This window comes from Triturus cristatus, chromosome 4_1 (genome assembly GCF_964204655.1).
Source record: "Triturus cristatus chromosome 4_1, aTriCri1.1, whole genome shotgun sequence".
NCBI classification, from domain to species: domain Eukaryota; kingdom Metazoa; phylum Chordata; class Amphibia; order Caudata; family Salamandridae; genus Triturus; species Triturus cristatus.
In genome coordinates this window covers 833,020,900-833,092,988 of record NC_140585.1, presented here as the reverse complement: position 1 = coordinate 833,092,988, position 72,089 = coordinate 833,020,900, and positions in this window count along the sequence as shown.

The window sequence follows — 72,089 nt, the reverse complement described above, 5'->3', positions numbered from 1 at the left end:
GGAGCCAACACTGGGTGGATGACAACTTTGGGATATTGATCAAGCCCTGATGAAGTCCCACTGGGACGAAATGCTTTGCTCGGCCAAATGAATTGCTTCTGTCAAACTGGCATTTTTTAAATAATATTGGATTCAAAGCAACTCACAAGACTCCTGAATAACTTTTATTTGTCACATCATGACTACTTGATCTATTGCTGGAGAACGTTTAACAATCTGTTGATTTTGGAACAGATAATCCTGTATAGAATTGAACACTCCTGTTAATTTGTTATTTCTTGAGGATTGCTTTTGTGCAGGAAGGGGTACTTTCTTTCACACAAACAATCCAACAAGGTGTTTTCCTCTTTCTGTGAGTGTTGCAGAATGTAGCAGGCATGGAAAGAGTCAAAAACAAGTAGAAATATTTCTCCTCGTTATGCCTCAGCTTGGAAGGTGTATGGATTTGGCGCTTCCTCATGTTTACATGTGAATATTAATGTTAGTGGGATTTATAAAGCGCATGAATACCCACGGTGTCTCGGCGATGAGGACACAGTAATCCCAACCAGGCATCTGATTCTGGAACAGCCAGGTTTTAAGCCCTTTCCTGAAGATGGTGAGGGAGCCAGCACTTCTGTGTTCACTCTGGAGCATATTCCAGAGTTTAGCGGTGCCGTACAGAAAACTAGGGCCACCCCAGTGAGAAGATCGAATTCTAGCTACTGTCAGGAGTCTGGCTCCTGTAGAGCGAAGTTATCTGGCTGGTTCATACTAGACAAAGAGATTTTGGATAAAGGAAGGTCCTGTGTGGCTCAGTGTCTTGTATGCCAGACAATGGGCCTTAAATTTGATACGTTGTGTTACTGGGAGCCAGTGCAGGCCACAAATCTCTTTGGAAACAGATTTGTGCCTGGGAGTGTTAACCAACAGCCGAGCTGCTGTGTTTTGAACAGTCTGAAGCTTTTTTAGATATTGCTTCTGTATGTTCAAATAGAGCCCATTGCAATAGTCCTATGTTGACTGAATTAGCGATGTTACCACTGTCTTCCAAGTGTCTGCGGGGATGTAAGGAAAGATCTTCCTTATTTTCTTAATGAGAAAATGGGAGGCAGAGACAATGGCAATTGTCTGATGTGAGAGTGCTAGTTTGTTGTGGAACCATACTCCCAGATTTTTAGCCTTGTGCGCTGGTTTTGGTGGTTCACCCATCTCTGCCGGCCACCACAGGTTGTCCCAACTGGGTTGCATGTTGCCAAAAATTAGGACCTCGTTTTTTTCAGAATTGAGTTCGAGACAATGTGTACCCATCCATCTATTTATTGCACTCATGCAGTTCTGAAATTGTAGAGCAGGAGAGGCCTGATTTCTATAGGCAGCCACCACTATCTGGGTATCGTCGGCGTAGGACATCAGGCTAAACCAAAAATCCTGGATCAGTGGAGCAAGTTCCGAAACATAGACATTAAAAAGAGATGGGCTTAAGGAAGAGCACTGTGGAACTCCGCATGGGAGGGTGTACGGCACTGAGTGATACCCATCTACCGCTACTGATTGTCTCCTGTTTTTGAGAAAGGAGGACAGCGGGGCTATTGCCACACCCCTGACCCCAGGCTCTCCAGCCGCTGCTGCAAGAGAGAGTGATTCACCGTATTGAAAGCGGCTGACAAATCAAGGAGTACAAGGACGGCTGTACCTCCTCTATCCATCACCGCTCTGATCTCCTCATTGGCTTTGATGAGTACCGTTTCCATACTATTCTCGTGACAGAAGCCAAACTGGGAGTGATCAAGCAGATTGTTTTCATGAATAAATTGGGATAGTTGAGTGTTCATAATTTTTTGGACTATTTTGGCTGGCAATGGCAGCTGGGCTATAGGACGATAGTTGTTCGGGTCGGACCCCTCCAGATTGTTTTTTTTTAGCAATGGGAGGATGGAGGAGTCTTTCCATCAAGATGGAAAATTTCCAGAGTTAAGCATAGAGTTGAAAATTTCTGTGAGTCCAGGGCTTACCACTGCCGCTATCTCTTTAAAAAAGGCTGGGGGGTATGGGTCAGAAGGAGACCCCGACTTTGCTTCTCTTATGTATTTTTCCACTGCCTCCGATCATGTAGGGGAGAAACAGAGGAGGGTCTTATTTTTGGACTCAGGGCTTATTGGCCGAGTGGTGGGAAGGTGGGTTGACATATCCTCAAAACCTTATAAATGTCCAGGACTTTGACTTTAAAGGCTGCTGCGATATCGTCACAAAACTTTTGATCGCCCTTAATCCCTGTGTTCTTGGGTGTGGCCAGCTTATTTACTACCCCAAATAACACTTTGGTGGAGTTTTTTGCTTACTCGATCTTTTTAGCGAAAAAGTCCTTTTTCTCTGATATCAGTACATTTTTATATTGTGTTAGGGCAGTTCTGTACGTCTCTTTATCGGCTGTGTGATAGTTCGCTCTCCAACGCCTTTCCAATCGACGGCACTTTTGATTTTCCTTCCAAAGTGCGTCAGAAAACCATGGGGCAAAAGGGATGCTCCTATTCCCTGAGGCTTTTTTTGTAGGCACCAAGGCCTTAACAGCGTCGTTAGGCCCGTCGGTGTATTTAGTGACAGCTAAATCTGGGTGAACATTTAGTAGTGGTCGTGAATCCTCCAAGCGTTTATGGAGGGTAATTTTATCTACTTTATTCCACTGTAGGTAGAGGGAGGGGGCTTTGTAGTCCTCTCGTGCCCGATGATGGGGACTGAGAGGTTGAACTTAATTAACAAATGATCTGTCCAAGTCAATGGGAGGGTTTCTTTTAGTGTAAGTCCCTGCGCCGAAGTAAAGATGCCATCTAATGTGTGCCCAGACGCATGCGTGGGAGTTTGTACTTTCTGAACTAGGCCTACGGCCCCCAGTGTGTCTATAAAAGCACCCATCTCCCTATCCTCCTTATCTTCAAGATAAAAGTTGAAGTCTCCAAGGATAGTGAACTCATTATTTAGGAGAGTTGGTTCAAGAAGACTGTCAAGATTCAGAGTAAATGTGCTTCTAGCACCAGGCAGACGGTTAAGTAAAATGCCTCTGAAGGTCGATTTAGGGCTAAGTTTGAGGGCAAAGAGAAGAGCCTCAAAACAGGGTGTGGAAGTTGGATGGAAAGTCGCTGTGAACTGCTCCCTAAAAATGATTGCTACTCCACCCACTCATTTGATTGACCTGTCGACCCTGAAAGATCAAAATACAGTAGGGGGTTGCAGTGACGAAGTCCGGGTCAGAGGCAGTATCTGCCCAGGTTTCTGTAATAAAAAGTATGACTAAATTAAGATTGGAGATCATGTGTGCAATCTCGTACTTATGCTTTGCAAGGGACCTGACATTTGAGAGGCCACAGTGAATGTCTAAAATCGCTGAGTGTTTATATAGGTGGTAGCTCAGGGGGAGTGGGAGGGAGTGGAACGCTATAATCGTCCATGGTTGTGGGAGTGAAAAACCACAAGGACTGTCTGCCTTCTGTCCACAAGGGGTCAAAATATAACAGCTTTCCTTGGTCTTATTGAAGAGTAGCAGCTCCCTGGTAGTGTACCTGAAACTCTGGGAGTTCAAAGGACCAGGGGTTATGGCACTGCCCCGGTCCAGGCACGGACGGGTGCAGACGGGCTTGCCTTAGGCATGCCTTCGATGTGCCAGCGGCGCGCCCGCAATATCTGGGCCCTAAATGCAGTTGCGCTGGTGGAAGACTGGAACGCGACCAGCCGGCAATGCCTGATGGGCGGAAGTGAGGGAAAGTGGGAGAGGTGGCTCCGCCCTCCGCGCAATCGGCATGACAGCCGTGGCGGAACGGGGTCGGCGCCAACTCAACCCGAGAGGTGCAGCGACATGCGGTAAATTAAATCAGGTGAGCAGAGAGTTAGAGGGAGTTTACAGAATAAAAAACAGTTTTTAATGCAAGTAAAAAATGTGGTAAAGCAGCAATTTTAAAAACAGCTAAAAGTGCTCAGACTAAAAGCCAAGTTAAAAGCACAGCAAGTTAAGGAGGAAGCTAAAAAGAACTCGGGCGAGGCGCGAGCAGGGCTAACTTGAGACCCTTTGTAAATATGGAGCAGCGTCAAATTCCATGGGTGTTGTATTGGAAATCCCAACACAATTCCCATGGAATGCCTCCTGGGCTCAGAGTAAGATGACGCCGCGATTTATGCTTTGTCGCCTTACTCATGATTTATGAAGCCACTCAAAGTCACGCAGGGTAGGTTTGTGTGGCTTCACGAATATTAATGAGAGCCCTGCATCATGGAAGTACAACTTTACGTGGTGCAAAAGAGACAGAGGCTCTCATAATTAAGCCTATGAGTTTTTGTTGCTCCTGTGAAATAAGTGCTACTTTGTGTATGAATTAGCTGTGGGGCGTTGTCTTTCATTCCAAAAAGCAGACCAGGAAGTGAGCACAACATGTATTAAAACCCCATTCGACACAACAGTTATACAGGGTGTTTCCTTTACAGAAAATGCATGATTTAAAACGAATGTGTGGCTGAACTTCAAGAGACGTTGTCACTCCATTTTTCCTAGGAGTGAATTTCATGAATACAGTAAGGAAAATTAAAAAAAACCTGAATTCTAATTTTCCCTGTAGATCATAATTATGTCTGTGTAATGGCTTATAATGAAGTCCATGCAATTCTTCAGAATTATTTTCGCAAGCAGAGGAATGTCTCGAATGAATTTAATTTATGCATATTTAATTTTAAAATTAGAATTACTTCGGGGATTTAATGAGGGCCTCATATCTAACTTGAAAGAGCGTGTTTATTTAAATATCTAACATACGTGTGTAGTATATTAGAGATTTAGGCGGATCTTTGGAAATTAATTTCTGCAATGATGATTTGACAATCCCGGAGCATAAATGTAAACCTATCTGCACATAAATACATATACATAAATAGTGTGATAGAAACAGAAACATATGTATTTATTGTATAATAGGAAACATATTATATAGTAATGTTTAATAGTTTATATCGCTAATGCAATATATTAAACACACACATATAAATGGCAGATTGTTGCCTGTTCACGTGCTAATTAACAGTCAGACTATGAGTGCAGATTCAGCAAAAGTGATATAGTTATGGTTAAGTTTCACTTGCCATTGGGAAGTTGTAGTTGTTTTAATAACGTTCATAAAAAAAATAAGTGCAAAATATGACACGCAATTAAAGCATGTAGGTAAGTAATTTTATCTCTTGTATCATGCAACCTTGGAAGATTTTAGAAACGTCTCGGGATATTTACTTAACCAGAAACATAATGAAATTATGGAGTGAAATACCCATTGCTTCAGTCCACTAGTAAAACAAGAAATTAGATATTTAGGAATCCAGGTGGTCCAATCCCTAGACAAATTTTCCCAGATACATTTGGACAAAGCAATGATCAGATGCAGCTGGCACAGGTAAGAGTGGTGGGGCGGTGGTGCAGGCGGGGGGAAGTCAACAGACAACAGGATAGGTAAAATTAAATTAAAAAAAAATAAAACCAATTACCTTGCGTCGAGTCTGCGATGCAGCGAGCACAAGGTCAGTGGTTTAATTTTTTTTAATTCAATTTTACCTATCCTGTCATCTGCGACTTCCCCCCAGCCTCACCTCACCGCTCTAACCTGCGCTAGCCACGCCTGGCAGTGATAGAAACCAAAAGGTTATTTCAGGCTTGCAGTGACCTCTTGCTTTCTGTATTATGAAGATCTAACCTACTAAAAATATCTATAATGCTGAAATTTACATTTATATTTAATATAATACCACTAGAATTTAAGCCAGAGCGCTTTAAGAAGCTACAGGGGCAATTTAGCAGTTTTACGTGGTTTGCTATAGGGGTGAGGATAGCATGGAGGAAGCTATGTAAAAAGAAAGAACACAGAGGCATTGCAAGGCCAGATTTCAATCAATCAATCAATCATGGAATTTATATCACGCACTACTCACCCGGAAGGGTCTCAAGGCGCTTGGGGGAGGGGGTCTGCTACTGCTCGAACAGCCAGGTCTTAAGCTGTTTCCTGAAGGCGAGGTGGTCCTGGGTCAGCCGCAGGTGGACGGGCAGGGAGTTCCATGTCTTGGCCGCCAGGTAGGAGAAGGATCTTCCTCCGGCGGTGGCTCTCTGGACGCGAGGGACGATGGCGAGGGCGAGATTCGCGGATCGTAGCTGGCGGGTGGGCGTGTAGAAGGTCAGGCGGTCGTTGAGGTACCTTGGGCCCAGGTCGTGGAGGGATTTGTGTGCGTGGGTGAGGAGTCTGAACGTGATCCTCTTGTTGACCGGGAGCCAGTGCAGGCCTCTCAGGTGGCTCGAGATGTGGCTGCGTCGTGGGACGTCCAGGATGAGTCGGGCGGAGGCGTTCTGGATACGCTGAAGTCTCTTCTGAAGCTTGGCTGTTGTACCGGCGTAGAGGGTGTTTCCGTAGTCTAGTCTGCTGGTGACGAGGGCCTGGGTGACCGTCTTCCTGGTCTCGGTCGGGATCCATCGGAAGATCTTCCGGAGCATTCGGAGGGTGTGGAAGCAAGATGAGGAGACGGCGTTGACTTGTCTGGTCATCGATAGCGAGGAGTCCAGGATGACGCCCAAGTTGCGTGCGTGGTCCGTTGGCTTGGGTGCGGTGCCTAGGGCCGGGGTCCACCAGGAGTCGTCCCATGCGGAGGGCGACGGTTCCAGGATGAGGACTTCCGTCTTGTCCGTGTTCAATTTCAGGCGGCTGATGTTCATCCATTCGGCGAAGTCTCACATCCCTCCGTGTAGGCTGGCTTTGGCGGTGTTGGGGTCTTTGGTGAGTGAGAGAATCAGCTGGGTGTCATCGGCGTAGGAAATGATGTTGAGGTTGTGTTGGCGTGCGATGGCAGCGAGGGGTTTCATGTAGATGTTGAAGAGAGTGGGGCTGAGCGACGATCCTTGCGGGACTCCGCAGATGACTTTGGTTGCCTCAGAGCGGAAAGGAAGGAGGCGTACTCTCTGAGTTCTGCCGGAGAGGTATGAGATGATCCAGTCCAGAGCCTTCCCTTGGAGGCCGGTGTCGTTGAGGCGTTGGACTAGGGTGCGGTGGCAGACAGTGTCAAATGCTGCGGAGAGGTCTAGGAGGATGAGTGCCGCTGTTTCACCGTTGTCGAGCAGGGCTCGGATGTCGTCGGTGGCTGCGATGAGGGCGGTCTCGGTGCTGTGGTTGGCTCTGAATCCGGACTGCGATGGGTCGAGGGATCCGTTCGTCTCGAGGAAGGCGGCCAGTTGCTTGTTGACGACCTTCTCGATGACTTTGGCGGAGTAAGGCAGGAGCGAGATGGGGCGGAAGTTCTTGAGGTTGGTCAGGTCCGCTGTTGGTTTCTTCAGCAGGGCGCTGAGCTCGGCATGCTTCCAGCTCTCCGGGAAGGTTGCTGTGTCGAAGGAGGTGTTGATGATGTCTCGGAGGTGGGGTGCGATGGTAGAGGCGGCCTTGTTGAAGACATGGTGGGGGCACGGGTCGGTCGGGGATCCGGAGTGGATGGTGTTCATCATGCGTGTCGTTTCTTCAGGGGTCACCTCGGTCCATGTTTGGAGGATGGCGGCGGGGTGCGTAGGTTCGACCGATGGGTGCGGGGGTGGAGCGCCGAAACTGTTGTGGATGTCGGCGATCTTGCGGTGGAAGTACGAGGCGAGGGAGTCGCAGAGGTCCTGCGAGGGAGTGATGTCGTTGTTGCCGGTGCTGGGGTTGGAGAACTCCTTGACGATGTTGAAGAGCTCCTTGCTGTCATGGGCGTTCTTGTCCAGTCGTTCCTTCAGAGATTTCTTCTTAGTGGTGCGGATGAGTTACTCTTTTACTGTCGGGCATTTCAACTGAAGACTATCAAATCTTTCCTTTTGAATAGCTCTGTTTTTATGCCGCATATTAAGGCTATAACGAATGATTTGCCTGGGAAGGGGGACTTTTTCCTTTTTTAGTTTGGCCACCCTAAGTATTTCAAAAAGGGTAGGTTAAAGACATTGGATGCTGCCTGTAAAATATGATATCAGGCCAAATAGTCTCTTGGGATACCCTATTACAGCAGCTCTGCCCCAACATGGAACTCTCTGGGGACCTTAATATGCCATTTAGACATGCTGCCAACACCTCTACTTGAAGCAGGAGTATACAAATGGGGACACACTTTGGAGGATAATTTAGTGATCTCCTAGGAGGCTTTATCAGTCATCACAGAGCCTAACCTCTCTAAATGTAAGTATTATCAACATGGCAAGCTGGGCAAGGGGACTAGGAAAAGACGTAGAAGGTAATCTGGATGTGAAGTGGTATTGGATGTTTGTGGATGCAGGGGGAGAAACCTTCAACTTGCTGGCAGAGATCTGGAAGAGGCACCTGCAGACTCTGGATGTGGAAAACCTATGGCAAGTATCCATGTCTTCTCTTTAGTCGACTAAAAAATCATTTGTTTATGGTGCATAGGGCTTACTGGATGCTGAAGAGGTTGTCAAAGCTGGAAGGTTAGTAGGTGAAGAAGTGCCCTAAGTGCGGCGAGGAAAAGGCAAATTACATCCACATGTTTTGGCGGTGCCTCCTGATCGATATCTTCTGGCAAGAAGTGGGTAAGGTGATCACAGAAGTAGCAGGCCAAGAAGTTAAGGTAAGCCTGCACTGGCGATTTGGGGGGGGTTACCAGTGATAGCCAACCTTTGAAGTTACTGAAAAAGTAAACGTTCCTACTTGTTTTCTGATATCGTTGTCATAAAGAGAGATTTCCTTCAAGTGGGGGCTCCCTACTCCTCTAGCAGTGTGGGAATGGTTATTGTGAGTCCAGAGGGTGAATATCCTTGATTGTAGTAGTCCTCCAAGCAGGAAAACTAACTTTTAGGATATGTGGGAAATTTGGCAAAACTCTTGCCAAAATACAGTTAAGTAAACGCTTGGGAAAGAAAGGAAGTGGTCAAATAGTTAACAACATGACACACAAAATTTCGAGCGAGTTTGCTGATAAGGTGCATGAGAACGTCTGAGGAGAGAAACATTGCTGAGGTTCCCTTTCTCCTTGTGACAAATGGTTTTTACTGCCTCCTTATACCAAGTTTGTTCCTTCGTGATGAAAAACGAGGACAATAATACCAAAAAATAATAAGTAATGCATCATGCAGATATGTGGGGTAAAAATTCAAGTTCAAAGAAGTATCATTTTACATTTCAGTTCCATAGGAATTTTTACCTGTAATATAGGAAACAACTGCTGAATGGAATTGCTCCAAACCAGACCGGGAAGTGAAGATGAATTGAACCTTCTTGTGGTTTGGTAGAGATCTGTTCAATAGTTTTTAATTGTGTTATAAAAATGTGTCAGGCACAGTTCAATAGCTGCCACAGCACTTTTAAATATAACAGCAGCTGAAATGTGCTTTTTAGATTTAATTATGACTTTTACACAGTTTGACAAATCTGCATGAAAAGTGCACACCTTTAACATACTCATTCTATGCCAAGTATTATGCAGGTCTTTCAGCGGGTGGGATCGAAAGTAAAAGGCGAGGGTCCTAATGCTAATCTGCTGATGCCATTTGGTTCAATGCGATTAATATGCATCACATTTGGAAGACCTTTACCATGTTAAGGTCAGTGGTGCTACCACAAGGGGCGTAAGGTTTCAAAAGGGGGAGTCAAAGATCTTTGGCTTGCTACTTCACTTGGCACTATTTGATAGGTCTAAAGAGACCTTAAGATAGCTGAACTCAGTTTAACATTGCAACTGTCGAAAGCATGTTATGCAGATTTATTAAATATTTGTAAAATTAAAATATGTACCAGAGTCCAAAGGTTTCCTTTTGAGCCCAACTTTGGGACTGTGCAATTGCAGGTTTAATGACTATCTTTGCTGGGCTGCCTCGATTCAACCTAATAGCTTTTTCTGCACCACCCTTTACTACCTGTCTTTCTGTCTCATTTTGCTTGTTCTTTTTCATGCTTCTGTTTGTCACTATTTTCCTATCTTTGTCTTTTACCCATTTCTGCCTGTCTCTCTTGCTTTAGGTTAATCCCTGATTCAGAAAAATAAGTATTAGTCCCTGCAAATTGGTGTTAGACCCCACTATATGGGACACCATGCACTATTTAAGGACTAGCCACAGTTGTTTCTTACCGTGTACCTCTTAAAGATTTGGCCAAGCACCTTGTCCCCATCCAACACAGCTGTGCGTGGTTATTGACTGCCCAGTGGACTCCCCACCCTGCTCAAACCCACTGCTCACATTTTTAAGCTGTGTTCAGTGGCCCTTCCGCACAGTGCCTGGCACGTGAGTAGGGCCTGTGCCCCAGCCTAAGTCCACCAACTGTACATGGCCTATAGTCGGACAATTCATCCTAACCTTTGTGCCATCCAAGTCATCCGGGCTTGACTTTCTGGACACAGGGCCTTGACTATGGTAAGGCGAGGGAGGTTGTGAAAATGAAGTTGTATTTTGCTAAAATCTTTGACACCACTTAATGCATGAATTAGGGCAGACATTTACAACATTAAGCCCAGTTCTTTCACCTTTAGTTTAATGCAGCTTCTTCAAGAGGCGCGGCCAAGCTAAAGGGAACCAACATTGATATAATTTTTAAATTATTTTGTGACCAAAAGTAAAACTTAAGATACCAGAACTGGATGTCCTCTGCTATCTTTAAATGTTTACACCACCAAGACAATGGTTCAAACATTATTTGCAAATAAGTGCCGTTTTTTTTTTAACCCTATGCACCTTAACTATCAGCCAGACTCTCAGCTAGATTTCCAGTGGATGTGACAGAAAACTTGGGCAGGACAGGATTCATGCCCATAGACTAATCTACAGTGTCAACGGTCGCAAAAAACATCGCCACAGATAACACCGGCAACTAACGCTAATGACATGCAGAGTAGGTGTTCCCGTGCAAACAACACTTCACAACATTCTCAAGGACCAGCCAGATCGACGATAAAACATGCGATAAGGTGTGTTATCAGCAGGGATTTAACACCTGCTCTGACCTGGTGTTAAATCGGAAGACCCCCTGCACCATGAAGGAGCCCAGCCAGAGCCACACCTGAAGAACAACAGATGCCATAGAGCTACTCATAATGCAGCTCGGAGCCCCAAGAGGGCCACAACACCCACCGCCACCACCCCCAGGCCTGCCCCCCCCAGACCACCACAGAGGCAGCGCAGACAAAGACAGCGGACCTGCAACAGCCTCACAGACTTAACACCAGAGGATGTCATTGCCCACTACAGGCTCAAAAGGACAACAATCCTATGCATCCTGACCATCATTGCTCACAGGCTGATGGTACCAACAGAGCAGACAACCAACATCCCTCTGCAGACAAAGCTGCTGGCTGTGCTGCACATGTTGGCCTCTGGGACCTTCCAACCAACAACTGCCAGAGTCGGAGGAGTATCACAGCCAGCCCTATCCAAGTTCCTCACACCTGTCTTAAATGCCATCATCAGCTTGGTAGCCCAGTACCTTCACTTCCCACACACTGCGCAGGAACAGCTGGAAACCAAGCAAGGCTTCTACGCCATAGATGCCTTCCCTCACGTGTTGAGGCAATCGACAGCACACATGTACTCCTCATGCCCCCTGCCACCACTTCATTCCATCAATGTGCAGGCAATAGTGGACCACCGTGGACTCTTCACCAATGTCGTTGCCAACTACCCAGACAGTGTGCATGATTCCTTCATCTTCCGACAATCCATCATTAACCACCGCTTTGAGGCTGGCACCTATGGGAATGCAGTGCTCGTTGGTAAGTACCAAATGAACACACCATTCACCTCAACTCCACAATCATGCAACACACAACCCTGGGAATGCACACGTTTCAAACTCACACACAACATGCCAAGCAACATGCCCACCTACCATACACGACAGCACAACTTACTGCGGTGACCTGGGCAAGCCATGTACAAGAGCCATCAATGGCATGGCACCTCAGCCATACAATAGCAGAATGTGGGGAGAGGTAGGAAGCATGCATGTGCGAAGGAGGCAAGTGACCCATGAATGAGAATGTACACAATGTCAAGTGTGGTGTAGATGTCTGGCCAGACTGCAGTATGCAGGCCACAGACATGCCCATGTCGACATATACTGCTGGTGTTTGGATTGTAGTGAACAGTGGACGCAACCATGTTACCCCAGGCAGTGTGGAAGAGCATGGAAAGTAACTCATTACGTCCCCCCGTAAGCATGAGCGTAGTGGGCTGGCCGGGCGCATGCCAGGCCAGTGTAGGGGTGTGAATAAAAAGCCTGTAGCTCTGGGCGTGGTTCTCTTCTGGAATGGCCAATGTGTCTGCCAGGGCAGCGCCTCCCAGCATGTCACGAGGCTGGCGCCGTGAGCAGCGGTGCCTGTGACCATGTGCACCTGCTGCACCCCAGGCTGTATGTCCCCAGACCCGCCTAGGCCGCCTCTGCGCAACCATGCCACACCACTCACCTTCCGACACCGGCGTGTGTTAAAGATGGCCCACCACGTGCCTGTGCAAGCTCCAAGCCTGAGGCCCGCGATCTTGGCAGCCTCCTCAGACCATCACTGTCTTCCCCGAGACAGGTCCGCAGCACTCCTTTCTCGTTGACGTACTCGACCGGCCTACACTGCGGTCAAGTAGGTCACACATTTGAAACTGAGTCTTGATTATACAATGGCCGAGTACACACTTTATGGTTCAGTTTATATCACTATACTCCCTTCGATGTGGTGCCACCAACTCTGTGCCTAGCATCCGAACGACACCTGTCTGTTGTCCCTTGCTGACTACTGCTTTCGGCCTACACTGCAGTCAAGTAGGTCACACATTTGGAACTGAGTCTTGATTTCTGTATGGCAGAGTTCATATCATTGTACGCAAGGAGAGGAGTAAGAGGAAGACGTGGTTCAGTCTGGAGGAAAAAAGGATCCTCATTATGGAGGTGATGGAACACTACCAACAACTGCTCTGGTGCCATTCACTGTGTATCGCAAGCCAACGACAAGTGGCTGTGGGCCAATGCTGACCGCTGCCTCCGGCCTACACTGCGGTCCTGTAGGTCACACATTTGGAACGGAGTCTTGATTTGTCCATTGCAGAGTTTACATCATTGTATAGGCATCATACCAGACTGCATCCCCTTCCAGCTCTGGTGGCACTGACTCTGTGCCCCAAAAGTCATGGACACTTTCTGGTTGGCATCTGAGTATATGGCCTGAGGGTTGTCTTTATCATCATGTAGCTGATACTGACTTGGCGTTGAGAATGAATCTGTAGTACTCATCTCCGCCATATTGCCTGTTTCTGCTTGGTACTGCCCTCTACACCATGCCCTGGAAGAACAGCTTCCACTGTCCCCCAAAACACTCCGCAACATTCACCTTGGACATCGACGAGGACCCGCTCAGCTCTCATGGCCCTACCTCAGTGCACCCCAAGTCACCGTCCCTTGTGGGTGTGCCTGTGCCGGCCGCACTGCTTCTGGGTCCACTAACTCTGTGCAGCTCAAATCATGGACCCTGTCTGATTGAATATTGGATGGCCTCTGGGTCGATGGCCTGGGGGTCCTCAACGCCATGTGTCTGTGGCCCTGCAGTGACAGCTGCCACCGGCCTCAATTGCAGTCCACCAGGTTTCACACATCAAATCGAGACCTGACCTGCCCGGATGATGCATCACCGCAGGAGGCACACACCACCACCGCCAGGGCCATCTCCAACCAACTACTGCCAGAGTCAAAAGAGTCCGACAGCCAGACTACTAGAGTTGCTCAGACCTGTTGTGGATGCCATCATCAGCTTGATACCCTGCTTAGCTCTTCATGCACCACAACTCATGGGCCCTTTCTGATTGAGTTTTGTGCTGTGGACAGCTCACGCAGCAATGTCACCTCAGGCAGTGGGGAAGACCTTGGACGAGGATGGTGAAGATGAGGCAGGTGTAACACACCCCACTGCATCTGCAGCAGGAATATCTTGAAGGTACACAACCCTAGACAATCACATAACATGAGCACGCTTGGCTCTGGTGCCCCAACATTAATGCACTTCGACTCATGGACCCTTCTGATTGCATATTGGATGACCTCCGTACTTGCTCCGGCTACCACCATGATGCTTCGCAGTTGTTTGTGTTATGTTTGTATTTTCTGTTTCTGATTAAATAGTGATCACTGTCCAAGTTGTTCCCAGCAGCAACCACTCCATGAGGGCTGACTTACACTCACCCCACACCCATCCAGCACAGGCATCACTGTACATGTGACCCTGGCAAAAAAAGGGGCCGGGCGCACGTGCCCGTATCTAGTTCCGCAAACTATCTAACTGTGTCTTGTGGTCATTATGTATGTATGAGGGACACCGGGGCTCTGGGCATGGTTAAGTTATGACGGCGATGGAGGACATGGTTCTGAACAGAGGTTTGGGTTTTGTGCCGACCAGTTCAGGAGATCCTTTCACTTTACATTCTGAGTTGGCAATTTTTTTCCGAAAAATTAGGCTACATTTCTATTTCAAAGAAAAAGTTGATGTCACCACAGATGCAGCACAGGGTGAGAGTGATAGTGGTTTGAAGATAAAATCAACCTTCAAATCCACCGACACATCTGGTACCTGCGCACGTCTTGGCATTTGAGGCAGCGGTGAATAAAGATACCACAGCCCTCTTGAGTGAACCCAGCAGACATTTTGTTAACTTACCCAACCTTGAAAAACGGGCTCTCACTTCCTTGGCTACCAATCCTCAGATCATCATTAAGGCCGCGGATAAGGGCGGAGCTACGGTGATTTTGGACATTCAGGACTATAGAACAGAATGCTTGAGACAACTCAGCAATGAGAGATTTTATGAGCGCCTGGATATTGATCCAACACCACGTATCAAAAAAGAAATCCTCGAGCTAGTCACTGAAGCAAAGGCAGAGGGTTGGATTTCTGTTCGTGAAGCAGAGTACTTGGTGACCGAACATCCTATCACCCCTTACTTTTACGTTCTTCCCAAGATCCACAAGGAACAGCGTCCCCCGCCGGGTCGACCCATTATTTCGGGTTTGGGATCACTCCTCGAACCCTTGTCTACCTTTGTCGACATTTTTCTTAGGCCTTTGGTAAGAACCATGCCCACTTATTTGCAAGACACCAAAAGTGTTTTGCAGCTTCTTCCAGAATTGGATTTCAACACTGACACTGATTTTCTGGTCAGTTTTGACGTTGAATCTTTATACACCTGCATTCCTCAGCTTGAGACCCTGGAAGCCATCAGAGGGCTCCTCGAAGTTAACACCACCGATTTGAGCTCGCCAGTAGCCTTCATCATGAATTGTGCCAGGCTGGCTATGACTGAAAACTTTTTCAAGTTTGAGAATCAGTTTTACCTTCAAACATCTGGTACTTCTATGGGCAGTGTTTTCGCCCCCAGCCTGGCCAATCTCTACGTTCACTTGTTTGAACAAGGTTCTGTCCTTAATGCCACCAATCCCTTTCACGACAGAATAGTCGTATGGAAGCGCTACATCGACAACATTTTTGTCATTTGGCGAGGAGATCTAGCCACCCTGAACACCTTTCATTCGTGGCTCAATGATCAAAACATGTTTTTGAATTTCACTATGGAAGCCAGCAAATCCAGCTTGCCTTTCTTAGACCTGCGGGTTTTTTCTTCGGACAATGGCCTGGCTAGTGAGTTATACACCAAGCCGATGGCGAGGAATTCTCTGTTGTCCTTTGACAGCTTTCATCCGAAATCTCTCCGTGCAGGTCTACCGTTTGGGCAATTCCTGAGACTGCGGCGTAACTGTTCTACTACTGCTAGTTACAAACAACATGCTGCTGTCCTGTCTCGGAACTTGAAGGCCCGCCAGTATCCTTCTAGTCTGGTCCGACGAGCATCAAAACGGGCATTGAATAACAACCGAGAGGCCTTACTTGAACCATCTACACCTAAGCCCCCATTGGAAAGACTTACTTGTGTACAAACATTTAGCACACGGTCGAACCATATTCAGAAGATCATACGGAAGCATTGGCGCATTCTGAATGCAGGGCATTTACATCTAGCTCCTCCACTGTTTTCGTTCAAGAGAAGCGCTAATTTGCGCGACACCCTGGTTCACACACGTCCGAGAGATATGCCGGTTGCCACAGCTAACACACTCTGGAATTTGCCACCAGTTCAGGGGCATTATGCCTGTGGTAACTGTGGTGTATGTGCCTACACACAACATACCACTGAGATCGACATCGGCAGTAACAAACCCTGGAAACAACTGAAACATACCAATTGTAACAGCGAGAGAGTGATCTATATGATTACCTGTCCCTGTCATAAGAAGTATGTGGGGATGACCATCAGAAAGGTCAAAATACGGATCATGGAGCATAGAAGCACCATAAGATGCCATAGACAGGCGACACGACTAACTAAACATTTTCTGGATCTGAAACACAGTTCTGACGACATCAGGTGGACGGTTTTGGAACAACCCTCGATCCCCTCCCATGTCTCAGATGTTTCTAAATTTCTGTTCAGAATAGAACAGCGCTGGGTCTTTAAATTGAAGAGTGATCAATCAGGGCTCAACGAGGCAATCCCATGGTCCTCACTGTGACGATAATGAGGGGGCTCTTGTCCTATGCATGAATCTTCTTGTCATCATGATAGACCCTGATGCCTTCGTTTTGCATGTCCACCCATATATACATTGTTGCCAGGTCCGCCGGGTTCCTATTGTCTGTTTTCATCATCATAACAATCGTCATGGCGACATTAACCTACTCTTAGGACTTAATTATTATGGTCCTATTTGATGTGCGGCTTGGTTATATACTATATTGGGTTGCTGGTGCCTTTGTCACGCAGGAGTAAGTTCAACATCTTGACAGAATGTACTGTCTTATCTTGGCATGCCCACCCTTGTGTATACTGTTGCCACGCTGGATGAGTGATTACTAGTTATGGACAGGATGAGCACAAGTGTTGTGGCGACAACAACCCTCCTACATGAATCAGACACATTGTTTTGGTTATTGCGCAGACGAGTCAGATTCCATTTGCTATATAACAAAAAAACTTTTTGTGGGCACTTAGTGTCCGTAATTATTTTTATCATATGGTGCGGTTTGGTGGCAGATGGAACGTCTTTGCCGGACCATCTTGGTGCTTACGTGTGGCTTGACATTGTGCGTGTGTTCGGCAGTTTAAACGATTCACTCGAAGCGTATGTCCGACTACATTACCCAACATGCTCCGATATTTGCCAATAGGCCCCCCCCCCCACACGGGTCAACCCTCATCACATGGGTTGGTGGCCGGGCATGTGATTGGTTCATGTACCGATATCCGCCTATATGCCCCTCCTAATATGTTAACTCTCAGATCACGTGTTGGGGGCCGGGTTGTGATTGGTGCATGCGCGTCTGCGAGGCCTCAAGGGCGGCATCCACACAGTTCCGGCTCCCACTCGGCACATCCAGGAAGGAGGCCCGGGGTAGCGACGGATAGGTAGGCGAAGCTCTTTGTACTTTGCACCAGCGTAGCCTTTTTACTGCATGGGCTGTATGTTTAAAGTTATCCTTTGCGATGTCTTAGGGAATGCGTAGCCTGGAGCCGTAGACTGTACTAGCTCAGCCCGATATTGCCAGTGGTTCTGCTTTACCCCTGAGCTCCACTTGAGAAGGGTTGAGGTCCCATTTATCCATTTTCTTTGGACCTTAGCAGTTAGAGTCGGAAACGGCAGACTCTAGAAATGTATTGCTTTTGTGGCATTTTAATAACAGCCCCATAGTCTATTGCAGCCGGGCGTGAATGCCCTTATTAACCCGTTGGTGTGACCAGCTGTACCAATTTAGATTTATAGAATGGCCCCAGAGCGAAATTCCTTGTGAGGGGCATTCAGTTTTTCTGAGTTATAGTCAATTCACCTTGTATTACAATGTGTGAGTCTTAGAGCTAACCGTAGTAAATGTTTACATCAGTGAGCAGATTACATTCTGGTGTATCTGTTCCTCTTGTTTTTTTAGAGCGTTGCCTCACGCCCTGAGTTGTGACCAGGAGTGTGGGACGTTCCCCGATCTCTTGACGGGTAAGGAGGCATTTTTTGATCCTTTTCTAGACAGACGTTCATTTATTTAACGTGTGTTGTAGATCTACCATCATGTCTTTTCGATCCAGTTTGCAACAATTTGTATGTTTATCCTAGGTCGACAATAATTGCATTTTGAACAGAGACCATTCTGTCTTTTAACAGGTGACCTGAATACTCCCAGATGGTGCCGTAGATCAATGACAAGCAGGTACCACTGTTGGTTGTATCGTTCCTTTTTTATTCCTTTGCACACTTTATCACATTGCAGTAGTGTATTACTTTGGTCCTGAAGAAAGCCACGGTCATCTCTCAGAGACGCTAGTTGGCTGAAACATGTAGACCTACACTTAGAGTACGTGTTCCGTATTGTTTGGTGTACACGCTTTACTCTATTATTTCTGCGTCTTTTTATTGTTGATATCACTGGATATTTAATAAAACAGTTTTCCCGTGGTAATCAATTTTAAATTCACATTTTTCACACACTGCACTTCATTTCACTACACCATAGGCAGCTTCCTTCCATTTTGGTAGTGTTTTCCCTCCCTGTTGGACAGTTAAAAACATCCCTGAGCTCCTCCTTTTTTAAAGTAATTAAAGGAGTAGTAGCTCTTTAACCACACCAGGTGTGGTTAACGGGAGGTCCCAGATGATGAAGCATGCCACCTCGGTGGGTGATGGGACTTGGTCCTTGTAGATAGGATCCTCTACTGGGGGATGCAAACTGGTTTCTAGGTTTCATCGTTAGGTAGATCTCCTCAGACCCACGGGCTCTTTTGCTGTTCTAGTTCTGGTATTTGGGGATTTGCCCGTGCTGGTCTTTAAATTCCCTTAGACCCTCCATCCATTGTGTGTTTACCCATGGTTAAGTTATGGCCTTGCAAAGGCAGTAACTAATGCGTGTGTCCCTGTTGTGGTGTCGGCGCCACCGGTCACTCAATGGACAATGTTGCAATGTATCATGTCCCCAGAGTGCGGGCTCGGCCTAGCGGTAAATGAGGAAGCGCAACCCTGCTCGGGGTCTGGGATCATACATGCCAACTGTTGTTTATGTCGCCATTACCACAGCATGAGCCAAAGGTCTACCCTCAACCGCATCGCGAGTTCAGCCAGCCAGGAACTCTACATTTGTTTCCGCCCTGTCCTTACCATAGGCCTACACACATGTGGCCGCCCACCTTCAACACACAACATCACAGTGCTTTAGTCAGGCTTGTGGACAATGCGCAGACAGGCATGACAATGGTGTGCCGTAGGAGTGCAAGTGATGCAACCGCGCTGCGCACTGTAGTAAATAGGCTCAGGGGAGGGAGGAGCAGCAGTAAGGCTACGTAATACACATTGATGCCACTCATTTTCTATAAGCAGTACATGTCAAACAGGAATCACTAAGACACACATATCACACCAATGAACCAGTGAGCCTGCCAACACATCATGCTGAACCAACTATTGTCTCATGTCTCTCTGCACTGTCACAGGTGACCAAGGATATGCACTCTGCCCTTGGATGACACCCCTCCGAGCCCCGAACACACATGCCCAGAGGCAGTATAATGCGGCCCACAAACGCACCAGGGTCATCGTGGAATGCACATTTGGCGTGTTGAAGTCACGTTTCAGGTGCCTGGATATCACAGGTGGAAGGCTCCTGTACAGCCCAAACATCGTGTGCAAGATGATCGTTGCATGTTGTGTGTTGCACAACATATGTGTACGCACCATTGCCCCATGGCTACAAGTGCCAGATGCACCGGACGATGATGAGGAAGAGGAGGCATGTGGACCACACCCCAATTTAGCTGCAGCAGGAATAGCCCATAGGAACACCATTATTGACAATTTCTTCACATGAGCACGTCACATTGTCACAGACCTTAGCAGACATGCGGCAGTACAGAATGAGCACAGGCACAGCATGTGCAAATAAAATCTTTCATACACATATTCCCTGAGTGCATGTCACTCCTGTGTACAGGCAAATCACTCTGACAAGTGCAAGTGCAACATGTAGTGCTAACAATTTCGAACATTTAGAACAGGTTTAGGGGTTTCACCTCTGTACAGATAGGCTGTTTGGGGTGTCACATAGTCAAAATGCCATTTCTGTGTGTCAGGGACAGTATGGAATCCCACACATCAGCGTCTCACATGTGTCCGACTTAATTGCATATAGGCTTGACAACACGGCTTTTTTTGGGGTCAGATATGTACCACCATGATGATGGGATGCACCCTGTGACTCATGTCCCACAACATGTGCAGCATGGACGTAAGCGGGAATCACTGCCCCTACATTCGTACATGCTTTAATACTTGATTGATCATGTACATGACACATCTGTGTGTATTGGAAGGTATTATTCACGTACAGTGGAGTGTTGAAGGTGTCTTAGTACTGGGACATGCAGACAACACCTTACAATATTGCCCCGTGGAGGGCAAGCCATAGTCCTATGGGGATTGACAAGTTACTGGGCAGGCTGATTGCTGTGTCATAGTTTTGCAAACAAAATGTGGCAGTCCCTGTTGAGGAGCAAGGTTAGTGTGGCTGGGTGCATTGGGGGACAGTGGAAGGTGTCATTCCAGGGCACGATGCAGAGTGCAGAACCAAGCAGTGAGAAGCTATATGGCGGAGATGAATGCTACTGCTTCCTACTTACCACTGAGGCAGATTCATCCTCATCTTCGGCCTCTGACATTTCATGTGCCTCACATGTGGGTGGTGGTGTTTGGACTGCAGCACTGTGTGACACTGACACATCAGGGGGCCGGAGATGTGGATGTAGAAGTAGCAGCAGCATTCATCTGTACAATGTCTTGTGGCATCACTCCCATGATGAGGATCTGCAGGGCATGGAAGATCCCATCAACAGCTTTCTCATGTGCAGCTGTGGTAGCCATTCTTTGTGCCTGAATCCACTCCATGTTCTCCATGACCCTCCTCATGCTTCCCAAATCAAGGATGACATCGCTGTAGCCACTCTGATTGGACAGTTGTTGTTGTCTACGAGTCATGACTCCAGCGACGCCAGACATGGATTGCTGGAGGGCATTGGGCAGACTGTGGGTGACCCTTAGGGAGTGTAAGTGGTCCCTGATGGGACTTAGACACCCACGTATGGCATCCAGTTTGGCTGCCATGAGTTGGAACCCCAGCCACACCTGTTCAGCCAGCCCCCTCTGGCAGTCTAACAAACGGCGTTGGAACATCATGTGTTCTTCGGTGAGGCGCTGGGAGCCAGGCGTGGTGCTGGGTGCTTCCTGCTGTGTGGTCTGTGCAGGGGGTGGGCTCACCTCGATGGTGCTGGGCTGACCTGCTACTGGAGGTTGGGTGCGGAGGGTGTCCATGAACCGTTGGAATTCATCCAGGTCGATCTCCTGGGGGTCGTCTCCATCATCATTGACGTGATGTAGGGTCTGCTCTGCAGGAGGTGTTGATTGTCCCTCTGAAATATAAAGGGGAGATGCAGTTTCACAGTGTGTTCCATGTATGTTAATGCATTGGCGAAGTTTACATACAGACTACATGACAATGTACATAGTGACTGTTTGTGGTCAGTTGCCTATTTGATGTGGAACAGTCTACATTTGTACGACATCAGGGATGTGAGGTTGTACTCGTAGCTTGTCATCTCACAGTTTCCTGCTATGCCAGGAGTGATTGGCCATTTTTTGTACACCCATGCGGCACCATTTGTGTCTTGTGTACTGTTGTGAAAGTGTTGCAGTTTGTACCACATTGTTGTCAATGTTGAGGTGCTCTTATTCTTTTGTGTGTGTGCAGCATTGTGGGTGAGTCACCCCTGCAGCTCTGATTTTGTGGCCCCTTAGCCCTTTCAGGTGGTGTGCCTTTGCCTTCTATGCCTCTACAGTGCTAAGATGTTCCAGACTGGGTTGTTTAGGGCTGTTGGTCGAGTTGTGACTCTTGGGCATGGTTTGTCCCCAGATGTGTTGCTGCCAGCAGGGGTTGTTTGTGCACGCGGATGTGTCAGGGTGTGACCTGCTCCTTTCCGGATGTGGTTCACACTCAGCCACCTCAATGTCGTGAGGTGCACAATGTCATGATGATTGGACTGCAGCCATGCTGATCGTCATGTAGTGTCACTTGCATTGTCAGTGTGGCTCACAAATGGGCATCAATGCTGGGTTTCGCACGTATGCACGTGTTGGTGGTGATATTGGTGATGTGTGGTGTGGGACCCTTTGGGGGACATGGGGTACAGGGGCCCACTTGGTGTTTGTGTGTGTGCTGCGGTGTGCCACGGGGATCAGGGACATGAATGATCCAGAGTCATTGTGGGTGTGCAGTGTGCTCTAATTACATGTGCATGTGTGCCATTGTGTCATGGATTCACACGTTAATATCATCCTGACCAAGTATTTGGAAGCCAATGAGATTTTGGACAGGTCACAAAACGGGTTCCGGCCTAAGCATAGTACGGAATCCTCCTTGCTGGCTGTCACAGAGCAGCTGAAGGCATTGTTGGACGAGGTCAACACCTCGGTACTGATCTTACTCGATCTGAGTGCAGCCTTCGACACGGTCTCCCATGAGATTTTGCTCCAACGACTCAGGGAGATCGGGGTCAGTGTTAAGACCTGGTTTGCGTCTTTTCTATCTGATCGCTTCTTTCAGATCCACGCCCCTCCCTACATGTCCAGTACTTATCCCCTCAGCAGTGGTGTCCCCCAAGGCTCTGCTCTGAGCCCCACATTGTTTAACGTATACGTCCGACCTTTGACCCTCCTGGCCAAAGCCCAGAAGATCAATATGATATCATACGTGGACGACACGCAACTGTTATTCACTTTCACCTATAACCCAGCTAAACACCAACTGAAATTTCACGAAGATGTCTTGGCCATCTCTGATTGGATGGCGGAAAACTACCTCCAACCTATTTCTTCAAAAACGGAGGTGCTTCTGTTTGGCCGGGATCCCCATAAATGGGGTAAACAGTGTTGGCCCGCTGCACTGGGTATTCCACCCCAACCAAAAAGCGCAGTTAAGAATCTTGGGGTCCTGATGGACAACTCCCTCTCGTTCGAGCTCCATGCCAACAAAGTGGCAGGTACATGCTTTGGCCACCTACGCGGTCTGAAACTCATTCTGGGTTTTTTTGACGCTTCTACCCGACAAGTGATCATTCAGTCGGGGGTTCTGTCACGTCTTGACTACTGTAACGGACTACTACTGGGCGTAATTAAAACTGTCACAAAGAGACTTCAAAGGGCACAGAATGTTGCTGCCCGCATTCTTTTCGCCCTCCCTAAACATTGTTACCCCTCCCATCTCCTTTATCGCCTACACTGGCTGCCTATCCAACGGAGAATTCGGTGCAAAACTCTTTGCACCACTCACAAGATCCTACATGGCCAGGACCCCCAGATGCTGCAGGGGCTCTGCACCTCATATGTTCAAACACGAGTACTGCGCTCCGCAGATCTGCATCTGGCATGCACTCCTAGGGTGCGCAGGAGCAAAGCGGGGGGCGCTCATTTAGGTCCCTGGCTCCAGCCCTTTGGAACTCTATTCCAATCGTGGTGCGCAGCACACAAGATCATAGGGCATTCGGAAAACAGATCAAAACCTGGCTGTTTTTATCCATCTAGCACACGATATGTGGGATTGCTGCGCTCTTGACCCCTGGGCTTTTAGAAACAGATAATACCTGGCTGTCTTTCCATCTGGCTAGCAACACTCACCACGGTCACCCATCCTCGAGCGCTGGGAAGCCCCATTGTTGGGGCAGCCATGCGCTATACAAGCACCCCTAACATAACATAACATTGTGCCCATCTCCCTCCATCCCCCCAGTCCCTGGCCGGTACTTACACTGTTGATGTTGTGTCAGGTCAAGTTGAGCAGTGTCCGGATCCCCAACTCCTGGCACCGTGTCCTGACTGATGACTGTGGCCACCATTTTCTCCATGTCATCCAGCTCCTGGTGTGCCACTGGACCCCCACCTCCAATGAGCATTGCTGCTTTCATGTTGGCATCGAGTTTTTTCTTGTTTTTGGCCTTCACATCATTCCTGCGCCTCTTGACCTCTTCCATTGTCCTCATCAACGCTGCAACTGCATTAACATGGTCCAAGATAGTCTGCCATAATTACGTCTTTGTTGCCAATGACACGTCTGTGGTGCCAAACACTTGTTGGTAGTGTTCTGTCACCTCCGTAATGATGATCCTGTTTTCCTGTGGACTGAACCGCGTCTTCCTCTTCTCCTTGGCTTTTCCCGACCCTGAGGTTCCTTGCTCGTCATCTGTGGGGTCCGCGTTGTCCTCTGCACTTGGTCCAGGTGCATCCATGGTGCTACACAGTTTATTTTTTTGCCCTTTTATTTGTTTTTCTTTTATAGTGCATTTTCTTGCATGACGCGTGGGAATTGCAGGCCTGTCTCTGGTTATCGCTGATTTTTGTAACGTAAGTAGCCACATTGCAACTTTTTTCACGTTTGTGTTACGCGTTTTTTCCTGCGTCGCGTTCGTTTTAACATGGTCATTTGGCGCATTATCGTGAGACTATCGCATGGTGCCGCCAGGTTGAGAATACAACATTAATGCTTCATTATTTTCCCGCGATAGACTGCGATGTGCAAAGTTGCGTTAAGAAAATCTTGCGATAATTATCACACGTTCTTGAGAATATCCCCCTAAGAATGCTAAAAAATCATTGTTAAAGAAAAAAAATTCTCATAACCGATATCAGTTGAAAAGATGTTATGGTTATGCTTTTTGCTATGAAATCCACTGAAATTCATCATTTATAGTTAGCAATGTAACCTCTAAATTGCCCCCAATGCACTGCTCCTGACTTGCAACATGACGTTACAGACGATATTAGAAATTACACCATCAACACCACTGCTGACTTCTAAAGCACACACAGGCCCACTCACACACATATACGATGTGAACAGGACACCAGACAGAAATAGGGCACCATGGCAGTTCTGAGTGTTTCATCGCTTTTGGGGAAAGGAGGACTGGGGACACAAACAGCTGCCCAGAGCCGTTTTTAAAATGAAATGAATCAGTAGAGTGCTATCAAATTCTGCAATTTTGATGGGTTGAACAAAAATAATTATTTGCCATGTGCTGTAAGAAATTCTTAAACGAAGCAAATGTAATCTTCAGTATCTATAAAAAACTGACCAACTCTGAATCTCTTAAAAAAACATTTTTGATTCTACAACACACACCAGAATTTTGCTGCATTCTGGGCCATAAAGGGACTCCCTGTTCCATAGTTCCATGGCCTTCAGGAGGAAGAGGGGCCACACGCTAACCTGGTTCCCACCATCAGTGCTAAAAAGTGCCTTCAGTACTCATGTGGCACTGGGCAAGCCAGATTTTGATGCATTTTGGGCCCTAGAGGGACTCCCTGTCCAGAGTGCCATGGCCTCAAGAAGGTGGAGGGGCCGCTTGCTGACCCAATTGCCACCATCAGCGCTATAAAGCTTCTTCAGTACTCCTGCGGTGTGGGTCGCGCTCAGGCGTCAGCAGCCAGAGGAGGCTGGGCAGGGCCACCCCCTTTGTCCTGTGAGGTAACAGAGACCAGCAACAATTACTGCACTTTCATACACACAGATCCAAATAGTTCCCAAAGGGTAAAAGGAAGTTGAGGACAGGCACCCCAGGTGGAGACACAGTTACCACAATTGACTCCTTTCTGGTGAGGGTGGTGAGTGTTATTACAAAATAAATTGAATTGACTGAAAGGAGACTTCACCTCGAAACTTTTCAAAGTGACCATGGTCTGACCTTCCGAGATGACTTCGAAGTGGAGGATAGCCAAGCGCCTAGGCCAACATCATTGCCTTCTGATACATGCTCAGTGCTTATTTAGCACCCCAGGATGTAGATAACACACCCCTTTTACAACCTCTGGATAAAAAGAAGAGGGGAGTTGGTGGTAAGGGAGCAAAACTAAGCCGAAAGAGTGTGGCCGTTACTCTGGACATGGGTATTGATACAAAAGTTGAACTGGCTTTAGACATGATTCTGTATAAGCTTAAGGCTTAGTTAAAAGGTTTATTAGCATCTCTATTACTGTGACCGACTTTGCGGCAATTATTGTGTATTTAAGATGCAAGCACCCGGCCCGGCGGTGTGCGCTCTAGGTTGCATTGATCTGTGTGGGGTCATCACCCTCCAGGTCCCCATCCGGTGAGTAGGCGGGTAGGAGTCCAACTGCCAATCACTTGGTCCGGTGCATTCTCGAGGCGGAGATGTGTTCCTGTGTCATGATGAAATTACCGCAAACTTTTAGGGCAATGAAACATGTCGGCCGTTCAGGTCAAAATGGTCTCAAAATGCCATCTTTTTAACTGAGTGTGAACACTATTAAAAATGAACGAATATATTTGATAGAAGTCCACAACTCAATTTTAACCTATGGGGAGTTTAGTTTACTTGTTTCACATTACGGGCATTAATGGCATATAGATGTCACGTTCATTTATACACCTCGGTCTTCTATCTATTATTTTTTACATTAGTTTAGAGTTACGTCACATTATTTTCTGTCAAGAAAGTGTTGATGATGACAGAGTGAGCCAACTGGTGAGTAACAACCAGTAGCTCCATGGATGGTGCTCACGTTAGGCACTTTCTGACCCACCTCATATTTTTTACATCAAACATTTTCCAAAAATATTTTTAGTTTGCTAGCCCATTTAAGACTATTGTTATGTTATGTTATACAGGTTTTTTGTATAGCGTGCGGCTACTCGAAAGAGTGTCCCGACGCTTTGAATTGCACACTAATCTCAAAACACAACAGGGAAAATGAACAGAAACAGAAAAAGAGGAAACCTAATAGGACCTGAAACTAAGAAGTGAAAAGCCAAGTTTTAAGCCCCTTCCTAAAGGCCAACAAGTTAGGGGTGCTGCGCAGGGACACAGGCAATTTGTTCCACAGCTGAGGCGCTAATAATTTAAAGGAGCGGCCACCGATGCGAGCTCTCTTCACGCGGGGCACTGCAGCAAGAAACAAGGCTTCAGACCTAAGCGATCTGGCAGGACGGTAAAAGGACAGCCTTTTCTGAAGATATTTTGCTCCAGATGTGTGCAAGGCTTTGTGTGCCAGGGTGAGAGTTTTAAAAACTATCCGCTTCCGGACAGGAAGCCAGTGCAGAGCCTCCAAAAGGCCCGAGGCTCTGGCACGGCGAGATAGTCCAAAAATAGCACGTGCTGCCGAATTCTGAACAACCTGTAATCGTTGAAGCAGGTATTCTGGCAGGCCGAGATAGAGGACGTTGGAATAGTCTATTCTCGCGCCTATCATCGCCTGCACCGTGATCTTCCTGTGTTCCTCCGATAACAAGGGAAGGAACTTGCGAAGCATCCGGAGTAAGCCAAAGCAGGTGCCTGTGAGACCGATTACCTGCGAGCGTAGTGTGAGGCCATTGTCGATCTTAATCCCAAGGTTTTTAGCTACCTGGGATGAACTTGCTGGTGGAAACATGTTCTCAGGCCACCACACTTTCCAGTCCGGGTCCGAGCTGCACCCAAAAAAGAGGACCTCGGATTTATCCGAGTTGCACTTGAGGCTGTTATGATGGAACCACTGAAACACAGCCTCAAGGCAACCCTGGATCCTACCTCCATCGAAGTCCGCACCCCTCTCACAGGTGAAGAGGAGCTGGGTGTCATCGGCGTAAGAAACGATCTGGGCCCCGAAGGACTCCGCCAGGGCCGCCAGAGGGGTCATGAAGATATTAAATAGAGTTGGGCTCAGGACAGAGCCCTGAGGAACTCCGACACCCAATGGCGACATCTCGGCGGAGCAAGCAGAAGCCCAGACCGTTTGTCGACGGCCTGCCAGGAAAGATCGAAACCACTGGAGCACCGTCCCTCGAAGACCAATCTCTGAGAGTCTAGCAAGCAGACCCTCATGAGGGACGGTGTCAAAGGCCGCCGACAGGTCTAACATCACCAGCATCGCTCTCCCACCCGAATCCAGCACCTCCTTTATCGCCTCCGAGACTTCCAGGAGGGCTGTTTCGGTGCTAAGATTGGCGCGGAAACCCGACTGGGTAGGGTGCAATAGGTCGTGGGCCTCCAAGTAATCGGCAAGCACCTTATGCACGTGCTTTTCAATGACCTTCGCAAAAGCCGGCAGGAGCGAGATAGGTCTATAATTCGCTAACACCTCCACATCCAGACCAGGCTTTTTAAGCAGGGGAATAATCATTGCCTGCTTCCAGGACTGGGGAACCACACCCTGTGCAAGAGAACAGTTCAACAGGGGGTTCACGAGTGGATTAATGACAGCTGCCCATTTATTGTTTTAACATGGGCTGCACAGTGGGTCCCATCCCAAATACTCTGCGGTGATATCGATACATTTTGCTGGTGAGATTTCGAACTGTCTTGGGTGGTTGATGAACTTTTAATATGATTAACACATATGAGTGGGCATGAATAGATAAGCAAGCATTGCCTCACCAAGGAGTAAGACATGATACTCATTTGGTAAAAATTGTTCTACATAGTTAAGTGTTCTTTATAACCATGTCTTGTTTTTAGAAATTCGTGAGGTTGTACTGGATATAGTTCCCTATTATGCTCCTTTATTGACTGATGACCTGCGCCTTGAGGGAATCAAGGCTAGGTTATCTAATCATTTCCAGCTCAGTTCTGGTGTTTCTAAGGGGGTCGCTCATGATAAGGATTTTTCTGTTGTATCCAATGGGCCAGATGGGTCTGCTGTTGATGTTTATGCTGATGGTGCTGTTGGTGCTGTTGGTTTGGGCATAAGGGGACCTTCACTCGTAGGTTCTCTGGAGGTGCCAAAAAGGTACAGCCATATTGCGACAGGGGTGCAAAATGTATCGATATCACCGCAGAGTATTTGGGATGGGACCCACTGTGCAGCCCATGTTAAAACAATAAATGGGCACGAGGTTATCCAGCAGTGCAGGGGTCGAGGACTAAATATATCTTGAGAATAGGTTTGCCCCTCTGAGTGGGCTGGTTAATGATGATTGACTAAGCCTACAACAAATCGGACCCTGTAGCCCCAAGTCCCAGGGCATGCTGGATGAATGTCCTGCCCTGATTCAGTCCACTTGTAATCAGAAGTCCACTGTAAAAGATATGACCTGGAATATTGCTGTGTTAAAATCTAAAAGATGGCTGGAAATTCTTGTGGGGAATCACATTGTGGCTATGCAGGAAACATGGGACACTGAAAATTCCTTTTACATAGATGGCTTCTCTTCCTTCTTTAAAACTGTGTCCCCTTCGCTAGCGCAGCATGCAAAGGGTGGCCTTCTTATCTTAATCTCCCTCACAATTACCTGTGCTCCTGCCTTGGTGGTAACAAATTCTCCCAACCTGCTGGCAGTAGAGTTGATAATCAAGAGTCATCCATCCTTGATGGTGGTAAACTTTTAAAATTTGTTTGACAGGAGTATATTGATAAAAAAACATATTTGTGCCCTAAAGTGTTTTTTGGAAGGTTATGTGGAGAAACTGCCCTCTGATTATCAGGTAATAATTCTTGGTGATTTCCACATACATTTGTGTCAATGAGGTTGTGTCTTAGCAAAAGGGCCATTTAATGGAAGCCCCTCTATAATACACTTTGAATACACAGAGCAGGGTTACCTGCTGGTGGATATTCTGGCAGGCAATAACCTGAACTGTATGGGGCAGACAGGGGAAGGCAAAGTTATTCCTTCATTCACTGGTAGGGGTTATCATTCCACTATTGATTTTATTATACTATTTGCAACCCTGGCATCCCTAGCCAAGTCTCTGAGGGCATCCTGGAATAATTTCAGTGATCATAATCCCATAGTGTTTGAACTGGACTGGGTATCAAATGTGGATGGTGTTGTGTCCTATGAAGGTAGACACCAGGTGCCAGGATGTATATTTAAGTCTTCTTTATTCAGTTTCAGTCCAAGTTACATCAGTCTTGACTCCAGCCAGCCTAGTGTGGTACCAGCCCCACCAGGAGCAGCCTGCCTAGCTGCTCAGCCCATCTCTAACTGCCAAAACTCATCCACTCAGACACCCAGGCATTCCACGCATCACAGACACACCAACATTCCATGACCAACTCACACTCTGGGTGAGCAGCTAGAGACAGCTGGGCTGGAGTACATGTAAATACAACTTAGTAGGGTATAACAGATGGTAGCGCAAGAAGAGGTCTCCGTAATAGTGACATTAGCACCAAGGATCAGGAACGGAGGTTGAAGTGGGACAGGGTGGGCCATGAGGTATTCTTAGAAATCCTTTATACAGTGAATGCGGTGGACATTGCCCTGTGTTTAGAAAGTCACAAGCAGGATGATGTGTGCCTTGATGCCTTCAATAGATTGAGCGGATCTCCTCTATTCTTTTGTCCCGAGATAGATAAAGTAACAGCCTGGAGGAAAAGTCGTTTGACAGTAACTACTCTAGGACAAATAGAAATCTGATCATTGCTCTGATGCAGAGGCCCAGGGATGAGGATAAGATTTGGGTCTGTAGGAAAATATATAAATTGTCAACCTTCTTGCGGAAAAAGAAATCAAGGATCAAGTCGGGCACAAGTTATTCGCAGCCCAGTATTTTGACTAACAGTGCCAAATTCTGGTATATTGTACAAATGCAGGGTGGAGAGAAATATTGTGATACTTCATGGGACCCAGAGAGGCACATATCAACCCTGACCTTTAGTGTAGAAGAATTGTGTAATGCAATATCTGCCATGGCTGGGGGGGAGCGCCAGGTCGGGATAAGGTTCCACCAGAACTTTACAAAGCTGATTCCCAAGCCTGGGCAAAGATACTGACTCACGTTTTTAATGTGGCTTGTAACAACGGCCTTCCCCGTTCTTGGTCCCATTTTTAAAAAAGGTGCACAATTCTACAGCCCCATTTCCATCTTAGATTTGGCTTCTAAAATCACAAAGAGGGTTGTCCTGGAGTGACTAATCTCTTGGCTTGATAATAATAGTGTAATATCTGAGTTACCATATGGCTTCAGAGGGTTTGAGGGACGCTGGACCAGTGTATTAACTCTCTCCTGGGGGTCTAAGGATGGTATGACAGGGATGCATTTTGACACCCCTGTTATTTATCCTGTATATTAGCAAATCGGTTGATGTGCTTTCAGCTGCTTGCAGGGATATTCCCAGGGCGGGTTACAAACTAATTCCCACATTATTGTATGAGGACAATGCCATTTTGATTGCACAGACCTCGGTGGGCCTTCCAATGTCTCCTGGGTGCCTTTTTTGTGTTTTTGGACTTATTGGATCTTTCTATCAACTATGCTAAGTCTCACACAAGGAGGATTGGTCATCAGAAGGCTAGTGGGAATAAGTTCTCTGGTAAAGATGTGGAACGCTCTAAAGTAGCTACATTCCCTTACTAGGTGCAGCTTTTGACGATCGAGGGTCTAGGATTCCTTAAAAGTCCATAAGAAAGAATATTCTAATGAAATCAGTGGGTGCGACAATGGATTTTGCCGAGAGGTTTGGGACTAAGCCAGTGCAGGCCTTGGTTAAGGTGTATCGAGAAAAATGCATCCCAATGGTAAGTTATGGGTGTGACGTCTGGAGATACAAAGATGGCAGAGGACTCTGGGTGGAAGAAAATTTCTTTTTACGAAGGCTCCTGGTGGCTCCAGCTTTTGCTCTGTCATTTGTGGTCCATGAGGAGGTAGGCCTAGGATACATTACAGATCTTATTGCCTTAGCTCCCATTATTAAGTGGTTTAGAATATGGTCCAATCCTTCTCTCTCACTTAACCAGCTTGTGATTTAGATCACTTGAAGGAGCTCTCCATATCCTTTGTCTCAGAAATATCAAGGGTAAATCGGAAAGAGGGGGGCCACCCAGAATTATTCACCTTTCCCAGACCATTACGGCCAAGTGGTTTCTGGAACAAAAAAAATATTTTCTTCTAGGAGGTTAATGGAAAGAGAAGAAAGAAAACTTCTTAAACCCACAGTCAAACAATACATTCTATTGACAACTTGCTTTCAGGGCGAGCCATACTTGATGAATGTTAGTAATGCACACCATTGTTTTTTATTGACCAGGTTCAGGCTTAACTTAATACATTGGTTTTTAGTTGTTCCAAAACGGTTTTGCAAATTGGTTAATTTGAAACCATGTCCCTGTGATAATTCCTCTGAGCAAGACACTATGAAATTTACATTCTTCTGTAATTTTTATTGGCTATTAAGGCACAGATTAATTTTTCCCCTGATAAGAAATTTGTTGTATTTACAAATGCTCCCGTCCTCTTTGGTCTATTTCATGGTTAAACATTTCTTCTCTGGCGCCCTTAGACTTAGGAAAAAGCTATTTAGCGACCAGGGGTCTTTTACTGAATGAGCTGTCATATTTGCTCTTTTAGTGATTGCATTATGATTTAAAATTTTTATGGATGTATTTAACTTTTTTACATATATTTATTAACATACTTGGTATGTCGACTTTATATGGTTTTGAATTACAGAATAAAGTATTATTGCCTGGCTGATCCTACAACACTGCAAAGACCCATTGTAGCTTCCTTAATTAATAATTGTCAGGTTTGATGATTCAGTTTAAAAAAAACTATCAGTCCTTTTCTGTTACTACCATTTATTTAGTTGAATGCATAACTGGAAATAAGGAATGAAGTAATGCATCTGTATATCATTATCAAAGTATGTATATGGAATTTTATCATTCTATTTGAGCTAATTAACCTCAGGGAGAGCGATTATAATAAGGTTTTGAATTTATACGCACTGACATCATAGTTAGGTATGGTAGTAAGATGATAATGTGCATAAAAACACTCTATAAATTCCCTGGAAAAATCAAAGGGTAAAGTGACGTAGTTAGGTCCGGCAATATTATCTTGCTTTCCATGTATAAATATTGGACGTCAGACACCAGCTTTTCAGCCCTCTTCTGGAACTGTGGGTACTCTGCCAGGTAGTAGGACTGCTGTGGTACTGAAAGGACTGCAACTCTCCTGGACTGCTGCTCTGAAGGTACTGCTGCCCTACTGTACTGACCTGCTGCCTGCTGCCCTCTTGGCTGGGCGAGTATGACTGGACTTGCATCTCTTATACCCTGAGCCCAAAATTACTCCAATGGCTATTTGTCTGGCCTCCTGCTCTGATGCCTCAGGGAAACATCAGCTTTCAACAACCTTGCACCTGCACCTGGACTCTTCTATCAGTAAGTTTACCCTGTCAAGTGGTGCCACCCCATGCTGGAGCCTTGGAAGTGAGTCTAAAGTGCTTTCCAGCCTTTGAGTACCCAGCTGAACCAATGTATCTCCTATTCTGCAAGACACAACCCTGAGCAGATCTGCTGCATTCCCGCTGCTACTTGGATCGGTATCACCGCAAAGAACTGCAATGCATCACAGCCAGTCACCTAATCAGAAAGGCTGCTTCATGACTTATCCTTGGTGCAGGCCTTCACATCTCTCATTGTTGGCAGCCTCAATGATGATGCCAGACTCCACATCGCAGCCTCACAGATCCAAGGAACCAATGCATCGCCTGACTTCACAATGCATCCTCGATGCAGGATTTTCCCTCACAAGCTCTTGTGAATGGGATCCTCGATGACAACGCAGTACCTCACACCAAAGCCTCGCTGCACCTCATTACAGAAGCATCACTTCAGCTGTACAACAAGTCTTTGACATAGATCCTCGCAGTGCTTTGCAAACCAGGATTGAAGGGCCTAACCTGATCCCTTTAGCCAGCCCGTGCTACATCACGTTTGGCCTGAACTTTTGACTTTGTTACAGTCTGGAACAATCAGATATCCGCAGTTGGAGCTTTGTGCTTTTCATCACTATTTTTACTGAAATCTTCAATATTGAATATCTCTGGCTCTACTGATTCTTGTAATATTGGTTATTAAATATGACTCTATTTTTCTAAACTGGGATGCGATCCATTTCAGGTGTGTTTTAACTGTGTTTCTGTTTTAAATATTGCACAAATACTTTACACAGTGCCTCTTAGTTAAGCTCTGTGCCAAGCCACCAGAGGGTATAGCATAGGTTAATTTAGAGTTACTTGTGACTTCACCCTGAAAAGAGTTGTGGTTGCTACTTGACCAGGACTCACACCCATTCAACCAATAACCCACTTTCTTATACCAATGAGATTAATCTGTTATTTTTGATTTAATTAACTAGAACTTGTCCTCCCACCATGCTCTGCTTATGCCCTTACTGTTTCTCACTCACTCACAACATGTTCATTTGCCTTATTGATGACAACACGAGGCATGGTGAGGGCACAAGTTCTAGTCAGCTCTGTTAAATATAAGAGGTAGATTTCAGTGGTTTTATTTGTTTAAACTGTTACATTTTAAGGGACATTTTCACCTAACTATATCATTACTTTAACATTTGATTTTTTACAGGCAATTTAGTTAATATAACTTGATTTCTGCCAGTCCCTTGTGATGTGCCTTTCATGTTATGCTATCAATTACACTTACAGTTTCTTGGGGTACATTAACAGATTTGATGGTTTCAACAGCTGGAGCGCATGAAGCTGTATTCTGGGCATTATGTTCAGTACACAAACCATTGCTAGCGCATTTGTTTACACATCTCGAAGCATCTTGTTCACAGGTATTGTATAACATGCTCCAGTCTATATATGTATATTTACATGGCTTTACTTTACTGTGTGTACACTCCAAGAGGGATGAAAATTCTTTGTCTGTATTTGACCTAATTGCACTGCCAGTTTTTGATTATGCGTACTGTTTTGAAATGAGCACCTGACGTACTTTTCTATATCGGTCAGTATCACTTATACCTCCATGCATGATCAAGGCCGTTGGATGCCTCCACATTGAGACTCCATGAACCTGAATCACTGAGTCTCAATGTGGAGGCATCCATTGAGGATTGACAAGCCGGATGTGTGAGTGGAGGCCCATTGGTGGGCTTGAAACATCTCAGACAGCAGCACACAACTGAGGCACACACTACAAGACCAACAAACCAACACAGACTCATTCGAGTCGTCCATTGGAGGGCTCATATTTTTAAGTGGGATGTGTGGCCTCTATGCAAAATTGACTGTCGTGCCTCTGAAGAGTGCAATGAGCACGAAACGCGCCAGGTGTGAATCGACAGGCATGCTGTAAATTGGATCTACCCGCCGATCCGGCTTTTACCTCATGAAGGTTGCTGCAGTGGATGTCAGAGTGCGTCTCCACAGGTGGGAACCTTGGAGCTTTGATTTTTAAACAGCCTCCCAGCTGTGGGAGATGCACCACACAGAAATTTGGGGCCACTGAGCTCCAAATCCCCGAATCTCAATGTGGAGGCATCCATGGAGGATTGACAAGCCAGATGTGCAAGTGGAGGCCCATTGGTGGGCTTTAAACGTCTCAGGCAGCGGCACACAACTGAGGCACACACTACAAGACCCACAAACCAATGTATAGTAATTTGTTAAATGTTAATCGTCATGAGAAGACTAGTCAACCGCTATGCACTACGTATTGTTACTCTATGGTATGTTTTCCATGTCCATTGGCCCAACAGTCACATGATGATTACCTCTTTCACTTTAAATTCGGTGGCTTTTCCTGACAGCGTCATGTGATCAAGGCCTCTCTGGGGCCGAAACGCGTCATGGCGGTGTTTGGTGCTTTAATGGATAAATGAAGACTTTTGCACGCAGCAGTTTCGGTCCATCTTTCCTGGTCATTGGGATCCGCACAATGGAGTTCTTCATATATATACATTATCTACTGGCAGTCGCCAGTAGATAGTTATAGTTAGGACCGTGTTTCCATAGGAAACCTCAAAATTCTATTTTGAATACCTTTGGCGCCGGTTGACGAATCCTCGCGAAATTTTCAAAACGAATGGGGCGCTCTGCTCAGCTCCTACCCTGAAAGTCTCGGGGGGATTCATCAAGCGGGGGCCGAGAAAAAAGGGGGGTCCCAAAACGTGTTTTCCCTATGCATTTTCCCATAGGTCATTTAGTTGAAGGTACAGCCCGAACGGCTGAACAGAATTACTTGAAATTTGGCAAAGAGGTAGTCCTCTGGTCAGGGATGTGCCTTTTGCATATATGGAGTCAATCTGTTCAGTAGTTCCTGAGAAAATTGCAGTTAAAAGCACATACATATCTATAGCCGCGCACCGTGCGTGCACGGTGCGCGCACCCTAACGTGCACGAGCGTAATTCTGATTGGTGGTTACATGTCAGTCAACGTTCGAATCGGTCGAAATCAGGAAGTGTCGGCCGCCATTTTGTTTGTTTTGAGTGCGAGAGTGAAAAAGGAAGGTGGCGAACGTAAAAAGGGGGCAGGGTAGAGAGTTCCTGAACCCCTAGCCTTTGTCAGGGGGTCCCTGAAGGACCCCGAAGGCAGAAAAAAACATTAACATTTTTTTTTTTAAATCGCGGGGGTGCGCGCAACCATTAAAAAAAAAGATTTTTTTTTTTAATACGTAGTTTATTGTAAAATAAATATATAAAAAATAACTAACTACAACGTTCCCCCTCATTGGTTTTTTACGAGTGAAATGTCCACCTAACTATAACATGTGTGAAACCTATGGTTTTTTAAGTGTATATATATATATATATATATATATATACAAACAAAGTCCTGACCTCCCGATTGCACCAAGGGGAGTTAGAAAACAGGTACGGACCTCAATCCATGCTCGATGCTGCCGTCCAAAAAAGAATACACCAAGCGGTTTCACGGTTCAAATCCTGACATTTATTTCATTTTGCCAGACAAGTGTCCGCCTCAGACGCGTTTCGATCGCCTCCGCGATCTTGATCACCTGACGCGCTGATGCCGGATCTTCCATTAAAAAGATTGTTTCACCCAATCAAATCACTTGTTCACAGTAAACATAAACAAAATACTAAAGTAGTGGGAGTGTATCATCGTAAGAGTATTATGGATTCAATTCAGAACGATTTATAACCCGACTAAAGTAACAATAATTGGTACAGATCACAAAAATAAGCATATAACAGCAAATGAATATCTGGCAAGTGCCTCATAATGCTATAATGCTGATAGTTGATCACAGCCATGATTAAAGTTCATTCATTGGTTATAATAGAAATGCACACTCATGTTCTCAGAATAACAAGTTAATAAAGTTTTTTAAAAAAAACGGTATAGTATCATTGAATCAAATAAAGAGGAGAGATGAAAGTATAAAAAGTGATAAAAAGAATATAAAAAAAGGGGAAGAAAGATAAAGGTGAAACAGAAGTCAAAAAGTACTAATCCTTTGAGAATAAAACTGATATTATAACTGCCAGTGAAGGATAAAACAAATAGGTGATGAAGTGACTGGTTGACAGGCTGCAATTCAACAAAAAAAGACCAAATTATCAAATACAGATATTTACAAAAAGATATGCAGATCTTCACTCGTATTCATCCCATTAGGCATTTTGGTGTCAAGTAATATAATGAAGGAGGACTCTAACTGACGAAGTTGTCTCTCTCTGTTGCCCCCGCGAATTGAGGAGGGTACTGCCCTAATAACATAGTATTTCAAGTCACAGATTTTATTAGAATGAATGGCTTTAAAATGTCGAGCAACAGGGTATGTGGAATCCGAGTTGACAATCGCACGAAGGTGTTGCAGAATGCGATTAAAAACCGGTAATTTAGTACTGCCCACATACTTAAGGTGACAAGTGCATTCAAGCACATAGACTGCAAAATCAGTACGACATGTGAAGTGATGTTTTATTTGTACCGGAATGTTGCTGAATGCTGTGTAATACTCGGAAACATTGATTCCGAATTTGCAAGCACGACATGATGAACATTTGAAAAAACCAGAACGTGACAGCCAGGTGGTCTTTTCCGTAGATTCAGGATTGGATTTAACCAAAGCATCCCTCATTGAGGGCGCTCTCCTGAAAGTAATGTTGGGTAGATTGGGCAGCTAAAATGTGAGAGTCATGTCAGTCAGAACAATTGGCCAGTGTTTGTAAATTATTCTGCGTAAAGTCTTGTTTTGTTTACAGAATGTGGTAATTAGTCTGATGGGTTGCATGGCCTCATTTGTTACTTCACAACTGTTGGATGTGACCTGAAGTTGCTTAGTGGGAAGGCAGAGTTCCCGAGAACAGAGATTAGCTTTGTCAAGGGCTTTTTTGAGGTTAGGTTGTTTATAACCCCGAGCAAGGAACCGATCAGATGCTTCTTTCTGACATTGTTCTAAGTCAGATTGACGGCTACATATTCGCCGTAAGCGGAGGAATTCCCCATAGGATATACTTTATTCAGTTTCAGTCCAAGTTACATCAGTCTTGACTCCAGCCAGCCTAGTGTGGTACCAGCCCCACCAGGAGCAGCCTGCCTAGCTGCTCAGCCCATCTCTAACTGCCAAAACTCATCCACTCAGACACCCAGGCATTCCACGCATCACAGACACACCAACATTCCATGACCAACTCACACTCTGGGTGAGCAGCTAGAGACAGCTGGGCTGGAGTACATGTAAATACAACTTAGTAGGGTATAACAGATGGTAGCGCAAGAAGAGGTCTCCGTAATAGTGACATTAGCACCAAGGATCAGGAACGGAGGTTGAAGTGGGACAGGGTGGGCCATGAGGTATTCTTAGAAATCCTTTATACAGTGAATGCGGTGGACATTGCCCTGTGTTTAGAAAGTCACAAGCAGGATGATGTGTGCCTTGATGCCTTCAATAGATTGAGCGGATCTCCTCTATTCTTTTGTCCCGAGATAGATAAAGTAACAGCCTGGAGGAAAAGTGGTTTGACAGTAACTACTCTAGGACAAATAGAAATCTGATCATTGCTCTGATGCAGAGGCCCAGGGATGAGGATAAGATTTGGGTCTGTAGGAAAATATATAAATTGTCAACCTTCTTGCGGAAAAAGAAATCAAGTATCAAGTCGGGCACAAGTTATTCGCATCCCAGTATTTTGACTAACAGTGCCAAATTCTGGTATATTGTACAAATGCAGGGTGGAGAGAAATATTGTGATACTTCATGGGACCCAGAGAGGCACATATCGACCCTGACCTTTAGTGTAGAAGAATTGTGTAATGCAATATCTGCCATGGCTGGGGGGGAGCGCCAGGTCGGGATAAGGTTCCACCAGAACTTTACAAAGCTGATCCCCAAGCCTGGGCAAAGATACTGACTCATGTTTTTAATGTGGCTTGTAACAACGGCCTTCCCCGTTCTTGGTCCCATTTTTAAAAAAGGTGCACAATTCTACAGCCCCATTTCCATCTTAGATTTGGCTTCTAAAATCACAAAGAGGGTTGTCCTGGAGTGACTAATCTCTTGGCTTGATAATAATAGTGTAATATCTGAGTTACCATATGGCTTCAGGGGGTTTGAGGGACGCTGGACCAGTGTATTAACTGTCTCCTGGGGGTCTAAGGATGGTATGAAAGGGATGCATTTTGACACCCCTGTTATTTATCCTGTATATTAGCAAATCGGTTAATGTGCTTTCAGCTGCTTGCAGGGATATTCCCAGGGCGGGTTACAAACTAATTCCCACATTATTGTATGAGGACAATGCCATTTTGATTGCACAGACCTCGGTGGGCCTTCCAATGTCTCCTGGGTGCCTTTTTTGTGTTTTTGGACTTATTGGATCTTTCTATCAACTATGCTAAGTCTCACACAATGAGGATTGGTCATCAAAGGCTAGTGGGAATAAGTTCTCTGGTAAAGATGTGGAACGCTCTAAAGTAGCTACATTCCCTTACTAGGTGCAGCTTTTGACGATCGAGGGTCTAGGATTCCTTAAAAGTCCATAGGAAAGAATATTCTAATGAAATTAGTGGGTGCGACAATGGATTTTGCCGAGAGGTTTGGGACTAAGCCAGTGCAGGCCTTGGTTAAGGTGTATCGAGAAAAATGCATCCCAATGGTAAGTTATGGGTGTGACGTCTGGAGATACAAAGATGGCAGAGGACTCTGGGTGGAAGAAAATTTCTTTTTACGAAGGCTCCTGGTGGCTCCAGCTTTTGCTCTGTCATTTGTGGTCCATGAGGAGGTAGGCCTAGGATACATTACAGATCATATTGCCTTAGCTCCCATTATTCAGTGGTTTAGAATATGGTCCAATCCTTCTCTCTCACTTAACCAGCTTGTGATTTAGATCACTTGAAGGAGCTCTCCATATCCTTTGTCTCAGAAATATCAAGGGTAAATTGGAAAGAGGGGGGCCACCCAGAATTATTCACCTTTCCCAGACCATTACGGCCAAGTGGTTTCTGGAACAAAAAAAATATTTTCTTCTAGGAGGTTAATGGAAAGAGAAGAAAGAAAACTTCTTAAACCCACAGTCAAACAATACATTCTACTGACAACTTGCTTTCAGGGCGAGCCATACTTGATGAATGTTAGTAATGCACACCATTGTTTTTTATTGACCAGGTTCAGGCTTAACTTAATACATTGGTTTTTAGTTGTTCCGAAACGGTTTTGCAAATTGGTTAATTTGAAACCATGTCCCTGTGATAATTCCTCTGAGCAAGACACTATGCAATTTACATTCTTCTGTAATTTTTATTGGCTATTAAGGCACAGATTAATTTTTCACCTGATAAGAAATTTGTTGTATTTACAAATGCTCCCGTCCCCTTTGGTCTATTTCATGGTTAAACATTTCTTCTCTGGTGCCCTTAGACTTAGGAAAAGCTATTTAGCGACCAGGGGTCTTTTACTGAATGAGCTGTCATATTTGCTCTTTTAGTGATTGCATTGTGATTTAAAATTTTTATGGATGTATTTAACTTTTTTACATATATTTATTAACATACTTGGTATGTCGACTTTATATGGTTTTGAATTACAGAATAAATTATTATTGCCTGGCTGATCCTACAACACTGCAAAGACCCATTGTAGCTTCCTTAATTAATAATTGTCAGGTTTGATGATTCAGTTTAAAAAAAACTATCAGTCCTTTTCTGTTACTACCATTTATTTAGTTGAATGCATAACTGGAAATAAGGAATGAAGTAATGCATCTGTATATCACTGTCAAAGTATGTATATGGAATTTTATCATTCTATTTGAGCTGATTAACCTCAGGGAGAGCGATTATAATATGGTTTTGAATTTATACTCACTGACATCATAGTTAGGTGTGGTAGTAAGATGATAATGTGCATAAAAACACTCTATAAATTCCCTGGAAAAATCAAAGGGTAAAGTGACGTAGTTAGGTCCGGCAATATTATCTTGCTTTCCATGTATAAATATTGGACGTCAGACACCAGCTTTTCAGCCCTCTTCTGGAACTGTGGGTACTCTGCCAGGTAGTAGGACTGCTGTGGTACTGAAAGGACTGCAACTCTCCTGGACTGCTGCTCTGAAGGTACTGCTGCCCTACTGTACTGACCTGCTGCCCTCTTGGCTGGGCGAGTATGACTGGACTTGCATCTCTTATACCCTGAGCCCAAAATTACTCCAATGGCTATTTGTCTGGCCTCCTGCTCTGATGCCTCAGGGAAACATCAGCTTTCAACAACCTTGCACCTGCACCTGGACTCTTCTATCAGTATGTTTACCCTGTCAAGTGGTGCCACCCCATGCTGGACCCTTGGAAGTGAGTCTAAGGTGCTTTCCAGCCTTTGAGTACCCAGCTGAACCAATGTATCTCCTATTCTGCAAGACACAACCCTGAGCAGATCTGCTGCATTCCCGCTGCTACTTGGATCGGTATCACCGCAAAGAACTGCAATGCATCACAGCCAGTCACCTAATCAAAAAGGCTGCTTCATGACTTATCCTTGGTGCAGGCCTTCACATCTCTCATTATTGGCAGCCTCAATGATGATGCCAGACTCCACATCGCAGCCTCACAGATCCAAGGAACCAATGCATCGCCTGACTTCACAATGCATCCTCGATGCAGGATTTTCCCTCACAAGCTCTTGTGAATGGGATCCTCGATGACAACGCAGTACCTCACACCAAAGCCTCGCTGCACCTCATTACAGAAGCATCACTTCAGCTGTACAACAAGTCTTTGACATAGATCCTCGCAGTGCTTTGCAAACCAGGATTGAAGGGCCTAACCTGATCCCTTTAGCCAGCCCGTGCTACATCGCGTTTGGCCTGAACTTTTGACTTTGTTACAGTCTGGAACAATCAGATATCCGCAGTTGGAGCTTTGTGCTTTTCATCACTATTTTTACTGAAATCTTCAATATTGAATATCTCTGGCTCTACTGATTCTTGTAATATTGGTTATTAAATATGACTCTATTTTTCTAAACTGGGATGCGATCCATTTCAGGTGTGTTTTAACTGTGTTTCTGTTTTAAATATTGCACAAATACTTTACACAGTGCCTCTTAGTTAAGCTCTGTGCCAAGCCACCAGAGGGTATAGCATAGGTTAATTTAGAGTTACTTGTGACTTCACCCTGAAAAGAGTTGTGGTTGCTACTTGACCAGGACTCACACCCAGTCAACCAATAACCCACTTTCTTATACCAATGAGATTAATCTGTTATTTTTGATTTAATTAACTAGAACTTGTCCTCCCACCATGCTCTGCTTATGCCCTTACTGTTTCTCACTCACTCACAACATGTTCATTTGCCTTATTGATGACAACACGAGGCATGGTGAGGGCACAAGTTCTAGTCAGCTCTGTTAAATATAAGAGGTAGATTTCAGTGGTTTTATTTGTTTAAACTGTTACATTTTAAGTGACATTTTCACCTAACTATATCATTACTTTAACATTTGATTTTTTACGGGCAATTTAGTTAATATAACTTGATTTCTGCCAGTCCCTTGTGATGTGCCTTTCATGTTATGCTGTCAATTACACTTACAGTTTCTTGGGGTACATTAACAGATTTGATGGTTTCAACAGCTGGAGCGCATGAAGCTGTATTCTGGGCATTATGTTCAGTACACAAACCATTGCTAGCGCATTTGTTTACACATCTCGAAGCATCTTGTTCACAGGTATTGTATAACATGCTCCAGTCTATATATGTATATTTACATGGCTTTACTTTACTGTGTGTACACTCCAAGAGGGATGAAAATTCTTTGTCTGTATTTGACCTAATTGCACTGCCAGTTTTTGATTATGCCTACTGTTTTGAAATGAACACCTGACGTACTTTTCTATATCGGTCAGTATCACTTATACCTCCATGCATGATCAAGGCCGTTGGATGCCTCCACATTGAGACTCCATGAACCTGAATCACTGAGTCTCAATGTGGAGGCATCCATTGAGGATTGACAAGCCGGATGTGCGAGTGGAGGCCCATTGGTGGGCTTGAAACATCTCAGACAGCAGCACACAACTGAGGCACACACTACAAGACCAACAAACCAACACAGACTCATTCGAGTCGTCCATTGGAGGGCTCATATTTTTAAGTGGGATGTGTGGCCTCTATGCAAAATTGACTGTCGTGCCTCTGAAGAGTGCAATGAGCACGAAACGCGCCAGGTGTGAATCGACAGGCATGCTGTAAATTGGATCCACCCGCCGATCCGGCTTTTACCTCATGAAGGTTGCTGCAGTGGATGTCAGAGTGCGTCTCCACAGGTGGGAACCTTGGCGCTTTGATTTTTAAACAGCCTCCCAGCTGCGGGAGATGCACCACACAGAAATTTGGGGCCACTGAGCTCCAAATCACCGAATCTCAATGTGGAGGCATCCATGGAGGATTGACAAGCCAGATGTGCAAGTGGAGGCCCATTGGTGGGCTTTAAACGTCTCAGACAGCGGCACACAACTGAGGCACACACTACAAGACCCACAAACCAATGTATAGTAATTTGTTAAATGTTAATCGTCATGAGAAGACTAGTCAACCGCTATGCACTACGTATTGTTACTCTATGGTATGTTTTCCATGTCCATTGGCCCAACAGTCACATGATGATTACCTCTTTCACTTTAAATTCGGTGGCTTTTCCTGACAGCGTCATGTGATCAAGGCCTCTCTGGGGCCGAAACGCGTCATGGCGGTGTTTGGTGCTTTAATGGATAAATGAAGACTTTTGCACGCAGCAGTTTCGGTCCATCTTTCCTGGTCATTGGGATCCGCACAATGGAGTTCTTCATATATATACATTATCTACTGGCAGTCGCCAGTAGATAGTTATAGTTAGGACCGTGTTTCCATAGGAAACCTCAAAATTCTATTTTGAATACCTTTGGCGCCGGTGGACGAATCCTCGCGAAATTTTCAAAACGAATGGGGCGCTCTGCTCAGCTCCTACCCTGAAAGTCTCGGGGGGATTCGTCAAGCGGGGGCCGAGAAAAAAGGGGGGTCCCAAAACGTGTTTTCCCCATGCATTTTCCCATAGGTCATTTAGTTGAAGGTACAGCCCGAACGGCTGAACAGAATTACTTGAAATTTGGCAAAGAGGTAGTCCTCTGGTCAGGGATGTGCCTTTTGCATATATGGAGTCAATCTGTTCAGTAGTTCCTGAGAAAATTGCAGTTAAAAGCACATACATATCTATAGCCGCGCACCCTAACGTGCACGAGCGAAATTCTGACTGGTGGTTACATGTCAGTCAACGTTCGAATCGGTCGAAATCAGGAAGTGTCGGCCGCCATTTTGTTTGTTTTGAGTGCGAGAGTGAAAAAGGAAGGTGGCAACGTGAAAAGGGGGCAGGGTAGAGAGTTCCTGAACCCCTATCATTTGTCAGGGGGTCCCTGAAGGACCCCGAAGGCAGAAAAAAACATTAACATTTTTTTTTTTTAAATCGCGGGGGTGTGCTCACGGTGAAAAACCATTAAAAAAAAAGATTTTTTTTTTTTAATACGTAGTTTATTGTAAAATAAATATATAAAAAATATAATAATAAATACATAACTTAGCATTTAAAAAACCGTACAAATTCACTGAAAAAACCATAGGTTTCACACACGTTATAGTTAGGAATTAGCATTTAAAAAACCTTGCAAATTCCCGTCATGAGCAGAGGATTGCGGGCGCGCGAGTTATAGTTATCTCAACTAACTACAACGTTCCCCCTCATTGGTTTTTTACGAGTGAAATGTCCACCTAACTATAACATGTGTGAAACCTATGGTTTTTTAAGTGAATATATATATATATATATATATATATATATATATATATATATATATATATATACAAACAAAGTCCTGACCTCCCGATTGCACCAAGGGGAGTTAGAAAACAGGTACGGACCTCAATCCATGCTCGATGCTGCCGTCCAAAAAAGAATACACCAAGCGGTTTCACGGTTCAAATCCTGACATTTATTTCATTTTGCCAGACAAGTGTCCGCCTCAGACGCGTTTCGATCGCCTCCGCGATCTTGATCACCTGACGCGCTAATGCCGGACCTTCCATTAAAAAGATTGTTTCACCCAATCAAATCACTTGTTCACAGTAAACATAAACAAAATACTAAAGTAGTGGGAGTGTATCATCGTAAGAGTATTATGGATTCAATTCAGAACGATTTATAACCCGACTAAAGTAACAATAATTGGTACAGATCACAAAAATAAGCATATAACAGCAAATGAATATCTGGCAAGTGCCTCATAATGCTATAATGCTGATAGTTGATCACAGCCATGATTAAAGTTCATTCATTGGTTATAATAGAAATGCACACTCATGTTCTCAGAATAACAAGTTAATAAAGTTTTTTTTTTAAAACGGTATAGTATCATTGAATCAAATAAAGAGGAGAGATGAAAGTATAAAAAGGGATAAAAAGAATATAAAAAAAGGGGAAGAAAGATAAAGGTGAAACAGAAGACAAAAAGTACTAATCCTTTGAGAATAAAACTGATATTATAACTGCCAGTGAAGGATAAAACAAATAGGTGTTGAAGTGACTGGTTGACAGGCTGCAATTCAACAAAAAAAGACCAAATTATCAAATACAGATATTTACAAAAAGTTATGCAGATCTTCACTCGTATTCATCCCATTAGGCATTTTGGTGTCAAGTAATATAATGAAGGAGGACTCTAACTGACGAAGTTGTCTCTCTCTGTTGCCCCAGCGAATTGAGGAGGGTACTGCCCTAATAACATAGTATTTCAAGTCACAGATTTTATTAGAATGAATGGCTTTAAAATGTCGAGCAACAGGGTATGTGGAATCCGAGTTGACAATCGCACGAAGGTGTTGCAGAATGCGATTAAAAACCGGTAATTTAGTACTGCCCACATACTTAAGGTGACAAGTGCATTCAAGCACATAGACTGCAAAATCAGTACGACATGTGAAGTGATGTTTTATTTGTACCGGAATGTTGCTGAATGCTGTGTAATACTCGGAAACATTGATTCCGAATTTGCAAGCACGACATGATGAACATTTGAAAAAACCAGAACGTGACAGCCAGGTGGTCTTTTCCGTAGATTCAGGATTGGATTTAACCAAAGCATCCCTCATTGAGGGCGCTCTCCTGAAAGTAATGTTGGGTAGATTGGGCAGCAAAAATGTGAGAGTCATGTCAGTCAGAACAATTGGCCAGTGTTTGTAAATTATTCTGCGTAAAGTCTTGTTTTGTTTACAGAATGTGGTAATTAGTCTGATGGGTTGCATGGCCTCATTTGTTACTTCACAACTGTTGGATGTGACCTGAAGTTGCTTAGTGGGAAGGCAGAGTTCCCGAGAACAGAGATTAGCTTTGTCAAGGGCTTTTTTGAGGTTAGGTTGTTTATAACCCCGAGCAAGGAACCGATCAGATGCTTCTTTCTGACATTGTTCTAAGTCAGATTGACGGCTACATATTCGCCGTAAGCGGAGGAATTCCCCATAGGGTATACTGTGTATGAGATGGGGTGGATGGGCACTGCTGGCATGTAAGATGGAATTCCCAGCAGTGGTTTTTCTGTGTAATTTAGTTTCTATGTGGTTGTCTAAAATAAAGACCTCCACATCCAGAAATTCCACCCTCTCAGTACTAATGGTAGCCGTGAATTGTAAATTCATGATGTTAGTATTGATAGATGTTACAAAAAAAGAAGCCTCCTCTTTGGATCCTTCCCAGACGATAAAAATGTCGTCAATGTATCTGCCGTAATAACGGATATGTGAATCCCACATGGTCTTATGGGTGACCCTGAGGACACATGCCCCCATTGCCCCCATATATATTTTGCTCTGTGTTAGGTAAGGTATATGGGTAGTTATATTTAGGTTAGTATTTTCATAGTAAATGCCTTTTTTTTTTGCTAATCACATTGGCCCTGTTTGACAAATTTCCACACAACTATCTAAAGAGGTGCTACTTCTTGACTAGTTTGTGCTAGTTTGTGCTCGGAAAGTTTGGGGGAGATTCATCAAGTGGGGGCTGAGAAAATAGGCGGTCCCCAAAATGCAAAATCCCAATGCATTTTCCATAGACTTCTTAGGCAGGGGTAAAACATTACAGTGCACCACATCAAATGACGAGACTGATGAAGAAAAGAGAAACAACCCAAATCAAACAATAAAATGTAATGTGATTCTTGTCTTTGTTTCTTCCTTTTCCTAAAAAGTATCACACACATATACTGAAGACAGTCAGCGTATTTGAGCCATAGCAATAAACGTCTGCAGGGCAGAATTGCAATGATATATAAGATGTGAAAAATGCTCATCAGACAGGACTAAACATAAAGCTTACCTGGCACATAATACAATCTCTGCAATGAATAACAGAAACAAATTGTGAAACATATAAAAGTCCAAATACAAACGCCCCCACAAAGCGGCATGTATAACTACATTTTTAACATAACAGGAAAGAACCAATACTACACACAACATTTAAAACATTTCTGAGAAAGACCAGGGGAAAGGGGAGAGAAGGGAAAGCAGTGATAGAGGGGGTTAGCGAAACAAAGTGGAGGGAAAGGAGAGAAAATTGAAATGGGGGACCTGGACAACATCATCTCAAGACAATGCATGTGTATTTATAAATATCCCAAACGGTTTCTAGGATTTAGTACAGTAATAGGTATATAACTTGCATTATATACATACTACTGTATTAAATCCAAGAAGCTGTTTTGTCCTGAGGATGTGGCTGTTTCTGGGGCTGCGGGGGGCTGTGCAAGCCTCCACTCATTCTTTTAGTCACTTTCTCCAGGGAGGTGGTGGTTCCCAAGGCACATGTGGGTCATGCGGGCCCACCCGCCTACGGTGAGCAGTCTATATATCGAATTTTTAATATCGAGGGACATAAATATCGAGTTAAAAATATCGAATGTCCAAAATATCGAAATAGCTAATATCGATGTGAAAAATATCGTTTTTTTTTTTTTACTTATATGTCGATGTAAGTAATATCGTTAGTAATAATATCGACATGTGAAAATATCGTCATTGTGTGTTTAGTAAATATTTTGAAGTTGTTTGTATAAATAGTTAAAATGTATATAATATGAGAAATATTTATATTGTTTTAGGGGCGGGATGTTGGGTTATAGGGGATAAGGGTGGGGAGTGTTTTAAAAAAGTTAATTTATTTTTTTAATATATTGTAAAATTTAATTAGTAAATTTTATTTAAAATGTGAAATGTATATTTAATTTTAGGAGCGGGATGTTGGTTTATAGGGGATAAGGGTGGGAAGTGTATTAAAAATGTTTATATATTGTTTAATTTAAAAAAAAAAAAATTTAGAAATTGTAAATTAAATGTAGAATTTTAAAAATTCTTTTAGGAGCTGGATGTTGGTTTATAGGGGATAAGGGTGGGAAGTGTTTTAAAAATGTTTATATATTTGTAAATTTTTAAAAATAAATATTTAGAAATTGTAAATTAAATTTAGAATTAAAAAAAAAATTTTAGGAGCGGGATGTTGGTTTATAGGGGATAAGGGTGGGAAGTGTATTAAAAATGTTTATATATTGTTTGAATTTTTAAAAAAATTATTTAGAAATTGTAAATTAAAATTAGAATTTAAAAAATTATTTTAGGAGCGGGATGTTGGTTTATAGGGGATAAGAGTGGGAAGTGTTTTAAAAATGTTTATATATTTGTAAATTTTTAGAAATTGTAAATTAAATTTAGAATTATAAAAAAAAAATTAGGAGTGGGATGTTGGTTTATAGGGGATAAGGGTGGGAAGTGTATTAAAAATGTTTATATATTGTTAGAATTTTGTAAAAATTTATTTAGAAATTGTAAATTAAATTTAGATTTTTAGAAATAATTTTAGGACCGGGATGTTGGTTTATAGGGGATAAGGGTGGGAAGTGTTTTAAAAATTTGTATCTATTGTTTAATTTTAAAAAAAATGTAATTTAGAAATTGTACATTAAATGTAGAATTTTAAATAAAATTTTAGGAGCGGGATGTTGGTTTATAGGGGATAAGGGTGGGAAGTGTTTTAAAAATGTTTATATATTGTTTAAAAATTTTTAAAATTTATTTAGAAATTGTAAATTAAATTTAGAATTTTAGAAAAATTGTTAGGAGCGGGATGTTGGTTTATAGGGGCTAAGGGTGGGATTTTTTTTTAAAATGTTTATATATTTGTTAATTAAAAAAAAAATAATAATTAGAAAATGTAAAATCAATTAAGAATTTTACTAATAATCTTAGGAGTGGGATGTCGGTTAATAGGGGATAAGGGTGGCAAGTGTTTTAAAAATGTTTATATATTTGTTAATTTTTAAGAAAAATAATTTAGAAATTGTAACTTTAATTTCAGAATGTTACAAATAATTTTAGTAGCGGAATGTTGGGTTATAGGGGATAAGGGTGGGAAGTTAATTTAAAATGTTTATATATTTTTTAATTAAAAAATAAAAATATTTAGAAAATTTAAATATATTTTAGATTTTAACAAATCCCATAATTAAATATAGATTTCAGTTAGAATATTAAATTAATTAAGTTCACTGTCCAGCACTTATCTTAATGAAATATAGACTGGAGTAGGAATAGTAAATTAATTAAGTTCATTGTCCAGCACTTACTGTAATTTAATATAGTTTGGAGTGAGAATAGTAAATTAATTTTGTTCAGTGTCCAGCACTTATCTTAATTAAATATAGATTGTAGTGGGAATAGTAAATAAATTAAGTTAACTGACCAGCATCTACTCTAATGTAATATAGGTTGGAGTGAGAATAGTAAATTAATTAAGTTCAGTGTCCAGCATTTATCTTAATTAAATATAGACTGGAGTGGGAATAGTAAATTAATTCAGTTCAGTGTCCAGCACATACTCTAATTAAATATATGTTGGGATGAGAATACTAAATTTATTAAGTTTAGTGTCCAGCACTAATCTTAATTTAATATAGACTGGAGTGGGAATAGTAAATTATTTTAGTTCAGTGTCCAGCACCTACCCTAATTTAATATAAGTTGGAGTGAGAATAGTAAATTAATTAAGTTCAGTGTCCAGCACTTATCTTAGTTAAATATAGACTGGAGTGGGAATAGTAAATTAATTAAGTTCATTGTCCAGCACCTACTGTAATTTAATATCGTTTGGAGCGAGAATAGTAAATTAATTAAGTTCAGTGTCCAGCACTTATCTTAATTAAATATAGATTGGAGTGGGAATAGTAAATTAATTCAGTTCAGTGTCCAGCACATACTATAATTAAATATAGGTTGGAGTGAGGATAGGAAATTAATTAAGTTCAGTGTCCAGCACTTATTTTAATTTTATATAGACTGGAGTGGGAATAGTAAATTAATTTAGTTCAGTGTCCAGCACCTACCCTAATTTAATATAGGTTGGAGTGAGATTAGTAAATTAATTAAGTTCAGTGTCCAGCACTTATCTTAATTAAATACAGAGGTGCCGATCACGATCCTGCAAAAACCTGGTACGAACCGTCGGACGGAGCACAATCTCCGCCCGACGCGTACCCGGTCGTCAATTTTCACAAACAAGGAATTACGATTCGCACGGGTACACCATTACCGTACGAATCGTAAAAAAGCCCGACCGAACCAAAAAACACCTACCAATGCGATCCGGGAAAGCGCCGACCTGACGTCGGGACGCTCGCAGCCAGCCATTCACGACCCAGGAATCACGATTCGCACCGACGTCACCCCGCACGGTGAATATTTTGCGGCAGCCAAAAACTGCCGGGAAATCAGGACGACGCGAACAAGGACCACCAGTACGCGACGGACAGACGACGACGCGAACAAGGAGGACCAGTACGTGACGGACACACAGGACGACGCCACCAAGGAGGACCCGTACGCGACAGGACGACGCGATCAAGGAGGACCCGTACGCGACAGGACGACGCGAGCAAGGAGTACCAGTACGCGACGGACAGACATGGACCCGAACCTACGAGTCATCCCTGCCCTCATAGCAGAACACCTCCTCTACAGGTTACGACGCAGACGCCGCAGAAGGTCAGAATAACTAAGGGAGGGGGGAAAGTGGGGTGGGGTGGGGGTGGCACGACCAGGGCAGGCCACAAAACAACCACATAAGTCACACACCACACATGGCCTGGACATACCTGACTCCCATGCCCTGGTCACCACGAGGGAGTGGGGGCGTGTCCTGATAAGCCAGCGACCGCCACAACGGAAGTCCGTCACCACGCGAACCGGCAACACAACCAGACAGGTACGTCCCGTACCCACGCCTGAAGAGCGTGGGTACGAGTCGGACCACGCCCACACACGTCACCCCAACAATGGCGGGACGGATCGCACCCACGTGGCAAAGGCCTGGGTACGGGCCGCACAAACATCACATAGCGTGGGGACGGATATGTACGGACCCTACCCCCACCCCGTATGCAAGGAGCGTACCCCCCAGCCCAACAGTGTAAGTACGACCCGTACCCCCACCCGCGTATGCATGGAGCGTACCCCCCATGCCAACAGTGTAAGTACGACTCGAACCCTCACCCGCGTATGCAAGGAGCGTACCCCCCAGCCCAACAGTGTAAGTACGACCCGTACCCCCACCCGCGTATGCATGGAGCGTACCCCCCAGCCCAACAGTGTAAGTACGACCCGTACCCCCACCCGCGTATGCATGGAGCGTACCCCCATGCCAACAGTGTAAGTACGACTCGAACCCTCACCCGCGTATGCAAGGAGCGTACCCCCCAGCCCAACAGTGTAAGTACGACCCGTACCCCCACCCGCGTATGCATGGAGCGTACCCCCCATGCCAACAGTGTAAGTACGACTCGAACCCTCACCCGCGTATGCAAGGAGCGTACCCCCCAGCCCAACAGTGTAAGTACGACTCGAACCCTCACCCGCGTATGCAAGGAGCGTACCCCCCAGCCCAACAGTGTAAGTACGACCCGTAGCCCCACCCGCGTATGCATGGAGCGTACCCCCATGCCAACAGTGTAAGTACGACTCGAACCCTCACCCGCGTATGCAAGGAGCGTACCCCCCAGCCCAACAGTGTAAGTACGACCCGTACCCCCACCTGCGTATGCATGGAGCGTACCCCCACCACACCAGTGTAAGTAGACTCGTACCCTCACCTCGAATGCATTGAGCGTACCCCCACCGTGTATGTTCCAAGCGTACATATCCTGAAATCGGAGGTGTGTGTGCAGAGTCCACCCAGCAGTGCCCTGAGACAGGAGGGGTGTGTGCAGAGTCCTCCCAGCAGTGCCCTGAGACAGGAGGGGTGGGTGCCTATCACTCCCAGCAGTGCCCTGAGACAGGAGGGGTGGGTGCAGAGTCCTCCCAGCAGTGCCCTGAGACAGGAGGGGTGGGTGCAGAGTCCTCCCAGCAGTGCCCTGAGACAGGAGGGGTGGGTGCCTATCACTCCCAGCAGTGCCCTGAGACAGGAGGGGTGTGTGCAGAGTCCTCCCAGCAGTGCCCTGAGACAGGAGGGGTGTGTGCAGAGTCCTCCCAGCAGTGCCCTGAGACAGGAGGGGTGGGTGCCTATCCCTCCCAGCAGTGCCCTGAGACAGGAGGGGTGGGTGTGGAGTCCTCCCAGCAGTGCCCTGAGACAGGAGGGGTGTGTGCAGAGTCCTCCCAGCAGTGCCCTGAGACAGGAGGGGTGGGTGTGGAGTCCTCCCAGCAGTGCCCTGAGACAGGAGGGGTGGGTGTGGAGTCCTCCCAGCAGTGCCCTGAGACAGGAGGGGTGTGTGCAGAGTCCTCCCAGCAGTGCCCTGAGACAGGAGGGGGTGTGTGCAGAGTCCTCCCAGCAGTGCCCTGAGACAGGAGGGGTGGGTGTGGAGTCCTCCCAGCAGTGCCCTGAGACAGGAGGGGTGGGTGTGGAGTCCTCCCAGCAGTGCCCTGAGACAGGAGGGGTGTGTGCAGAGTCCTCCCAGCAGTGCCCTGAGACATGAGGGGTGGGTGCCTATCACTCCCAGCAGTGCCCTGAGACAGGAGGGGTGGGTGCAGAGTCCTCCCAGCAGTGCCCTGAGACAGGAGGGGTGGGTGCAGAGTCCTCCCAGCAGTGCCCTGAGACAGGAGGGGTGGGTGCCTATCACTCCCAGCAGTGCCCTGAGACAGGAGGGGTGTGTGCAGAGTCCTCCCAGCAGTGCCCTGAGACAGGAGGGGTGTGTGCAGAGTCCTCCCAGCAGTGCCCTGAGACAGGAGGGGTGGGTGCAGAGTCCTCCCAGCAGTGCCCTGAGACAGGAGGGGTGGGTGCCTATCACTCCCAGCAGTGCCCTGAGACAGGAGGGGTGTGTGCAGAGTCCTCCCAGCAGTGCCCTGAGACAGGAGGGGTGGGTGTGGAGTCCTCCCAGCAGTGCCCTGAGACAGGAGGGGTGTAACACATGTGTGTGAGGCCAGAATTATCCACATGCATACTGGCTACAAGGGAACATGTCCCCATGAACTCATGTCAACAGACTCCACACACAAGTACAGTGATCACCAAGGATGCCACGATTGTTGCAGGTGGACACATGGCCCTGCATGCATGGCCAAAGTAGAAGGGCTCCGTCACACACACAGCTCATGTAGACACAGCTCTGCGCTAAACATTGGGAACACCCTGCAGGGAAGAAAGCTGGGTACACAGAGGAAGGAATACACCCTGGGACAAGTGCACCATGCAGTAACTGCTTACATGAACAAAGAAAGTTAGCCAACACCTTGTGATGGCACACAGATCCCAGGGTCCCACCAATGAGCAGTACACTACTACACATCCCACACACCCAAACCCTTACACACCACCCAAAACCATGTAGCAGCCCCACCAACACCAATACCAGCATAGCAGTAGTGTGATAATGAAAACAAAAGTAAGCTTTATTCAGCATGAGCACAATGTCCGTGGATCGCAGGCAGTTCAATCTTCACAAAGCCCATAGGGCAGTCAATGATTCTCAGCTGGATGGGGGACACAGTGGGATGCGTGTCCCCTACCTTGCCTGCACAGTCAAATGGCATCGTCTTCCACACTGGTGAGGGCATCAGGGGGGGGGGAAGCAACAGGCACCGCAGGGACATCAGGGCAAAGGGGCGGCATTGTGGGTGCAGGGATGGAGGACTCCACCACAGGGGGTGGGGCAGGGCCAAAGGCGGAGGCCAGGATGGCACTACACACCTTTGCAAGGTCCTCCAGGGAGTCCCCTGCACCCGAAGGGACCTCAGGCCCCAAGGAGGGGGGGGGTCAGAGGGATGGGTCGCAGCGCCACTGGGGGAGGGTGGAGACAGGGGGGGAGACTCAACCACCCTGACCGGGGACCTCCTTGACCGCTTGCGTGGTGGTGTAACCGTGGGGCTCAGGGACAGAGCGGCCATGAAGGAGTCCTTGGGGGAGATGTGGCCAGGAGAGCTGAGGGGAGGGGATTTGGAGGGAGTGGACTGGGTGGAATGCGGACTCCCACTATGGCTGCGTGTCACACGTTTGCCCCCCGACCCAGTAGGTGTGCCTACCTCACCCTGTGTGTGCGTGTCAGGAGGAGTGCGGTGGACCTTCCCTGCTGGTGTGGTGCCCGTGTCCGTTGATGTGGGTGCATGCCGACGTCTGGGTGTACGTGGGACAGGCATGGGAGTGGGAAGTGTGGATGGGGCAGGGGTAGGTGGGGGGAGGTCGCGCTGCAGGAGACCCACTGCTGCAGTCAGTGTGGAGTCTATGGACCTCAGCAAGTTGCGTTGGTCAGCCTGCGATGAATGAATGCCCTCCAAGAAAGCCTCGATGTTGGTGAGGGTTTTGCCGTGGGCATGGAGGACATTAAGGATCGCAGCCTGACCAACCTGCAGTTGCCGCTGGATGTCCACAGACTCTGCATTGGCGGCAGCAGTGGAGACAGGGGCAGGGGGTGCGGTGCCTGGCAGGAAGGAGACATGCTGTGACCGGGCACGCTGGGAAGGGACACGAGCAAGTGGGAGGCGGCTGATGGAAACTGAGGGGGCGGTGCGAGGTGTTGTTCCGCTGTCAGCTGCTGATGCAGCCTCCGCCCACTCGGAGACATCCTCCTCGGACCTGTCAGCTTCGTAGTCTGATGTGCCAGTCGACAGGTCCTCGGCCACACTCTCCTCCGCCTCTGTCCCACTCGATGTGCCAGACCCGATGTCACGGCTGGCACTGGTGCTCGGTCCCTCCGCCTGGTCTGTGTCCATGTCTCCCTCTGTGTCCCCCGACGATGCTGTGGGCAGGGTGGAGAGACAGAAATTAATCAGACACCTGTACACATCTGTCACATGAGTCCAATCTACATAGGTAACATTGCATAGCCTGAAAAGGAAGATCCCTAACATCTACTGAACAGGGTACCGATGTAGGGCATGAAACACACAGTTGGTTGAGCCACCATGCCACTGAAATACCATGGAGAGCATGAGACAATAGCTAAAGACAGGAAACGGAGTCTGACATAGCACCCAGGCCCTGGGGACAATCCAGCACTGCATCTGCACCACACAGCGTTGGCGAAAATACCGATGACCAGGGACCATATCCATGAACTTGAGACACATGCTGCATAGGTAATGCTGAAAACATGCCCAACATGACTCGGTCACTGCACATTGCGTGTGTGTCCAGACACATCACACACTGCCCAGACCCAGCAAGTGGAAATCAGGATTTGATACATAGGCATTGCCCGCCCCAACAAGACCCTACACGAGGCAAATTGTTGAGACACAGGTGGCACCAACATCTCATAGTCTGGGTGATACACACAGGGGCAGGCAAAAAGCAAGATTGGACGCCAAACAGCCAAGGTGCGCCTGTACAAATAATGAGGTACCAGTGCCCATCCTCAGATGAGTATAACAAGACACACAGGCACTGGCAACTGTGAGTATGAAGAAGGACAATCAGGTCAGGCTGCACAGTGGACACCTGTACAAAATAGCACGTCAATATACATGGTGACAGGGGACAATGGCACAGAGCACAACCTACGCTGTAGACACTGAGATTGGCCACGTTTATGATGACACATACACCACTGAGGAAGAGCTTCCCCAGGGGACAGTAGTGGGCACACAACTACATGCTACTGAATGGTAATGACTGCAACACACGTCACCATCCCTGCAATATGTGTATCGCACACTCATGCACATCATGTCACAGGCCACTACATAGGACATGCGCGCTGTAAGGCATGACACATGAGAGACCAACTCCCATGTCTGGAGTCAGCATCAGTGCCAACTGACATGGAACCCACATGCAGTGAACTTGACAGTGCACAGGCAAGGTCCCACAACCTGTTACACACCACCCCCACACATGATGCTACAGTCATTGTTCCCGTGGACAAAGCGCCAGCCTACATTACCTTGTGAAGGAGTGACTACACACAGACCAGGGAACACATTGCAAGGAGGGGAAGGGTGGCAGGGGCACAGCGCTATACTGGGGCAAACAGGATCTGCACAGCACCTTTAAACCCTGCCAGTGAATTCATGCTACTGTGCCCTTACAAATGCCGGTGACACACAACAAACACACATGTACCTACCCCCTTCCGGCTGCTGCATCGCCTGTAAGCGCCTCTCCAGGTCTGGAAAGACCACCGGCAGCACACGCCTGTGGAGGTGGCTCAGACGGCGGCGGCCGCGGTTCTTGTGGCTCTCAGGTGAGTCCCCCAGCAGGAGCCGTGCAATCCTCCGCGTCCAGCACCGGATATCCTGCCAGCGTTTCCTCACCTGGGGCAGGCTCCGCCTCCGACCATCCACACCCCTCACGGCACTGACGGCGGTCAGCCAGATCTGCTCCTTGGCAGTGGCGCCTACCTGTGAGGAGGAACAAGTGACACCACATCAATACACCAGCCACATGTCACAGAGAGACATATGGGTACAAATTAGCTGGTTACAACAAGGCATGTCATGCAGCCAACGCATTGCACCTTTGTCATAGGGACATCATCCCCTGGTGAGGGAAAAAGCAGTACGTGCCACAGTGGGTACACAGGTGGAATGATGGCAATGTCACAATCAATGACCAAGGCTCACACTGTGCATCACACCCACCCCTCCTGTCTCAGGGCACTGCTGTGAGTGATAGGCCCCCACCCCTCCTGTCTCAGGGCACTGCTGTGAGTGATAGGCCCCCACCCCTCCTGTCTCAGGGCACTGCTGTGAGTGATAGGCCCCCACCCCTCCTGTCTCAGGGCACTGCTGTGAGTGATAGGCCCCCACCCCTCCTGTCTCAGGGCACTGCTGTGAGTGATAGGCCCCCACCCCTCCTGTCTCAGGGCACTGCTGTGAGTGATAGGCCCCCACCCCTCCTGTCTCAGGGCACTGCTGGGAGTGATAGGCCCCCACCCCTCCTGTCTCAGGGCACTGCTGGGAGACATCAGGCACCCCCCCCCTGGGACCCCCCCGACAGTACATGGCATGTGTGTTACACCTGGACGCAATGGCAGAAGTCACAGTCACAACATAGGGACAGTCTGTGGCAGTGGCCTATGCACTCACCTGATACCCTGGTCGCCCATACAGCATGGAGTACTGTGGGAGGATCACATCCAGCAGAGCCATGTTCTCCTCCAGGGTGAATGGCTGTGTCCTCTCCACAGCCCTTGACATGGTTCCAGGGAATCAGTAGCAGCAGTGGGTCGACGAATGCAAAGATGTGCAGGCAAGTGCTCCCTCATGGGACCTGGCTGCCTTATATGTGCCCTTCTGCCCAGTCTCATGCACAGGAGTACAGAGTGATTGGTCACTCACATTTGCATCCTATGTTTCCACCAATCCCTTCAAACCTAGCAGTCTGTGGGTTCTCTATCGGTTTCATTCTCCTGCATGATGTCAGCCCCACAAACACATTGCAACAAAGTAGAAGAATTCCAACTGACTTCTGCTGTGCACCTTCCAGAACAATTTCGAATTTTGAACTTGGTCTCCATGACAACCAGCATGCATGTAGGCCTTAATACTTGTCCCCTATGTAATTTGGAGCATCACACACAGGTACGATGCGTTTCGGGGCCCTAAGGCCCCCCAAATGCATGGCAACGGCCCGTACATGCATGCCTACGCTCTCCATCACTATGGGTCTGCACGCGTATGCGTACCCGTAGTGTTACGGACCGTACACACGCATGTACGCTCTCTATCACTATGGGTCTGCACGCGTATGCGTACCCGTAGTGTTACGGACCGTACACACGCATGTACGCTCTATATCACTATGGGTCTGCACGCGTATGCGTACTCCTAGTGATAGTGAGCGTACATGCGAGTGTACGGTCCGTACCACTACGGGTACGCATACGCGTGCAGACCCATAGTGATAGTGAGCGTACATGCGTGTGTACGGTCCGTACCACTACGGGTACGCATACGCGTGCAGACCCATAGTGATAGTGAGCGTACATGCGTGTGTACGGTCCGTACCACTACGGGTACGCATACGCGTGCAGACCCATAGTGATAGTGAGCGTAGATGCGTGTGTACGGCCCTATCACTATGGGTCTGCACGCGTATGCGTACCCGTAGTGGTACGGACCGTACACACGCATGTACGCTCACTATCACTATGGGTCTGCACGCGTATGCGTACCCGTAGTGGTACGGACCGTACACACGCATGTACGCTCACTATCACTATGGGTCTGCACGCGTATGCGTACCCGTAGTGTTACGGACCGTACACACGCATGTACGCTCTCTATCACTATGGGTCTGCACGCGTATGCGTACCCGTAGTGTTACGGACCGTACACACGCATGTACGCTCTATATCACTATGGGTCTGCACGCGTATGCGTACTCCTAGTGATAGTGAGCGTACATGCGAGTGTACGGTCCGTACCACTACGGGTACGCATACGCGTGCAGACCCATAGTGATAGTGAGCGTACATGCGTGTGTACGGTCCGTACCACTACGGGTACGCATACGCGTGCAGACCCATAGTGATAGTGAGCGTACATGCGTGTGTACGGTCCGTACCACTACGGGTACGCATACGCGTGCAGACCCATAGTGATAGTGAGCGTAGATGCGTGTGTACGGCCCTATCACTATGGGTCTGCACGCGTATGCGTACCCGTAGTGGTACGGACCGTACACACGCATGTACGCTCACTATCACTATGGGTCTGCACGCGCATGCGTACCAGTAGTGGTACGGACCGTACACACGCATGTACGCTCACTATCACTATGGGTCTGCACGCGTATGCGTACCCGTAGTGGTACGGACCGTACACACGCATGTACGCTCACTATCACTATGGGTCTGCACGCGTATGCGTACCCGTAGTGGTACGGACCGTACACACGCATGTACGCTCACTATCACTATGGGTCTGCACGCGTATGCGTACCCGTAGTGGTACGGACTGTACAAATGCCTGTACGCTCGCCATCACGATGGGTACACATACGGCAGCACTCCCACAGTGATTTGGGAACATGCACAGGCCCTCTCAGCAGCAGTACGGCGGTTTTTACACATCACTGTGGTGATAGGCGACACACATGTAGGAATAGGGCAGACATACTTGTCCATGGATGGACATACTTGTCCAGGAATGGACATCAAGGCATCGTCTGTGCATTACTACATGTGTGGGGCACAGGTGTCACAGGCTGTGATGTGGAACATGCCTCCTGAGTGGAGAAGGCACCAGATGTATGATGAGATGTGTACATGTGTACTGTGTGAGGGTGCAATGTGTGCCAGGCATGCCCTTGACTCCTTTGACATGTGTGCATGTGGGACTGCGCACTTGGGGTGAGCGTCACTGGCATGGCACGGACACCAACACACGGAAGTGTCCCATGATGCCCGGTACAGGGGTCATGACACATGACTTGTCACTACCCACAGTGCACAATGTGACTATGTCATATATGTGTCCGGGATTTACATCAGGTTGATGTTGTAGCACCCTCAAAAGCTGCAGCCGTTGCAGCAACCAACATGTGGCTGTGTGTAGATTGTCATTGCACACTGTTCCCAACACCATGCCACATGTGTTATCGGATGTGAGGTGCACATGTATGCATGGGACACGGAGTAGCGTGACAAGGCCATGTCAGCAAACTCACAAGGAATGTGTGGTGAGTCATGACATGTGCACCTTCATGGCAAGGTGTGTGGGCTGGACTAGTGTAATGTCATGTGACCTGTGGCTCCAGTGTTCTGCTACCAGTCTCTGCAATCGGCATCACACTTCTGCTGATGTGTGGGTGTATGTCACTCCTGTCTTGCGTCGGGCAGTGCACTTGCACTGGGACACAGCTATTTCCATGGCGTGGCATGGGGAGGTTCTCAATCACCGTGTGTAGCTGGGTCTTGGAAGGAGTGTCACCTTGCATCCATACGTGTCCTGGGCATGTAGCACATGCCTGACTCCCTATGTGGCATGTGTGTATTGCCAGATTTACATGTGCTCAGTAGACATGAGTTGTTCTCGTAGTGCACTCACTCTTCCTTGTCACTTCCAAATTACTGCAGAGCGCCTCCTGTTGCCCGAAGAATTCCAGACTTGGCTACCATGCAGGAGAATGACAGGATCCGGCTCTACCGCTTCACCCAACAGTTGATTCTGGAGCTGACGGCGAGACTGGCACCACACCTGCAACCGCAGCACAGGTATCCTACGGCACTGACACCCCAGCTGAAGGTAATGGCTGCCCTACATTTTCTGGCCACGGGTACCTTCCAAAATACCATAGCTCATGTTGGTGGCATGTCCCAGAGCATGTTCAGCGGTGTGCTGCATGATTTCTTGGAGGCCATGTTGATTCACCTGGATGACTTCATCAAGTTCCCAACCCCTGAACAGATGACTGAGGTCAAGCGTGGATTCTATGCCCTGGGAGGGATGCCCCATGTCATTGGGTCCATAGATGGGACACATGTAGGTTTGGTACCACCACACGCACGGGAGGTGGCGTACCGCAATCGGAAGCACTACCACTCCATCAATGCCCCTGTGGTGTGTCTGTCCAATATGGTGATTTCACATGTCTGTGCTCGTTTCCCAGGATCAGCACACGATGCCTACATCATGAGGCGTAGCGGGATGCCTGATATGATGATGCAGCTGCGCAACGAACGGGCATGTGTTGTTGGTGGGTACAGTCTGTCTGTCCTGTATTCTGTATAGCCGACCAGCACGACCGCTACACCAGTTCTAACGATGTCCATGTGCTTCCCATGTAGGGGACGCTGGCTATCCCAACATGCCTTGGCTGCTGACACCTCTCCGCAACCCCATCACGCCGGCCCAGCTCCGCTATAACACCGCCCATGGCCGGACAAGGCGAGTGATAGAGAGGACGTTTGGCATGCTGAAGAGCCGATTCCGGTGCCTCCACAAGACCGGCGGTGCACTCCCTTATGCCCCGGCGAAGGTCTGCAAGATCTTCATGGTCTGCTGCATGCTGCACAACATGGCAGTTGAAAGAGCTGTGCCACTCATCCTGAATCAACATGACGAGGACCATCCACCCGTGGAGGACGAAGGGCTTGGCAATGGGGCTAGTGATGTGGAGGATGTGGAGCCGCAAGAGGACATCCGGACTCGGCTCATACGCGACTTCTTTGCTTAGTGGTGAGTACCAGGGTCTGAGTGTGCACGCATTGGTCCCCGTGTGGCATGCGTTGTGATGTGTGTCTCCACCTGCATGTATGGCACGTGGGTCAGAGGTGTGTGTGGGTGTGTCACTGGAGTGATGGTGGCAGTGATGGTAGTATTTCCCCAGTCATAATTGTGACCTAGCATGTTGTCATCCATACATGTGTCGAGTAACTGCACATGCAAGTGGCTGTGCTTTTTGTGGCTGACTTCTTGTGTGTCTCTCTTCCCCAGGTACCTGCGCATGCCGTTTGCTGGTTGCATTGTTGTGGCACTGCTATTCCTCATGGACATGACATCGTGGGCTGACTCAGCGTTACAGGCACGGACACGTTTGGAAGTCTCCATGGGGTAAGGGATGCATCTGGGGTGTATTGGGTGTGGCAGTTGTTCACGATGTGTGCACACTGCCCCGGTCGGGGTTTGGTTCCTCTGCAGACATGTGGCATCCCCATGGGACACGACATGCAGCTGGGTACACCTGAATAGATGGGCTGCCTGGTTGTCAGTCATCAGTGATGGGATAGTGGATTGTGATGATGGCATCAATGTGTGTGACACTGCCCTCGGACACATACGGTTAACATTGTCTTGACATGGCGTGGGACTTCCACATCAGCGGATGTATGGTGTATGGCAGGCTCTCCGTGAGCAGCTGTGGGTGTTTAGCTGTTAGCCGACGCTTGTGTGCCAGTTCCATGGCTATCACGCATTTGTGCTGCAGAAGGGGGGTGCCAGTGTTGGAGCCACATGTTACTCCACATGATGTGTTCATGTGTACTTCAAGTTGCCTCTGCAATCCCAAAAACATGACTAATAAAGGTGTCCCTATGCCTCCAAGGTGCCTCTTCTCAGTCAGTGCTGGTGTGTTGGCACGGTGCATCCTGCATGTCTGGCATGGTATTCCCTGATTGTGGCTATGTGTCAATGTGTCGAGTGGCAAGATGCAAGCTGTGTGTGTGTGCTGAGACTGTGTATTGGGCATGATGTCCATGACTGTGTGGGTATTGTGACATGTGCCATCCCCATGCATCCAACGTTGTCCATGACCCCATTCTCTGCATCCACCGGACTCAAGCTTGCAGGACATGGTTCTGCCACCTGTCTACACATACCTGGGTGCCCCCCAGGACACGGGCCAGGATCCCTGACCTCTGCGCATGACTGTTGCTGTACTCAATGTGTCTGTCAGCACGGTTTTTCGGCCACCCCCTCAGCTGGTTCTGACCATCACGGGTGTGTATGGTGCTCCATGTCTGTCTTGCCTAATAAACTGTGACCCATGTGTCCTGTGCCAGACTCAGGCCCCAGGGTGTGGATGGTTGAAGTGAACAGATGACTCAGGCATGTTTAGACTGTACAAGACACATGTTAGGTAATAATGCTACCAGCAGGCATCTACTCTTAATAGTGTGATTTATTATTGGGGGGGGGGGGACAAAGTGAGGGGCTTTCCGGGATTAGGGAATCCAAAGTTCAGTAGGGGAGTTGGTGTCCTTGCCATTGGAAATCCTCAGAGTCCATGCCACAGTCTTTGTCAACATTGGTCAGCCAGTGACCAGCAGGGCCATGTGGCAGAGAATGTCTCTTGATGCTGTGATGCTGTTGCTCCAGTGGGCCAGGTGCCAGGCCAGGTGTCCTGGGAGATGGTGATGTAGCAGCCACCCTCACGTTCCTTTCTGTGGACGACCCGGCTTCCTGCGGGGAACCTCAGCAGCAGGCCGTGACGACGTCTGGGATGCTCCGTCGGATGTTTCCTCCTCCTCCTCATGATCCCTCCCTGTGGGTGGTGATGTTCTCCGCCTTCTGGCACAGGGAGGGTCGGCCATGGTGTCGGCCATCCGACGGAGTTCAGCGTGAATCCCCTGGGACGCCGTCACTTGCTCAGCCTGTCTGTCCTCCATCCTCCGTTGGTGTAGCTGTAGACAGGCTATTAGCTCCGCATGTTGCTGGGCCTGCTGGACCTTGATCCCCTCGAGGACGGACACAACCTGGGCCATGCCCGTGGTGTCCTGCCGGTATGAGTCCAGGATGTTACGGACATGGGAAAATACCGGATCCCCAGCCAACTGGTCAGGCTCGCGCCTCCGCCGTCCTCCACTCCCACCACCCCTGCCCACTTGCGTCTGGCCTGCACTTGTGGGAACATCGGGTCTCCGGGACCCCTGAGGGGTGGCATTGGCGTTGTCGCCTGCCTCCTCCTGGGTGCCCGGGACACCGTGTCCCTCCTGGCGAGCCTGGCTGCATTGTGGTGTTGGGGCAGGGATCCTGGGTGTCTCCTGGGATGTGGCAGGAGTGGGGGTGGTGGTTGGCACGGTTGTACCTGACGCAGGTGCTGCAGGTGGTTGGACACCAGAGGGGCCAGGTCGGTCGGGGTCGTCCGCAGAGTGGTGAGAGTGGTTGCTGCCGGTGGGATCGGTCTCCTGCAGATCCGGGTCCTGTGAGTGTTCCCCCCCAGTGTTGGGGGGTGCAGCACGACGTTGACCTGTGTGTGAGAGAGAAAATGTTAATTTTGATCCATGCAACATCCATGTTTCATCCGTTACAAAGTTGGCACATTTCCTCTTGGAATTAGGATCTGTCTTGCATTCCACTCACAGTGCACTTGTGCATGGGTGTGTCCCTTGGCCACCAATTTGGCCCCTTTAACTATGTGTGGCACAGTCTTACTTGCTGCGTCAAGTGTGACTGCAGTCAGCAGTGGAGTGTGCATGTGTGGCGAGCCATGCATTTGTGCCTTCCTAGTAGCACTGTACATGTGCACATGGAGTGGATCCACACACTTATATGATGCAGGTGGCTGTCCTTGTGCTCGTGTACAGGTTGTGACATGGCCCTGCGTTTTGCCATGATGAAGAGGGGGGGTTCTGGCACTGGCCACCCTTGTCTACATGCACGCAGTCCACCTGCTGACGAGCAGACATTCCCACACACCAAAGGACTGATTTGCTCTCCCTGTGTCTCCCTCCTTCTCTGTCCCCCTCTCCCTCCCTCTCTGTCCCCCTCTCCCTCCCTCTGTGTGTCAGCCTCCTCCCTCTGTCCATCTTCCTGTGTCTCCCTCCCTCTCTGTCCCCCTCTCCCTCCCTCTCTGTCTCCCTCTCCCTCCCTCTGTGTGTCAGCCTCCTCCCCCTGTCCGTCTCCCTCCCTCTCAGTCCCCCTCTCCCTCCCTCTGTGTCCCCCTCTCCCTCCCTCCGTGTGTCACCCTCTGTCACCTTGGCCCAGCTTCCTGGGCACACACTGTTAGCAGATCTTTGAGTGGCCCTTGGCCTGTTGATGTGAGTTTGTTTCTGATCTCCAGGCACCCATTTTGTCTGCTGTGTGTCTGTGCGCTGCTGCTGTGGTGGTGTGTGCTGCCACTCTTTCACAATGTTGGATGTTCATTAGCTGCTGTCATGTGCAAAACAGTGCCTTCACCCCCATGTGTTGATGCAAGGCGTCCGCCATTTGCTGGCAAGTCATTCCTGTGTTGGGACACACTGTTTGTCTGGCTGTGACCTAGGCCATATGGGCACAGGGCATTGTTGTCTGCTTTGGAGTCGCACTATGTGATTCTTGGTGCCCAGCCTCCCGCCATCCGGGTTACCGTGTCATGTGTTGTTGTCTTCTGTGGCCTGTGACTTGACATTGTCCAGCTGGGTGCATGGGGCATGGTGGCAGCAGTGGCATGTGCCTGCTCATGGAGTGTGGTTGAGTCATGCGATGGCTTGTGGTGGTTGCGTGCCTGTTATTAATTTTGGTTGTGGTTGCAGTTCCCCCCATGTGAGGTGCATTGTTTGTGTACTCACCCGGGTCTCGGAGTCCTTCTACTCCTTCAACTGCCTCCACCGGCAGTATGGCCATCACCCTCTCCTCCCAGGGATGGTACTGTACGGCTCTGCGGGAGGGCCCTCCTCCGGTGGCGTTGGCCTGGTCGTGTTCCTCCTGCCTCTTGGCTCTGACCCTCCTCCGCAGATCGTACCACCTGTTCTGGCAATCCTGCTTGGTCCTCCTGGTGTCCGCAACAGCATTCACAGCATCGATGATGGTCTGCCACATGGCTGTTTTGGCTGCCTGGCTGGTGCTTCTGACCAATGTTCCAAAGATCTGTGGCTCGACTCTGAGGATTTGATCAACAAGGACCTCCAACTCTCGGTGACTGAACTTTGGATTCTTGGTAGTGGGCATGGTGAGGGATGTGGGTGCGGATGGTGTGGGTGTGGGGGGTGTGTGGATGTTGGGGGGGGGTGTGGATGGTTGTGTGTGTGTGTGAATGTGATGAGAGGGTGTTTGTGAGGGTGGTCGTGTGAAGGTGTGCAAGTGTAAGATGTGGTGTAGCTTGTAGTCTGGTTCTGTGGTGTCTGGCAGCAGTGAGTCTGTTGCAAAGGCTCATGGTTTGTGTGTGTGGGCCCTTTTCATTGGTCCATGGGTGGGTGTGGCAGTGTTTGAATTTTGGGTGGGTGTGTTATAAGGAGTGGTGGTGTATTGGTCCTCTGTTTGTTTTTGACAGTTGCAGGTCAGTGATTGTGTTATTTTAGTGGTTGTTGGCCATGTTTAGTGGCTGTGTGCCTTTCGAATGGTGTATTCTTGTGTTGTTTTGTTTTGTCCTTGTTGTGTACGTGCGTTTTGAGCGTGTGTACGGTGTGTACATGGGCCATTTGGTTGTACGATTATGTCCTTGTGTGTGGCTTTGTACGACTCGTACATGCGGTTGTGATGTTGGGGCATGGGGTGCGCTCCGTACTTAGGAGGTTGTGTTGGGGGTGCGCCAGGAACGTACTGGGGTGTAGGTACACGGGGGGTATGACACGTACTGGGGTGGGGGTGGGGCTCGAACGTACTGGGGTGTACATAGACGGTGGTACGACACGTACTGGGGTGGGGGTACGACTGGAACGTACTGGGGTGTACATGGACGGTGGTACGACACGTACTGGGGTGGGGGGGTGTACATTGACGGTGGTACGACACGTACTGGGGTGGGGGTACGACTGGAACGTACTGGGGTGTACATGGACGGTGGTACGACACGTACAGGGGTGGGGGGTTGTACATTGACGGTGGTACGACACGTACTGGGGTGGGGGGGTGTACATTGACGGTGGTACGACACGTACTGGGGTGGGGGTACGACTGGAACGTACTGGGGTGTACATGGACGGTGGTACGACACGTACAGGGGTGGGGGGTGTACATTGACGGTGGTACGACACGTACTGGGGTGGGGGGGTGTACATTGACGGTGGTACGACAGGTACTGGGGTGGGGGTACGACTCGAACGTACTGGGGTGTAGGTTCACGGTGGTACGACACGTCCAGGGGTGGGGGTACGACTGGAACGTACTGGGGTGTAGGTACACGGGGGGTATGACACGTACTGGGGTGGTGGTGGGGCTTGAACGTACTGGGGTGTAGGTTCACGGGGGGTATGACACGTACTGGGGTGGGGGTACGACTGGAACGTACTGGGGTGTAGGTACACGGGGGGTATGACACGTACTGGGGTGGTGGTGGGGCTCGAACGTACTGGGGTGTAGGTTCACGGTGGTACGACACGTACTGGGGTGGGGGTACGACTGGAACGTACTGGGGTGTACATAGACGGTGGTACGACACGTACAGGGGTGGGGGGTGTACATTGACGGTGGTACGACACGTACAGGGGTGGGGGGGTGTACATTGACGGTGGTACGACACGTACTGGGGTGGGGGTACGACTGGAACGTACTGGGGTGTAGGTACACGGGGGTATGACACGTACTGGGGTGGTGGTGGGGCTCGAACGTACTGGGGTGTAGGTTCACGGTGGTACGACACGTACTGGGGTGGGGGTACGACTGGAACGTACTGGGGTGTACATAGACGGTGGTACGACACGTACAGGGGTGGGGGGTGTACATTGACGGTGGTACGACACGTACAGGGGTGGGGGGGTGTACATTGACGGTGGTACGACACGTACTGGGGTGGGGGTACGACTGGAACGTACTGGGGTGTAGGTACATGGGGGGTATGACACGTACTGGGGTGGGGGTACGACTGGAACGTACTGGGGTGTGGGTACACGGGGGGTATGACACGTACTGGGGTGGGGGTACGACTGGAACGTACTGGGGTGTAGGTACACGGGGGATATGACACGTACTGGGGTGGTGGTGGGGCTCGAACGTACTGGGGTGTAGGTTCACGGTGGTACGACACGTACTGGGGTGGGGGTACGACTGGAACGTACTGGGGTGTAGGTACACGGGGGGTATGACACGTACTGGGGTGGGGGTACGACTGGAACGTACTGGGGTGTGGGTACACGGGGGGTATGACACGTACTGGGGTGGGGGTACGACTGGAACGTACTGGGGTGTAGGTACACGGGGGTACGACACGTACTGGGGTGGGGGTACGACTGGAACGTACTGGGGTGTAGGTAGACGGGGCTATGACACGTACTGGGGTGGGGGTTCGACTGGAACGTACTGGGGTGTACCTAGACGGGTGGGGGTATACATATACGGGGGGTACGTGTCGGACGTACGGGGGCTGGGGGGAGTGTTGGGCGCGTATGCGGGCACATGTCTCCATGGTTGCTGTAGGAGTTCGGTGCGGATGGTGTTTTTTCCATACGGTTGTAACCTCGGACGCACGGGATGGATCGTGATTCCTCGGTCGGACTTGGATTTTCACGTTTGTAAGGTAAATCGTCCGAGGACGTGTCGGACACATTTTCCGACCCGAGGACGTGTGGGGAATGATTCCCAGTGCGGTTCGTATGGACTTTTTACCATTCGAATCGTGATTGCCAGTTCGTACGGCACTTGTACGATTCGTACGGTAAAAAGACCCGATACGAGTCGCACGGGGGAATTTTTTACCGGATCGTGATCGGCACCAGAGTGGAGTGGGAATAGTAAATTAATTAAGTTCATTGTCCAGCACCTACTGTAATTTAATATAGTTTGGAGTGAGAATAGTAAATTAATTAAGTTCAGTGTCCAGCACTTATCTTAATTAAATATAGATTGGAGTGGGAATAGTAAATTAATTCAGTTCAGTGTCCAGCACATACTATAATTAAATATAGGTTGGAGTGAGAATAGGAAATTATTTAAGTTCATTGTCCAGCACTTATTTTAATTTTATATAGACTGGAGTGGGAATAGTAAATTAATTTAGTTCAGTGTCCAGCACCTACCCTAATTTAATATAGGTTGGAGTGAGATTAGTAAATTAATTAAGTTCAGTGTCCAGCACTTATCTGAATTAAATATAGAGTGGAGTGGGAATAGTAAATTAATTAAGTTCATTGTCCAGCACCTACTGTAATTTAATATAGTTTGGAGTGAGAATAGTAAATTAATTAAGTTCAGTGTCCAGCACTTATCTTAATTAAATATAGATTGGAGTGGGAATAGTAAATTAATTCAGTTCAGTGTCCAGCACATACTATAATTAAATATAGGTTGGAGTGAGAATAGGAAATTATTTAAGTTCAGTGTCCAGCACTTATTTTAATTTTATATAGACTGGAGTGGGAATAGTAAATTAATTTTGTTCAGTGTCCAGCACCTACCCTAATTTAATATAGGTTGGAGTGAGAATAGTAAATTAATTAAGTTCAGTGTCCAGCACTTATCTTAATTAAATATAGAGTGGAGTGGGAATAGTAAATTAATTAAGTTCATTGTCCAGCACCTACTGTAATTTAATATAGTTTGGAGTGAGAATAGTAAATTAATTAGGTTCAGTGTCCCGCACTTATTTTAATTTAATATAGAATGGAGTGGGAATAGTAAATTAATTTAGTTCAGTGTCCAGCACCTACCCTAATTTAATATAGGTTGGAGTGAGAATAGTAAATTAATTAAGTTCTGTGTCCAGCACTTATCTTAATTAAATATAGAGTGGAGTGTGAATAGTAAATTAATTCAGTTCATTGTCCAGCACGTACTGTAATGTAATATAGTTTGGAGTGAGAATAGTAAATTAATTAAGTTCAGTGTCCAGCACTTATCTTAATTAAATATAGATTGTAGTGGGAATAGTAAATTAATTCTGTTCAGTGTCCAGCACATACTCTAATTAAATATAGGTTGGAGTGAGAATAGTAAATTAATTAAGTTCAGTGTCCAGCACATACTCTAATTAAATATAGGTTGGAGTGAGAATAGTAAATTAATTATGTTCAGTGTCCAGCAGTTATCTTAATTAAATATAGACTAGGGTGGGAATAGTAAATTATTTAAGTTCAGTGTCCAGCATCTACCCTAATTAAATATAGATTGGACTGAGAATAGTAAATTAATTAAGTTCAGTATGTAGTGGGAGTAGTATGTTAATTAAGTTTGGTAAATAGCAAATATTAGAAATAATTATAGAGTTGAATAGGAATAATTAAATTAATTGGATATAATTTACAAAAAAACTGTAGATTTTTGTTTTGGTTGGATACAAGATAGAAGTTATATCAGAATGCAAATTCCAATTTTTTTTATTAAATAGTAGAAAGGAAAATAATATTTATTTTATAGTTGTTGGAATGTATATTCATTAGAGAGAACATTTTGTTTATTATTACGCATATTCTAATAATTAAATCATTGAAATAAACATGTAATAAAATAATTAATATTTAATATTTGTGTTATAGTTATAATTTTTTTATAATGGATATATATTTGTTTAATTTATATTTTGGACATGAATATATGAACACACAAAATAAATAAAAAATAAAAAATCAGATTTTTATAGCTGTATAATATTTATAAATTCATATTGTGTACTCTGAAATTGTTTAGATTTTATTTGGATTTATAAGAAATTGTATGTTTTGAAATATATGACTAATATATTTTAATTATTAATATTTATATTATATATTTAATATTGAAATTGTTAACATTTTAGAATATGTATTTTTTAAATTATTTTTTTGGTATGTTGTAGATACAATATATTAATTATATCATGTTCATCTATTTATTTTGTTAATATATACTGTTTTATTGATATATTAATAAAATTATTTTATTTATTATATTTATTTTTATACGTTAAAGAATTTTCACGTACAGACAAAAATTAGGTATTCTTTTTGAGTATTGTATTCTAATGTTTTACTAATTTTTAAAGTAATGTGTAATGTTAAATAAATAGTTAGGCCATTTATTGGTATTTTTTAGTTGTTATGTTTGTTTGGGTCTTTTATTTTGTAACCGCTCGCTGTTGTTTTGGGTTATTTTGGTCGAATCCAGGTCGCGGTCCGGAGCTGTTTCGCGTTTGAGAAGGTAAGAGTTATTTTCTTTATTATTAAATAGTTTTAAGTGTTTTGTGGAAGTAGTAATGTTGTAATAAGTGTGTATTGATTGATGTTTTAGAAGTTAGGGTGTTAGTAATAGTTTGTATACGGTTTTAAGTCCTAAAAAAGAAGTGGGGGGACGCTCGAGTTAGGTTGTGTGAATGGAAGTGACGTCACAACAGGAATTGTCACGAAATTTGCTGGTCTCTGTCTGAAATGCGTGAATACATACAAGATACAAGTAGAAGTATAATACTTTAATAAGTGGCAGTCACTCAAAACACAAGAACACACTATACACAGGACCCATTCCTCGGATTACACGGTTATTACAGACTCGGGCCGTAGGCAGTACGGGCATCTGTCGGGGTCCCTAGAAGTGAAATGCTCGGCGTGTTGATAGCGCAGCTCCTTGAAGGCTTGGCGCCTCGGCTTGGCTCTGAGAAAGGCTGGCAAGGGGAGGGCGCGAGGTGGAAGGGGAGATTATTCTGAGCCTCGGGTGCATTTGAAAGGCATTCATTCGCACGTAGGTGCAGACTCGGATACCGGCTATATCTTTTGGGCAGGGGGGACGGCGTCCACCCGGTAACAACTCAGTAAAATAAGTGGGGGGACGCCGTCCACCCGCGTGGTACCCCGACTCGAGCCGTAAAACCTACAAAAGAGAAACAAACATTCCCACCCACCCACAAACACACAAAACGCATCTAAAAACATCACTAGAAACGTTATTCAAACACTATAAAACTTTAACTCACCGAAATAACAAAACACTAACAAAGCCACAAACACGGAACCCAACGTAAATTATAAAACTTTTATTGTTCGGGTTTCCAGGAGCGGTTA